At 56.4% G+C, this 60,948-nt stretch overlaps 1 protein-coding gene across 3 annotated transcripts; it reads left to right on the top strand.

Annotated features, from left to right (window-relative positions):
* The first annotated feature begins 10,364 nt into the window (after nucleotides 1-10,364).
* On the top strand, nucleotides 10,365-59,313 carry LOC102451490 (ras GTPase-activating protein 4-like). Of its 3 annotated transcripts, none has more exons than XM_075904968.1 (21): nucleotides 10,368-10,575; nucleotides 25,493-25,549; nucleotides 28,210-28,323; nucleotides 29,695-29,756; nucleotides 31,926-32,055; nucleotides 38,149-38,230; nucleotides 39,466-39,597; nucleotides 41,067-41,158; nucleotides 41,484-41,601; nucleotides 42,867-43,023; nucleotides 44,788-44,852; nucleotides 45,620-45,732; nucleotides 47,311-47,503; nucleotides 49,867-50,004; nucleotides 50,325-50,469; nucleotides 51,654-51,814; nucleotides 54,322-54,459; nucleotides 54,986-55,121; nucleotides 55,965-56,085; nucleotides 57,511-57,572; nucleotides 57,865-59,313. In XM_075904968.1, exons 1-21 carry the CDS (start codon nucleotides 10,511-10,513, stop codon nucleotides 57,999-58,001), a joined length of 2,418 nt encoding a protein of 805 aa, XP_075761083.1. In that variant the 5' UTR covers nucleotides 10,368-10,510; the 3' UTR covers nucleotides 58,002-59,313. The 3 variants fall into 3 exon arrangements, with proteins under 3 accessions (XP_075761085.1, XP_075761083.1, XP_075761084.1); XM_075904969.1 differs by having other exon boundaries at nucleotides 42,870-43,023; XM_075904970.1 differs by lacking the exons at nucleotides 57,511-57,572; nucleotides 57,865-59,313 and adding an exon at nucleotides 55,526-55,605 and having other exon boundaries at nucleotides 10,365-10,575.
* The last annotated feature ends 1,635 nt before the right edge of the window (nucleotides 59,314-60,948 follow it).

Here is a 60,948-nt window from a genome sequence, read left to right on the forward strand (position 1 = left end):
TCTAGATGAATTGCTGGGTTGGTCCTGTCTTAACATGGTCCTGGGGGCCACGTAGGCACCTATCTAAGCCCCTTATAATCTCTACTGTATTTATCCTCACATTGTTGTGTATGGGGGAAGGGCTGCTACAGACACATCTCAGATGGGAAGCTGAGGCACAGAGAGGTTTAATCCCAGATTGCCACAGATATTTTGATGTCTAAGGGATGTGACCAAGGTCATGGAAGAAGTCTTTGGTTGAGGGGAACTGGCCCCTGGTCTCCAACTAGTGCTTCTTTCCTCTCCAGCTTTGCACTAGTTCAGCCAGCCCCATGCATCACTGAGGGGCAGACCTCATGCCATAGAGGAGCGACCTTTCCTATGGCAGGGGCAAGTCCCACAGCAAGTCCTGGGAGGGATGGGGGGAGGGATTCCTTGCCGGCGGCTGGTTTGTTTAGCCTGGGCTGCCAGAGAGTCCCTTTTGCCGTGTCAGCTGCCAAATGGAGAGGGGAGAAATAAAAACAGCCTAATTATAGAGCAGAGGCTGGTGACGGTCTTGGCAGTGCGGCCCTCTCTGAGCCATAGGAAAAATACATGGTGATGAGCTGTTCTCCCCAGTGGAAACATCCTCTCCAGGGCGGCTTTTCCCCTGACCTTTCTCACTCATTTACTTCACAAAAGCTCTCTTGTTATGCCACCGATTTACCCTGTGGCTTGGATTGTTGCCTGACCACGCATGGCCTGAATAACCAAGGTGGTCTCCATGTGCGATCCGGTCTGTCTGAGCCTCTAGAGCCGGCGTGCCGATTCTTTTGTTCGCTCCGCTAACCGGCAGCAGCCTCTGTTCCCAGAGCAGCCACGTGTCCTGATGCACACATGTGGGCTGGGCCTGCCATGCCTGCTTCACCCTTCTGTGTTTCACTAGCTCCTCCGTGGATGGAACTCAGCATTGCTCCGGGGCGGGGGTCTGTAGGGGAAAGGCAAGGTTGGCTCTGCTCCTAGGCGCTCTGTCCTGGTAATTTATTTGCCTCTTCTTAAATCCAGTTCTTGGCCCCGAGCCAAATCCAGGATCAAACCATCATTCTCCTGAGTTACTCACTTCGATCCTGTGGGCATTTGTTTCTAGCCCTTGCTGTAAGACAGACCCTGTCTGTCTCTGCTGGCCTTTGCCCAGGGGCCAGATCGCAATGGCTCAATTCTATTTTTTTTAATGTGAATTTAGTCTAGTTCAAGGTGGTGGGTTGCTTCCCCTAATGTGAGATGTTCCAATTTGAGGTACCCTGTTTTTTCAGCGGGGTGGAGCACTGACTTCTGGGGTGGGGGCTCCGCCCCTCTGAAAATCAGCTTCAGGTTGCCGTGGAGTCGGAATGAGGTGCCATTTAGGAAAATGTGAACCTTAGCTACTCCATGCCTCAGTTTCCCCATCTGTGAAATTAATCTGGGCAAAGCCTGGCCAAGGGGAGATGATTTATTAATATTTCTGTCGCTCCTTGAGGCGCTGGGGAGAAAATGCTACCGAAATGGAAAGCACTGTTGGTTAAAGTGGAGGTTTCAGATGAGGGCTGCTAATGGACGGAGTTGCTAGCGCGGGTTTCCTCGTGATTCAATATCGCTAGGCAGAGGAGGGAAGACAGGGGTGTTTCCTTTGGTAAATATTTACCACCCAACCTCTCACCCTTCCTGGGAATAGCGGCTGCAATCAGATGGCAAAACCGCTCTATAAAAAGCAAGTTAATCATTTTCCTGAATTGCCTAGGCGGATTAGCACAGAACACCTGGGAAAGGCTCACCAGAGGCTTCAGAGCCAGATCCCTGGCTGGTGTAAATAGTTCTGTTGGCCTCAATGGGGTTATGCTGATTTGCACTGACTGACCACTTAGCCCATTGTGTGTGTGTGTGTGTGCGCGCGCGTGCGTGTGTAATCGGCAGTGTGAAGGGTGCAAGGTGAAAGCATTTCCCCGTGAGACTAGGTTGAGGTCTCATCCCTATAGGGGTTGGACTCCCCCACTTGCCTGTGAAATACATAATCGTCCTCCCAAGAGGCTGGATGAGACTGACGTTGGTGTAAAGGGGGAGACACCCCGTGTGAAGTCAGTGGGCGAACGCGGTGGAAGCCAGCCGCAAGCGAAGGGGATGCGGGCCCACGCGCTCCAGGCCCTTTCATCTCGTTGCTGAGCGCTTGCCCTTTGCAGCCGTAATTAGGGGCTCTGGAAACAGACGGTGGAGGCTTACGTTCACATACACAACCCTGCTTTGTGATTGCTCACTGCCCATGGCAGCTGGGTGAGCTGACAAAGGCCTGCGACGTTCACATTGCTGACTCCACCACACCTGGCTCTCGCATAGCGTCCTTCACCCCTGGGCTCTCACAGTACTTGACAAAGTGGGGGGTGGGGTGGGTGTGAGAGCACCTGCCCTGTTTTACAGAGGGGGAAACTGAGGCACCAAGAGGGGGATGATCACCTGGGAACAGCATGGGGCTCCTGTTGTCCCCCACCAGGCTGTGCTGTTCCCCAGTCCCTGCAGGATTCACTCCATTACACACGGATGTGTGTAACCGGCTGTCTGGCTGCTGAGGGAATGCTGAAGCAGTGTGTATTTGGGCAGCTAGGTTTCTACGTGGGGCAGACTGGGAATACACTTGATGCTCAGTGCTGGAAAAGCAAAGAGATTGGGTTCAAATCACGTCAGACCGGAGCATTCGCCGGCTCAGAGCACAGTGGCAGGAGGGTCAGCTGGGGTATCTGGCCATTGCTCCATTGACTTCCATGCAGCTACAGTCGACGTCGGCAGAAGATCAGGTGTAATGTCGAAAGCTACTTTATAGGACACCGGCCCAACAGACCCGGCTGTCAGTGGTGCCCGGCTGATGGGAGCTTGGTGGAGCATGGTCCCATCCTTACCTGACAGGTTGCAAGTCGCAGAGCCATTGCTGCCCTTGGGAGAGTCAGCAGAGCAGCTGGAGATGCAGCAAAGCCCCGAGACTGAACAGAGTGCAGGCTGAGGCCGGCTGGTGGAGGCCCGTATTGCTCTTGCCCTGCTGTGTATGGACGGGCTCAGTGACTAGGGCCTGGCTGCTCTGGACATCCCTACTACAATGGGCAGAGCTTGCTGGCTTCTCTGCCCTGGAACTGGGCTGCCTGGGCGATGCTGGCAGCTCCCCGCTTCTCTCGCCCGGGGACTGGCGTAGGGATCGGTTGCTCCCAGGCCCAGTTCTTTGCAAAGCACAAAGTAGTGCTCCTGCCTCTCCACATGTTCCCCCGCTGCGTGCTCGCTAAGCCAGGAGCAGCCGCGCTCCCGTGCCCCCCACCATGCTCATCAGGAGCTCAGAGCGAGGTCCCTGCGAAATCTGTGTGATTAAGCGGCGGCGTTGGAGGAGCAGAGCACGCTGCCTTGTTGCGGTGCGTGTATTTTAGGCTACAACGTCACTTCTCGGGCACAGCAGTGCATTTGTCATTTTTACACACACACACCCTGATCATAAAAGTCACAGGAATCTGGGCTTGCTACGCTGAGCGTCACCGTATTTGCCTTGCCAGGTTGTGAGGGCAATAAACCCACAATATTGCTCCAGATGTGAGCATTCCTAAGGTGGCAAATGCAAAGAAAGGAGCTGAATGTTCACGGTCTGTCATGGGGCTAATGACTTTCCTGGCCCTGGATGTTACATAGCCATTGCCTGCGGTGAAACAAGTGCTCCATCTTGGTTATTTATGTCAGTATTACCACCAAGCAAGGAGCCCAGGTGTGTTAGGTGCTGTACATACAACAAGACAGAGCCAGTCCCTGCCCTGAAGGGTTTACACTCACTCCAAGAAAGGAACCATTACCCTGTGTTACACAGAGGAAACGAGGCAGGGACAGTGTTAGAGAGCCCAAGGTTAGAGGGATCACAAGATTACCTCGTCTGACTAGTCTGTCACAGGCTAGTCCCACTGCCCAGCAGCAGGTCGTACCGCGAGTCCGTGGCAGAAGTGGGAACTAAACCCAGGCCTCCTGGGTTCCCAGCCCAGCATTTTATCAGCTAGACCATTCTTCCTCTTGTGGCTCACGTCCCCAGGGCAGAAAGGAGAAGTGTGCTCGGCTCCCGTGGGCGTGCAGCGCCTGCTGCTTTGCGGGGCCCGGGCAGTGACCTCACTGTGTGATTTGGTGGCCCTAGCATTGGCCTGGGAAAATCAGTCAGCGTCTTAGGTCATGTGATGCCGTCTGGCTCCACTGGAATCCCCCCTCCCCTCGCTGGTGACTGGTGCAGCAGCTAGCAACACCCAGGAAGGATACAGGTGCTGAAAGGCCTAATCTAGCTTCCTGCTCCCCCCCCCCCCCCCGCCACCGGTGCTCTGAGAGGGGCACTGCCAAGCTCAGCTCATTTTATACTCCCCCTGCAGTGACGTTGGCCAATCGCCTGCCACAACTGCCTCTGGGACTAAAAAGCTGGGGGCGCTGCCTCTAAGATACATGCTCCCTGTCCCCGAGTCTTGGGGACAGCACAGATCTGGCTGGGGAGGCCTCTTGCAAACAGAGCAGTGGCGTTGGAACTATTTTTAGGGTGGGGGTGCTGAGCTGAGGCTCCCCCCACACACACACCTGTTTTCACCCCTGTGGCTGGGATCACATCTCGGGCTGCCATCTCTCCCAGAAGGACTGGCCACTAGGGCAGCAACTTTGCCAGAGCTGCAGGCGGCTGCAGAGGCCTGGGCGAGTGGCAGAACACGGAGTGGCAGCCTCCAGAGCCAGTGGCCTCGACCACAGGGATGGCGGGCAGGGGATCCCAGGGGGTGCCCAAGCCAGTGGGGCTCTGGGGCTGTGTCTACACTGGCGGCTTCTTGCACAAGAAAATGTCCACACTGCCATGTGCAAGCTGTGCTTTTGCGCAAGAGCGCCCATGGCAGTATGGACGCTCTCTTGTACAAGAAAGCTCTGATGGCCATTTTAGCCATAGGGCTTTCTTGCGCAAGAAATCCCTGCGGAGCATCCACACTGTCCTCTTGTGCAAGAGCTCCTGCGCAAGAGGGCTTATACCAGTTAAAAAAGAGCGTAGCTTTTGCGCAAGGAGCCCTCTCTTACCACGCCGTACTGTGAATTTCCTTGCACAAGAGCAGGCGGGCAGCATGGATGCTCTGCGGATTCTTGTGCAAGAATGGCCGTACTTGCGCAAGAAGCTGCGAGTGTAGACATAGCCTGGAGGTCGGGACTCGGCGCTGGCAGTGGGGCTGAACCATGGGCATGGGGAAGCCTGGTGGAAAATCTGTTCCCCTGCTTCCTGGACCTCTATTCCTCAGCGTGGGACTAGATGCCTTTGCTGCGCCAGGGAGAAGGAGCCTTTGGGCCTCAGTACAGTGGGGCTGGAGAGCTGGAGAGGTTGGCTCTGTGCAGTGTGAACGGCCCTGCCTTTCACTGCTGATCAGTTCAGCCAAGAGCTGCCAGCTTGGGGGAGCCATGTCTCGGAGCAGCACTGGAGCAACACAAGGCCACCTTCCCTGCTCCACCTTGCCCCAAGCACTGCCCGTTGAGCATGCTCCAAGCAGGCTGCTTTATTGCTTACCAGGGGCCTGAGTAGGGCTGTGAATGGGTCACAAGTGGGCTGGAGTAGCTTTCTGCCCGCCGCGGCCAGAACCGCCCCATTCCACAGTGTGGGACGTCTCTTCCCCCCACCTGCTCCTGTTTAATCAGTTAACTGGCCGAATAGAACGTATAACCAGTTAACTGACTAGCCGGGATTTTACAGCCCTAGGCCAGATCCTGCATTGCGTTCCCAGGAATCGCAGCGGGAGCATCAGTGATGCCAGGAGGACTGGGCCGGGCCCGGTGCCTGTCCCAAGACTCAGACTACACAGAACGCTCCCCGTTGGTGCATACCAAAGGCCGTTTGTTTGATTTTCCCCTCTGTTTTGGCTCTAGGCCACTGGCTCTCTGCAGGGCCTGGCTGGCATCTCCTGCTGGGCGAGTTCTGTGCGATGAAAAACAACATTTACCCAAAGCAGCCGCTTGGAACCTCCTCTCCCTTTCCATACCAGCTTTGCACAGGCCGCTCCTCTGGAGTCCGCGGGTGTGAACTGCCCGGCTGGGGCAACCCTCTGAGCTGCTGGGTCCGATTCTCCTCTGACACCCGTGTGGCCCAACTGACTGCACTGAGGCTAATGCTGATTTACACCAGGAGAGGGGTGATCAGAATCGGGGCCCATGGCTACATTGCTCAGCCTTCTGACTGCAGAACACTTGTGTCAGGTTCACTGAACAGGGAGCAGCTGTTTGTCTCCTGTCCTGTTCCTTGGAGCATGTGGGGAAGGGGTTCCCAAGCTGTGCCCACTACCTATAACATCCCTTTGAACAGGAAGGATTATGCCTATGGGGGGCGGGTTAGAATTAGACAGAGATATTTCTAGTTTGCTTTATACAAGCTCTGACGTGTCGGATGCTCTGTCTTGCAGCAAGAAATACATGCATTCCCCATGACCCTGCAATAGCCACACTCAGCTCTGCAGCTGCCTGTGAACACCAGGGCCTTCTTCCCAAGCTTTTTCCCTCTTCCCACTGCTCTCACTAACCTGCCCTCTCAGAACCGGTGCTTCCTGACTGAATGTCGGTTGCTGGTTCCGTTCACATTGTGAGTAAATCCCACGCCTCAGCAAATGCTAAGCTAACCCTGTATTGCAAGATCCAGTATCCAGCTGCCTTTTTTGTTCATGTCGTGTGTTAGTAGGTTTCAGAGTTAACAGCCCTTCCCCCGCTACGAATGCGTGCAGTTTATACATCTCAGTGCTATTGACCTGGGAGTAATCCTAAGGTCAATATGGCTTGCGCCTTCTGTGCCTGCTCCATAGAGAGACCGTGGCTGATTTGCACCAGCAGTTGTTCGGTCACTGGTGTGGTCAAGCCAGTGACCGTCCCATAAGCACGCTGCAGACTTGGGCAGACGTCTCTGTGCTGGTTCCATCAGGGCTGTCACTTCCCCCACCCCCAGTTCTGAGCAGGGCCACGACCCCACCCAGCTCCGCTCCATTGGCAACTGAGCAAAGGAGGGGGCAGGGCTGGTCAGTAACCTCCATAAGAGCCCAGCAATTGGCCTTTTCACAGGGCCCTCCTTTATTATAGGTGCTGGGACTATGGAAGCCAGGGGTTGCTGCTGCCTTCAGCCAGGTTCTGTGGTCAGTAGAGGGGCGTGGTCCCTGTTCCACGGAACACGTCCCTCTCAGCCCTTCTGTGGAGCACAGGAAGGGAAGTGGCGCAGGAGCTGGCCGCAGGGTGCGTCACAGTGGGTTGTCTGGCTCCCTCCTTGAGGACACCATGGCCTGCAGGGGTCCTGCTTTAGCCCCTCCCCAAAGGAGAGGCTATCCATCTCCATCCGTCCCTCGAAGCACCTCCTGCCCCACCATGCTGCCGCAGGATCAAACCCTTTGGGAGTCCCCAGGCAACAGGCCTAACTGTTTCAGCAGCGCGGCCTGCTGCATCATGGACCCAGCAGGAGATCTCAGTTCCATTCCCAGGGCTGCTCGTGCCCTTGGTTAAGTCACACCCCTCTGTGCCTCAGTTTCCTGCCTGTGAAATAGTGGATGGTGCTTCCTTGCCAGGTTTTAAAGCCCTTCGACATCTTCACCTCCAGAACTCCTCTGTGAGGCAGGGTAGCTCTGTTATCCCCATTGGGCAGGCCCAACACAGAGATACTAAGTAACCTGACTAGGGTCAAGGGGAGAGAAGGGAGAACACATGTAAGGCATTTTTAAGAACTTTTATTAAGTCACCCCCCCACGGTCCCTTTATGAAGTAGGGACCCAAGACATAGAAGAATGGAGTCTCCCAAGCTCCAGCAGCAGGGTTGCCAGGAATAGAATGCTGGAGTCCCTGATGCCTGGTACTCTGTTCTGATCACTAGGCCACATTGTCTTTCCATTAGCTGATGGGCCACCAGCTGGCACAATGTAGGAGAAAAGCCTGAAATGAGACAGAACAGAGCATGGGGAGCATTAGATGTAATCCGCTGCTCTTCTACAAAGTCCAAGAGTTTCACAGCTCTGTATAAACCTTGATGGGCCCCACTTTTTTTTTTAATATAAAGGCTTAAGAAATAATCAGACGGTTTAATAAATGATCAATTGGTTGTTATGAAGGCCAATGGATTGCTATCACCATCTAGATTCTAGAATGCCTTCTGCTGATGGGCCAATAACCCTCCATAGCCCATGCAGCTTGGTCCTGCCTTGAGGGCGGGGGGCTGGACTTGATGACCTCTCGAGGTCCCTTCCAGTCCTATTATTCTATGATTCTATCTGTGACATGCTTAGCACACAGGGCATATGTTGCATGCCCGATTCTTTTCTCCCTCACACCAGCTGCAGCAACCCCTGCGACACACTCACAGAGACTGAGTGCCCCAAGAGGCACACAGAGCTTTTCTCACTTTGTTCCTGGAGCTCAGTAGCGTTTGTTTCAAGCACTCAAGCCAAATTCGGGCTGGTTGTGAGATGTACCAAAAGTGCTCAGGGAATCCTCCCCACCCCTACCCCTCCACAAGGCACAGCAGCAGAACTGCATGTTGGGCAAGATGTGTGCTTATATTGACTTTAGTCGGTTGCTTCCAGCCAGTTGTATCCAGAACGATTTTGGGTCCCTTGCATGTGAGACTGAAGGGATGAGCAAGGGACTCAAGGTGGAAGGTTATTTTTTAGGATGTGGATGACAAGTTACAGTTGTTTCTACCTCTTGTGGTTAATTAGTGGCTAGATCTTCAGCCGATATAGAAGAGGCTTTAAACAAGCTAAGGAGCTGGCTCTGTATGACAATCTGGGTAGGTTATTGAAATATAGAGCTTGAGTCCTCTCTTGCTTGCTGAGGGAGATCCAGATCTCACTTGTCATGCTGTAACTCCTTGGGTTTCCCTGAAGCAGCGTCCGCAGCCCATCATTGTAAATGAAAGCAGCACTAGGCTCTTTGCCTTCATGTAATCTTGTTTTAACTAGTGGTATTTTTTTATTATGAGTCGAGGGTCATTGATAACTTTTGTGGATCGGTATTATACATTTCTTTGGTGTATTTTTTTCTTTTCTCGTGTGGTCAGTGGGTTTTATTGGGATTCATCAAGCAGCGCAGGAAACGTTTGTAAGTTACAGGCTTAGACTTAACCCAGGCTTAGACTTAACTCTTTTCTCTGTGTTTGTGCAACACCTACCACCACAAGGCCTGGATATACGACAGGGCTCCTAGGGGCTACTGCTGCAATACAATTTGCAATGCAGTGGGATGGCTGACAAGGTTTCCTAATGTTAGCATCTGGTTCTGCACATTCCATATAACTTTTCAGCCCCAGAGATTGTATTTAACCCATCTCCTCTACGTATGTTTGCTTGAGCTTTCATATTCCTTTGCATTCCACTTTGCAACAACACACTGGCTACGTCTAGACTGGCATGATTTTCCGGAAATGCTTTTAATGGAAAAGTTTTCCGTTAAAAGCATTTGTGGAAAAGAGCGTCTAGATTGGCATGGACGCTTTTCCACAAAAGCACATTTTGCAGAAAAGCGTCCGTGCCAATCTAGACACACTTTTGTGCAAAAAAGCCCTGATCGCCATTTTCGCGTTCGGGGCTTTTTTGCGCAAAACAAATCTGAGCTGTCTACACTGGCCCTTTTGCACAAAAGGACTTTTGCCTTAACGGGAGCAGCATAGTGTTTCCACAAGAAGCACTGATTTCAGAAAGTAGGAAGTCAGTGTTCTTGAGGAAATTCAATTGGCCAGTCTAGACACAGCCTATGTAACAGTGCAGGGCTTGGAACCTCTGGAGGCTCATCTGTTGAAGAACGCTGCCAATACATCACTGCCTGAGCTCCCTTGCCCCTATTGTTTGGTGCTGGGTGTCTGCTGGTGTCTGCAGCTGTAGGTCTCTGCCATGCCTTTACAGGGCACTATTTGAAGGTGCCAGAGCATGGACTCTGGCCCTCCTGCTGTCACTGTACAGAGAGGATGTAAATGGGGAGTCAGTGAAGTTACACCAGTGTGAAACTGAAGGATTGGGATTGCAGCTGTCCCCGGGGGGGGGGGGGGGGGTGGAAGACCCTGATCCTGCTCTTGCAAAAGCATGAAGTGGAGAAGCAGCAGCTGAGCCACCGAAATGATCATCACTGGAGTTGTTCTGGGTTCAGGGGAACGTGACCTAGATGAGATATTCGGGGCCTCGCCAATCACCAGGGGCGCTCCTCAGGCTTTGTTACACTCCGGCGCCTCGCTTTAGAGCAACCCCCCAGAGTGGGGGGTCCCTGGATCGCAAGGCAAGGCTGCCGGTCAGTCTCCCGCCAACACCCAATCACAGCTGGCGCTGGCAGCCCGACCACGCCCCTCCGCCCGTCTCCCTCTTCTGATAGGCCTGTGAGCGGCCAGTGACGCAGCGCCCCACACATGGGTGAATGGGAACGTGTGAGTGATGCTGCCCAGCTGTGCCGGCTCGCTCCCAGCGGGGAGACTTGGTGTCCCACCCTCCGCTCCGCAGCCTCTCGCACCCTGTCGGGAGCAGCCGGGAGCGCCAGCCGGCGGGGCTTTGCCATGGCCAAGCGGAGTTCGCTGTCCATACGGATAGTGGAAGGGAAGAACTTGCCGGCTAAGGACATGTAAGTCAGGGAGCTCCCCGGCCCGAACCGCCGCCGCGCGGGTGGGTTTGCTTTGCGCGGGGCTGTCGCGCGTGGGGATTCCGCGGGGGAGGGACACCGTGGGGTTTCCGTGCGTGGGGGAGGGCCGTGTTTTGGTTCTAGTGTGCAGAGCGGCCGTGGTGCACGAAACACCGGGAGGTGGCTGCGTGCAAGGAACAAGGCTGTCCCTGCCCCCCAAGGCGCAAGCATGGCCAAAGAATCCAGCTACCCCGCAGCTACCTGGATGGATTGTAACCCCCCTCCCCCCCACATACACACCTCCCTGCCCCGAAGTCCTGTCCATAGAGTGACTGGTCCGGCTGCCCCATGTTCACAAGATTCTTGCTGCCCAGCTGGCAGGTTTTGAGGGGCATCCTCCCAGCTCCCTGCCCTAGTGCAGTCCTTGCACGGTGACCTCGATGACCATCGCACACCTCACCAAGCCAGGCCTGGTCCCTCCGCACAGCTTCTGCAGGGTAGTTCCCCGCACCCACCTTTCCAAGCTGCTCCCAGCACATGCCAATTCTCCGGCTGCAGACACGCTTCAGGGGTTCTTTCCCTGCCATCCCCTGTGTGCTGGGAGGATGCAGGTGTGTGATCACCCAGCACCCTCGTACCCCAGAGCATGTCTGGGCTGTGGCTCGGGAAGCTTGGGCCAGCACCTGCCTCTCCCTCCCGTTGCTTCTCTTTTACAGACACTAGACTAAACCCAAAATATCAGAACCTAATCAAAAGAGGCTGTCTTTCTTTCTTTCTTTCTTTCTTTCTTTCTTTCTTTCTTTCTTTCTTTCTTTCTTTCTTTCTTTCTTTCTTTCTTTCTTTCTTTCTTTCTTTCTTTCTGATTCAGACTTTATTTCTGTCATTGCATGGTCCTTTTTCTTTTGGGGAAGAGGCGAAGTTGCTGGGGGGGAGGAGGCAATGGCATGAGTGATGACATAGGTTAGTAAATGACATAGATGAGCTGAGCTTTTGATTCGTACCAATGGAGGCATTTGTAACCAGGTTCCTAGTGCAAATCCTGGATTGCTTGGCTCAGCCAGAACAACCGTCTCCAGAGGCTGCTAGTGTTAAGGAATCAGCCTTCGGGTTGGTGGGGCTGAGAGTCTGCCAAAAAAAAAAAAATCCTAATACTCGTCATGGAAAAAGAATAGAAATAAATAAGAGAAGAAATTTGATTTTTTTTGAGTGTTTACAGGCCTGGTTCTGAAACCAGTTTTCCTTCATTTTAATAACACTGCCCTCCTGATGTGCATGAGACAATTGGACATTACAGCAAACAGGGAGAAATAGAAAAGAAATGGTGTTGCTCAGAGACTTATTCTCAGGGAGCAGGGACTGGCCTCGCTGGGATTTCACCAGGGTAGATGTGTGCTCCAGGGCCCTTGCTCAGGAAATCCGAGACCAGGGTTCTATTCTCAGCTCTTCCTGGGGCCTGTTGGGGGACCCTGCCCAAGTCCCTTCCCCCTCTGTAAAATGCGGTTAACTATCTTTGTCTTCTCATGTAAAGTGCCTCAAGATGGGTGGATGGAAAACCCTGGCTGGGGTGTGGAGGTGGTTCTCTAACTTGGGGTGGCTGCACGGAGGTGGTCCTAGAGAAGGAACCAGGCAGGAAACCTCCATATAGCAGGGGTGGGAACCTTTTCTGGGTCGGGGGCCGCTCACCCCCAGAAAAATCAGTCAGGGGCTGCACACAAGTGAGAAGCAAAAAACCACAACCCCTCACTGAGAAGGAGAAAGATGCTCCCCATGTTTCCCTCACGCACCAGAGCCTGGGAGGGCCAGGTTAGTAGATTTTGTGTGCCCCAGCCTCATGGGGGAAGAGTGAGGGGGCTGGAGCCCACTGCGAGCTCTCCAATCCTCAGGAGCTGGATCTAGGCAAGCCGGGGGCCTTGGGTTCCCCACCTCTGCCATGGGGGTTGTTGGAGCAGGAGGATTTGAAGTCCTGGTGCAGTGCTGAGGCTCCAGTGGGCAAGTTCCTGCCCGGAGGGGTGGTGGCACAGTGAAATGGCAAGTGAGGAAATGCTGTCCCCACATAAAGGCTGCCTATGAGCAGAGAACTCTGCTGAGGGCTGCTCACGGGAGTGTTTCAAGGGCGGAACAATCTCTTTTGGGGAACAAGTTTTCTCACCACATGCTGGTTTTGAGGGTTGCTGCTGCACACCCAGCAGCTCTAGAGGCGACAGGCTGGGGGGGCTAAGGGTGGTTTTATGTCCTCGTGCTTCACCTCTCATGTAGAAGGCCCCCCCAGCAAGGGAATCTTCTTCGTTGCTCTGGAACCCTTCCTGCTCCCGCTGAGGCGGCTGCTCCCAAGCACTGCATGGAAATCCCCCAGCCCTTAGGGATGGCGCTTCGCATTGGGCAGAAGGGATTAACGGGGGTGACTTCAGAGGATCCCCTGCAAAAAATTAGGCCTAATTTGGAAGAAGTTTCGTCCACACGTGGGTGCGGTGCCCTGCTTTGCTCCTGTGTGACCCCCGCCTCTTAGTGGCACAGTTGTGGCATGTGGGTGACAGCCGTGCCCAGCTTCACAGAGGTGTGAGGATAAATGCAAGTGTAACATTTGAGTTGCCTGGGTAGCCTAGTGATGGGGCTATGTCAGCACCATAGGTAGACACGAGGGTATCAGGAAGACCTAACCCAAGAGGAATCCGGCTGAAGTCAATGGACTTTTCCCCTGGGTGAGGTCAGAATTTGGCCCAACCTGCTTTCACCTCAAGGGAGGCACAAGAGGGGTCGTGGGAAGGGTGAGCAGACTTATTTGAGTCTGTCTGCCTCTGCGGCGCTGCTTTCTCCTTGCAACACCAGCACTCTGGGCTCCAAAGCTAAAACAGGGTCCCAGCCCTTCACCTTGGGTCAGAGCCTGGCTCTCCGCACTTCTGGTGACATTACTGAGGTCTGGGTTTTTTTGTTTTGTTAAATGGCTCTTCTGATTAAATCCACTGAATTGATACACCAGATCCTAAGCAGGTATAAACCAGCATAAGGCCCCGGAGCGATGCTGCTTTACACCCGCTGATGATCTGGCCCACGAGTTGTCCCCCACTCTGCTGATGTAACTCTGGAGTGACTCTGTTTGTTCCAGCTGAGTTACTCTGGATGTACAGCAGGATTTGGCTCTGATCGTTGCTCCCAGCTTTTGCTCCATGGGCTGAATCTTCAGCTGGCCTAAATCTGCACAGTCGCCAGTGACCAGCCCTGAGGACTGGGCTGACTAGTGGGGCCAGTCTTCCCCGGGCACATCTGTTACATGACCTAAAGCCCAGCTGCATGTACAAAGTGGGGAGTGATGGGTGAGCTGTGGCTGCGGTGTCCAATTCAGTCCACAGGGCACGCTGACATTTTAGGCCGCCTGTTCGTTAATATATTATGGGTTTGCCTTCTCAGATGCCTGGAGTGAAATGCACTCCTCAGGCAGCATGGAGAGAGACCGGCCTTGGCTTGTCTCCAGCTCCTGGTTGGCTTCGCTGGCCCTCTTTGTTTGTCTTCTGCCTTGTTAGTCAGATCTTTGAGAAGCCACTGATGGGGCCATGAGTCCCATGAATTCAAGGCCCTGGACAACTCAGTGGAGAGTCTGAGCAGACAATGTCCTGTATCCTTGCAAACGGACAGGAAAGAAGTTCTAACCTTGTGTTTGGCCTTTCCTAGGATTTGCCCTTCAGTGACCCTGGGGCTGTTCTGTCCCAGCCTCAAATCACTTTTGGGGTTGTAAAAGTCTCAAGGCCTGATTATCCCCCACCCCCCTTCCCCCAGCTTTCCCCCAGTGTAATTCCATCAACCTTTGCGGATTTTCTGCAGATTGTCACCAGCGGAAATGCCAGGAGATTCAGGCCCGGAAGGGATAAATCCTGCTGTGGTGACACCATTGTAAATCCAGGATAATGCCGTCTAAATCAGTGGATCATTCTGGATTTACACCAGCGGAGCCAAGTGCGGAATTTGGCTCCTGACCTGTAGCTCGGGGTGGATACAGTGCGGGGCCGATTCTCCTCTCCCACTGCAACATGCCACAGACGGGAGCTGAGTTTGCCTTTGTGAAGCAGGTGTGAGAACTGAATCAGACCTAGCCAGTGCGTGGATCTGGCTTCCACAGGAATCGGAGCAAACCCACCTGTTTGAGACGTGCTTAAACTTGGCCCCACGTTTGCGCCTCTTTTTTAACAGTCATTTTCAAGCAAAACACTCCCCTTGCCGTGTTGGCAGCCTCGCCACTGCTGCACTGAGGTTTTGTTTACACTTCTAAAATCAAAGCGCAGCTGTAGCAGTGCTGTAAAGTGAAAGTATGGCCCAGGTACACACAGCTACTCCCTTCGTGGAAGCGAACTGCCACGCCCCCAGTGCTGCAATCTGGTTTACACTGGCACTTTACAGTGCAGTAACTTGCTACGCTCAGGGCCAAGGGGTGTTTTTTCACACCCCTGAGTCAGAAAGTTGCCACTGTGTAGACTTAAGTTGCCACTTTCCTGTGCTGTAACTTTCTGTCTCAGGTGTTTTTTCACACCCCATCCCGCCCTGATGAGTGCAACAAATTACAGAGGTGTAAAGCACCAGTGTAAATGGGCTCCCAGCACTGTTGGCTACTCTCCTCATGGAGGGGGTTTAGATAGAGCACTGACAGGGCTCCTGCCATGGCCACACTTTGCAGCTTCACGTTAATTTTAGATGCGTAGACAAAGCCTTAGTCAGTGTCCAGTTCCCTGGCTAAGCCAGAGGGAACAAGCTCCATTGATTCTCTCAGGAGGAGACTAAGGTGGGATAGGCTAGAGGTCTAGAAATTCATGACTGATGTGGAAAAAGTGAATAAGGAAAAGTGATTTACTTGTTCCCATAATATAAGAACTAGGGTTCACCAAATGAAATTAGTAGGTAGCAGGTTTAAAACAAACAAAAGGCAGTTTTTCTTCACCCAGCACACCGTCAACCTGTGGAACTCCTTGCCAGAGGATGTTGTAAAGACTAGGACTTTCACAAGGCTTAAAAAAAGATGATACATAGAGCTTAGGTCCATCAATGGCTATTAGCCAGGATGGGTAGGAATGGTGTCCTTAGCCTCTGTTTGTCTGGAAATGGATGACAGGAAAGGGATCACAGGATGATTCCCTGTTGTGTTCCCTCCCTCTGGGGCATCTGGCATTGGCCAATGTTGGCAGACGGGATACTGGGCTAGATGGACCTTTGGTCTGACCCAGTCTGGCCTCTCTTATGTTCACACACCCCCTGGTCCGAACCAAGGGAGATATTTTATTTTATTGTCGAGTGCCATGAACAGCAGCAAGTGAACTGGACTTTTTGCTATTCTCTCCATAATCTCAAGTTACATTAGGAACACGGAAATAAATGGGTTTTGCATGTGTGTGAAATACGTTGACAGGGAAACCCTGCTGCATGCCACCCAGTGGACCAGGTATGCTGTCAGTGCCACGTCCACTCACTTTTACACCCTGTTTCTGAACACAGCCCTGATCTTTGGGTGCCTGTCTTGCATCTCCTGCTGGGGGGCCCCCATTGATGGCGCTGGAGTAGCTGGTGCTCAGTGCTGTTCCAAATCAGGCCTGAAAAAGGGAGCTGAACAAAACGCAGCTTGTGGAGTGAGTCTGTGACTTACCCAGGATCAGGCTGCGCCCGAGTCCTGCTTTTCCGGTCTGGCCCTGGTTCATTGTGGGTTTGGCGTGTCGCTGGCATGTGGAAAACGTTTCCAAGGGGGGTTGGGTCCAAGGTCTTGTGGCCAGTGGACCGTTCCGGGAAGGGTCACTCTGCTTGCTGGCTGGGAGCCCAGCCCTTCCAGCTGGCTGCCCCACGGGCTTGGGTTTCTTACCTTCCACTGTTTCTGGGTGCCTCCCAGCGAGGCACCTTTCAAGATGCTATGTCTGGGCTGCCTTGTAATAACATGCTGCATCCACGCAAATGCTGCCTCCCACCCCTGGGGAAATGTTCTGCGTCCTTCTCCCAAGCTGGCAAGCTGCCGATTGTTTGGCTGTGGGTGTTTCCAGGGCGTTTGCTAGTGGGGGACTCCTAGCAATCAGAAATAGCCTGCACAGGGCTTGTGGGAGCTCCCCCCCACCTCTGTTCTGCTGATTCAGTTCTATCCTGAGCTGCTGCAACGCGCCCTTTTCTAATCTAATGCTGGGCCCCTCCCCTCCAGTCTTAACCTGCAAGTGTAGATTCCCTATTGTCACGGACTGGGATGTGGGCCCTCAGGCCTAGTGGTTGGAGCAGGGGCAGAGTCAGGAATCCAGTAACCAGGGTCAGAGCTGGACTCAGGAATAAAGCCAGAGGTGAGAGGGGCGTTGGGGAGACAGTAGACAGGTAACGCTGGAGCTGGCTGGGCAGGAAAGGAGCAAGGTGGGACGAAGCAAGGAGCAGGCACAGGCGAGAGCACAGCCGCGGGCAGGGGCGTTGAATGGGCAGAGCTGTTGCGCTAACCATTAGGCCTGCTGGTTCCTTGACCAGTCAGGCAGCACAGTCAGCGGGTTCACTGTGCTCACAGGCAGCCCAATGACAGGGTCAGCGCAGCTGAGAGGCAACGTCTCCTGCTTCCCTGGGCCCTGTCTCAGAGCCACTGGAGGAACTGGGCATCCTTTGGGCTTCTGTGGACTTTGACTCTGACCCTCGTCCTTGGTCCTGCCCTGCTGTGGCCCCCTGCCTCAGTTTGACCCTTACGGAGCTGGCCTGGCCTGATCTGCCATGAGCAGAGACTACCGGTAACTAAGCGACTTGCAGCCTGTGTCCATGTTCGGTGGGTTGGCCTTGGGGGAGAGCGGGGACCTTGCTGGGCATATTTCACTTCTGACCAGTTCCTGGGTTTAGCAAGGATCTGCCATTCCAGCACGTTGGGTGAATGCAAGTCCCACAGGCTGGTGGGTTTGCCTTTGACACCTCCCGCTCCCCCCGCTGTGCCGCCTTCACTCATTGGCATTCCGCGGAAGTCCCTGGGAGCTTGTGCACGGAGCGTGCAGCCGCATGGCCCAGGTGTCCGACAGCCGGGCACTTTCAGTAACTCCTGGCCAGCCCTGGCACGGCCACAGAGGTCAGTGCAGCAGGACATGGGGGGGAGAGATGAGGCCTGGTCTCAGGTGACTCTGAGCTGCTCATTTCTAGAGGATCAGGGTCTCCTGGAAGCTTCAGCTGGAGTATTAGGCCGCAGGAATTCTTCAACGTTTTGATGACCCTGAGATTCCACCGCAGTGCTTTCTGCTGTACCTGCTCCCTGGCTTAAGCCAGGGCATGAACACAGGCTGCAAGTCACTTCACCGTTAATGCCCCAGCTTCGCCATCTCCCGAGGATGCAGATATCCCCACCCACGTAGAGATGGGGAAACTGAGGCACGCAGCTGGGAACGAATTGCACGTGGCAATGTAGCAAGCAGCAGAGCTGGGGGGGGGGGGCGGAACTCAGGTCTTCCTGCCTGAGAAGCCAGGACTCTTAAATGATTTTGCCCGCCATGTACCCCAAAATCCATCTATGCGTATCCTTCTGCGTGTGACGCTAGACACCTTGGCTGGGCTGGGAGGAGATAGGTGCCCAGCTCCCTTAGGCCCCTTTGAAAACTCCAGCGATGGGTTTCGTTTTTAGACTGCTGTTGCCAACCTGCAGCGGTGCTGGGGGAAGGAGACTGCGGGGTATGTGCCTGGGGGTGACCATGTGGCTAGTTCTGTCTCCCACCTCTATCCCAGCTTAAGCATCTGTCCGTTAGACAATGTTTGCCAAATTGTGTTGGCACCCGGGTTTTCCACTCTTTTCATGGACCAGGTGGGCAAGCAGACCCTGTGTCGTGGCTAATTGGTTTTTAGTAATAAGGCTCTTGCGGCTTTGCAGAACGGTTCGTTCAAAAGTGGGGTGGGCATTTGTGTGCGTACAAGGAACTGAGTGTGAGCTCCGAGCTGCTGCTTTGGGATTATTTTAAATTTCTTTCATTTTTTATATGTGGCAGGGTTTGTTTTTTTTCAATTAAAAGTCTAAAGCTGTTTTCCCCCCATCCCTTACCCTGCCCCACCTTTCTGGAAGATGCCGGGTATATGTAGGTGCACTGTGGGGTACGGTGCCTTTTTAATACGTGTTCATTAGCACACATTATAAAATCTCAGTGTAGACAGCAGGGTGTAGGTGTAACACAGGAGCATTAACGCTACAACTTGCACTGTCTGCACTAGGATTTGGTAACATACTGGGTCTGCTCAGGCATTATAAAGACGCCTTTTTCCTTGTGTGGCGGTGGTTCTAGTGAAGACATGAGTGTCCTCATAGTCAGGCCTGTTCAGTTAGTTGTGTCCCACTGCCCCAGTGCGAGGACTTAACAGGAAGAAGTAGGGAAGGAGTTTTTTGGGGGGAGGCTGCTGGAATTCCCTGGGGGGGCAGTGGGCAGGCAGGCAAGAGCAGCTGAGGGGGGAAGTCTCCTGTGCCTAGCCCTGAAGGGAGAGAGCCCAGCAGTGGAGGCCTGGCTGGGGCTGACCGAAGCGAGGCCTCTCCTCTAGGCTGAGGGGAGCTAGGAACTGGCTGAGGAGACTCTGCTGGAGGCCTTGGAGCGGAGGGTGGGCCTGACCCAGATGGCCGGGTGGACAAGCCAAAGGGCTGGCAGTCAGTCAGTTGACTGCAGCCCTGCTGCCGGCTTCTCTGGCTGCGTCTCCTCAGATTTGGCCCCGCAAAAATCACACGACCTCCCCGGCAACTTCCTCCTGGTGCTGGCTGGCCAAGAGGGCCGTCCACAAGCGTAACAGCAGAGGAAGAAGTCAGATGGGTAGGCTGCTCTGTGGCTGTACAGCCGGCTTCCAGTTCCTCCTATCACATCTCCAGGCTAGGGCTGCCAGAGCGTCACAAAAAATACCAAACGTGGCAGGTGTAAAAAATCAGTTGAGCCAAAAAACCCCAAAAGTTGTTGAGCAAAAAAGAGTCACTGCGCATTTACATCCCCATGCTTCCCCCCCTCCCCCCCTCACCAGCCTTCTGTCCGAGCCAATACTGGACACCTGGCAACCCTACTCCAGGCCATCTGTTTGTGCAGGTGGTGTCCCCTGGCTCCTTGAGCCGTGTGGGGCTGTGCTCAGTGAGCCTCTCTAGACCCCTCATGCCTGCACTCCTGTCCTGGTTTCACTGGGCCTGAAGCAGTTACCATTTCCTGGCTTTCTGGTTCCTCCCCATGGGTTGAAAGGGCTGGGCCTAGGCCCACCCATGCCACAACCCACAATAGAACAACTGGGGCAGGCTGCTGGGAGCTATCTGTGAGGAAGGGGGCTGAAGGCTGAGCCTTGTGGGGCTGGAAACTCTTGCTTGGAAGTTGCTTGGAGCCTTGGACGAAGGGACTGTAACCCCGAAAGGGGCTGAGTGCTTTACACAGTAGCTTGGCCTGACGGTCAGGTTGCCTTTAGGGCCAAACTATACCCAAGATGGACCCCTGAGGTGGGGAAGTGCCATGAAGCCAGGTCTCACCAGTTGGGGGCTCTCTGGGGTGGTGAGTCTCGTAACACGTCTCCACGGGCAGCGAGACCGATCCATGCTCGCTAAAGCAGGGAAGACCAGCTTTGACCTGCCAAGGTCAAATGCACAGAAGCGCCCCTTGTAGGCCTCCATCCTTCACAGAGAGGGCAGAACTTGGATGGGCCTGGCTCCTGCTTCTGCTCCCTTCTAACCTTGCGTTTAGTTCTCTTTTCTTGACCAGTCAGGAGGCTTTGGAAATAAGATGTCTCCGACAGAAGCCCTAGCTTTCTTTTGTTCTGGGACAGCTCCTGTGTTCTGTTGAGCAGCCGGGTCTCCTGGCAGCCAGGAAAACACCAGCATCCTTAGAGTTAATAGTGAAAACCCATCTGTGCAAAGGAAGCCCCTGCCTCTTCTAGTGGTGCTTTGTTTTCCTGGTGCCCTGGGTCAGTCAGCTCCAGCAATGATTAACAAACCCGGGCAGTGGGAAGTTTCCAGCACGGGAGCTATGCACACAAATCAGCCCTGGCATTTCATTAGAAACCTGTCAGCCACCCCTGGGGATCCGGGGCTGCCCATAAACAATGGGACATTAAAAGCTGCAGGGAGGAGGCGTAGAAATGGCCCCTGTCCAGCTAGGGTAGGTCAGGCACTGCGTGGGCTGCCTTGTCCTGCTGCAGCCGTGTGGTGTTGCCTTGCTGCATTCAGATGAAATGCCTGTTCAGCCAGGGTCTTTCGGAGGTGCTTCTAGGGTCCCGTCAAACTTGATATCAGGGCGCCTGGCATCTGTACCGTGTCTGTCCTCCCGCAGCCCGGTAAGTGGCTGTGAGGCTGCCATCCCTCCCCATCCACAAGAGGCACAAGACCAAGCCATTATAGATGCTTCCTATCCTAGTGGGCAGGTTGTTTCCACTGCTGCAGGGGAGCCGCCTCTCCAAGCAACAGTGGCTAAGAGTTCAGCTACTCTGTGCTGTGCCTAGCTCGGGTTCATGGGCAGCAGATGGGGGAAGCTTTGCCCCCAGACCCCGCTTAGCTGTGCTACTGGGCTCCAGGGGCTTGTGCCACACCGCTCGTCTTCCTGGGGCTGGAGAGGCTGCGGCAGCATCACCTAGCCTCCCTGCCAGTGCTGGGGAGGCCGCAATGTCGCCGCATACTCTCCCTGCTGGTGCTCCAGGATTCGGGGGGCTGTGGGCACTAGGCAGCCTGGAGTGGGGGGATGGCAGCTGTGGGGGGGCTCTGAGTTTTGGGGGGCATAAAAGGGGCTGGGCCATGGGTGGATGGAAGGGGTGAGACTGGACACTAGCATCCCCCAGTCACCAGTTCACACAACGCTCATGACTGTGAAGTAGGTACCTTGCAGTTCGTGGCAGCAGTGTCCATGCAGGGCAGATAGAGGGCACCTCTGGGGTGCTCTGTGCGGTTCATGCTGTGTAGACAGAGCCTAGGTCAAGAGGGGAATTTTCCACCGACCTAATCACATCAGCACGGGGGGGCTAGGTTGGAATTTTTCACACCATCAGCACTGTAGCTACATCGACCTAACTTTTAAGCACAGGCCGTGACTTGCCTAGAGTTACACGGGGAGTTGAACCCAGATCCCTGGATAGTGCTGACCTGTCCTTTTTCTCACTTGCTGTCTGGAGCAGTGAGGCGAATGGTTCCCCGCCCTGGCTGAGTGATTGGTTGTTGACGTTGGTTTAGCAACACTAGAGCAGCTGGAAAATGCCATTGGGTTGAAATCAGAATGATTCGTGAGCGCGTGTCGGTCTCCACAAAACTTCCGGGGGGGGGGGGGGGGGACCTCAGTGACGTGCACTGGAAATGGAGGGTTGGATTTCAATGGTCTGGTGTCAATTGGCCTCTTGTTTGGACTTTTTGGTACTATAAATAGCATATGGACTTGTGTGTGGGTGTTTCACGGTTGTTGAAACAAAATGCTTGATAAGTAGAAAATGTTCTGCTTTGCAAATTGTTGACCTTTTTAAATTCCAGTTCAAGACTGGCACAGTAGAAGCACCCTAGAAGAGGCGGGGCAAGAGGCCCAGGAAACTTGGCTCCACCCCTCACCCTCGCCCCACCCTCTTCCCTCAAGACCCTGCCTCCGAACTGTGTCTTCCCCCAAAGTCCTGCTGCCTGCTTGCTCCTCTCCACCTATTGCTCTGGCCAGTAAATAGGGGGAGGGCCCTAGCTCCCTGCCTTCCTTATTCTGACACCTCTGATATAAAATGAAAACAAAACGTGAAAGTTTGGGCTTTCCTGTGGGGTGGAAATTCCGTTTTCTGACCAGCTTTGCTAGTTGTGTGGGATTGTCTGACTTGGCTTGGGAAGAAGCATCCATTTGGCCTGTGGCTCAGAGAGATGCCCAAGTGCCTGTGGCATAGGCAGAACAGAGTTATGGGAGCAGAGTGCAGTGGTTAGAGCTAGGGATGTAAGCGACTACTCTAGTAGTCAACTACCCGATAAGCTAAGGCTTATCACTACTCGACTGCTCCCTCCCTTTCTCCCCCCCCCCGCTGCATCTGTATCAGAGGCAGCAAGGAAGGGGGGAGGGGCAGCTGGCTTAAAAAACGGTCCTGCCGCCCTCCCCCCAGCACTCTCGCCAGTGCAGGGATGGGGAGGAGGAGAAAGGGACAGAGGAGGTGGAGCCAACTGTTCAGTCCCAGCTCAGGCCACCCCCAGGAGCTACCTCTGCTGCAGATCTGCAGTTTAAATGTTGTAGGAGCTGGGTTGCCTGCATGCCCAATTCCTACTATTTAAACTGCAGTCACAGAGGGATAGCGAGCGCCCCCTCCCCTCCCATCAGCGAACAAAGTAGTCGATGGAAATTCCATCAGATCGGTGGGAGTCTTCGCATTGTCTCCAGCGACCTTGGGATCAGGTCCCTAGTCGCCAGAAGGAAAGGTGCCGGACCCTAAACGGATGCTCCACCGCGATCTTCCCCTGTGAAGTGGCTCCTTTAACTTCTGATGGGGCCCAACCCCGGTTTAGTGGTGTCCCAAACACTCTACTGGAAGGACCGGGTGGGACCATCCCTCGGAGGAGTTGAACCGGCCAAGGGAGCGGTCAGCTGGCGGGAAGGAAAGGGGGTGAGGTCCCAAGTGGGTTGGAAGGCTTAGTTCTATAAATAAGTCCGTGCGGTTGACAGGCTGATGGGACAGTGGAGTGGTCCGTGTTTTGGCAGGTTATTGTTTTCCCATGCGGTTGTGTTGTGTTCAGTGGGAATTCTGGCCGTGATGCAGAGCTTGACCAATTGATCCCAACCTTGCTGGTTTTCTGGTCCCTACTCTCCTTTTTCCCTTTGAGTCGGTGCCCTGGAGACTTTGCATCCGCGTGCCCTACACTCCAGGATCAACCTTTTCCTAGCAGTTGCTCATGGGCCAGCACTGCCTTAGGAGCGGTGTCCCTAGACTGTCAGAGGCTGGGAATGGGCAACGGGAGGGATCCCTTGATGTTCCCTGTTCTGTTCTGTCCCTCTGGGGCATCTGGCATTGGCCGCTGTGGGCAGACAGGACACTGGGCTAGATGGGCCTTTGGACCGTGTTACCTAACTCCAGAAATTTGGGTTGTTGGGCGATGGCTCCTGAGAGCCCATCCCAGGGGAGTGACGGGCGTTTACGTTGCTGTTAGGAACATGTGGGGCATGCGTGGAGAACAGCGGGACAAGCGACATCTCCATGCGACCGGGTCTCGATGGCAGTGTGTGGGTGTAACGCCGGTAGGCGGGACCGAACCTCGGATCTCTGGAGCTTAGTGCTGGAATCTCAGCCACATGAGTTAAAATCCAGCTGGGGGTTAGCTGAGGCTTCAGCGCAGACTCCTGATTCTCTCTGGAACTGGGACAGTGTAGTGCACCCCAATGGTGTGTGGGTTACATGGGGCCGCCTTCTTCTCAGGACACCTGGGTTCAATGTTGGTGCGAGAGAGAATCAGAGAGCTATCCGAGATGTTAACTTCCCCAGGCATTTGGTTCAGGGAGGGAGAGGAAGGACCCGGTGGCTGCTATTCTTTGAGCCCCCCAGAACTTTGGGATCCAGCGCTGTGTCCAACTGAGCTTGATTTGGCTCCGTATCTCCTTTTTAGTTGCCTTGGCAGCACAGGAAACAGCTGCATCCCCTCCGGTCTCCAGCAACACGAGTCCCTCCGGCTCAGAATGACCGGTCGCAAACAGTCAGCGCTTGATGGGGAAGCTGGCCGTGCGCTGATCCGGTGATGGGTTTTTTTCCCCTCTTCTGTTTTGGAAAATCGAGAACTTCTTGGCAGCCCAAAGGGCTGAGATTCCCAGCCAGGCACCTCCGTGTTTACAAGGAAACCAGGGTTTGAGATTTATTTCCTTAGCGCTTGGTGCCTCAGACAGAACATAACACACACACACACCCGGCCTGGATCCAGCCTCCTTTATTTATACTCAGTCCTGATGCTCTCGGGCCAACGTGCTTGCCTGAATTTGTAAGGCCAGAATGGTCCATTGGACCACGTAGTCCGACCTCCGCAGACCGGAGTTCTCACCTAGTACCTCGAGTCGGACTGAAGCCTCCTGAAATGCTCCTTGAGTTAGAGACCTCAAAAGACAGAGGGAGACTGCACTGTTTACTCCCCTCGGTTTATAGGACTCTTCCGTTGGTTTTATTTCTTGGTGGGTTTAGGGTGCTGGCTGACATTTCTGCTCCGTTTGGGTCTCGGAGAAATATTCTGTCTGACCTGCTCTGACTGGCTTATTTATTTGTGTCGTAGTAGAACATAGATCTGCCCCTATTCCCCTACCCCCGGCTACCTCGGGTCTAGAAAATCTGTTCTGGAGCTGGGGAAGGTGGGTGCGGCAGGGAAGGAAGTAAATGCATGTCTACCACCCTCAAAAGAGCTGGTGCTTGCTGTTCAGTGGGATCAGCCCTTCCTTAGAGGCCTGGTGTTGCCAACTATTAAGCTTCAAAAACCCACGAGTCAGGCCTCGAGAAAGTGATGAGATGGCTTGAAATGAGGTTAAAAAACCCACAGGGATTGATAAACAGGGTCTCATTGTCCAACACCACATGCCCCCAGAAGCCTGCTGTTAGCACCTTAGAGTGACGTCTACGTTGCAGAATAAGCCGCCCCCGGGGGTGAATCTGAGCCGGGGGCTCCAGGCTTGCCCTGGGGTGCTAAAGACAGCCAAGTCGACACCCTTGCTTGGGCTCTGTGGCACCCCTTCCTCCCCTCCCCCCACACTGGGTTTGAGTCCGAACTCCAGCCCAAGCTGCCATGTCTATATGGCTCTCCTTGCTGCCATAGTGAGCCCAGCTCTGGAGACCTGGGCTTTGCGTCGTGTTGCCACGGTGGGTTTTTGGCAGGGTCACTGGACCCTTAGACCAGTGGGCTGTGACTTGCACAGGAGGGAAAGGCCCTTGTGACTGAAGGATGGACGTCAGGTGCAAGCTTTGCCTTGTAACAACTGTGCTTAGACGGTCCCTGGGCAGCGAAGTCTGGGCTTACGTGGGGTGTTTTGTGTTTGTTTTCCAGCACGGGCAGCAGCGACCCATACTGCATTGTGAAAATTGACAACGAAGCCATCATCCGGTAACTGAGTCCTCCTCTTTCCTTCTCATTCGCACGGCCTGGCTTTCTCGCGGGGCGGGCCCGACCCTCAGTTGGCGTAAAGCGGCTCAGCTCCGCGGAATACAACGGAACCGCCTGCGGAGGGTCAGGTCTTGGTTCAGTTTTTCTCCCTCTGGAAGTTCTCCCTGGAACACACAGAATTTCTCCCGCGCCCTGTGATCGCCTCGTATATTCTGAAATGCAAAAAGGCCCCGAGGGCCTAATCCCGAGCTCTGTGTAGCTTGGCACCCGCTCAGATCATTGGCCATCTCTAAAATAGCAAGCTATGATGTTAGATTGGCAGGAGCCAGTGATCAGAGAAACTTTTCCTTTCCATACAAAATGAGGAATTTCCCCCCTTCTGATTAGCAATTAATGTCATGTTGATTTTGGAACAGATGGTAGAACTCAGTCAACCCCTCCCGCACCCCTTTAAACTGTAGATATGCTTTTTTTCTTTTTTTTTCTTTTTTTTAATTTCAACCTCCCCTCCCAACTTCCAAGATGACTCTGGAAACAAGGAGTGATCAGAAAACTGATTTCCCTTCTCCTGTTTGCCTCGTATCCTCTGCAGCAAATGCTGACTTTTACTCTCCTCTGTGTTTCTAACCGAACTGAAGTGAATTTGATGTTTTGGGTCCAAGCACCTCTGGATCCATGACAAGCCGGAGCCTAAAGCTGAAAAGTGCTGTGTTGGCTGGTTAAACTTAATTCTAACTTGGCTCCCCACTAGGATTGGGACCAGCTAATGCATGTTGGAGATACACCTCACCCTGTCTGCGCTAGGAGTTTAATATGGGGTAGCTATCACCTCTTAGAGCAGGTCTACGCAACGGGGCAAGGTCGACCTAAGGCACGCATGTCAAGCTATACGAATAGCGTAGCTAGAGTTGACGTACCTTCGATCGAGTTGCCGCAGGGTCTCTACTGCGGGGAGAAGGATCAATGGGAGAAACTCTCCTGTAAACTCCCCTGACACTTCTCGTTCTGGCGGAGTACCGGAGTCGACAAGAGCGATCAGGAGTCGATCGCTGCCGTATGTGTAGACCTTCCCTTAAAAACCCACCCCTTTTTTTTTACTAGTGCGGGCAGGAGAGCCTGGGAGGCTGCTGTTCATAGGCACTCACGAATCTTTTGCTACAGGGCAGTGATGTAAATGGCCAGCCCTGAGTTAGGAGCATCCAAAAGCTGTTAGCGCCGGAATGTAGTTTAGGACAGGAAGTGAGGCAGAAGGGCCTCTCCTGGGGGTTCCATGCCGGGACCCCATGTTGCAAGAGAAGTTTTCAGGATCCTCCCATTTCCCCTGCGCTGCCCCCGAGCTCATCCAAGTGTAAAGCGAGAGAGGCTGGGCACACACCACTGAAATGGGGTGTGGACCCCCAGGGGAAGGGCCGGTGGCATATCCAAATGCTCGTGAGGGGGGAGAGGAGGGAGCGTGGAATGCGGCTAGGACACACTGCAATGGAGAAGTGCCCTGGGTCCCTGTGGAGATGTCCTCACTGCAGTGTGAGTGCAGGGTTCGAACCCGGGCGCAGGCGTAACTGCTCCCCGCCTTTCTACGCACTAACCCACAGCTTGGACCCAGCATCCCAGCCAGTGTTCCCTCAAATGATTTTGTGTGTGTGTGTGTGTAATGAATTTTGTTACACACACCACTGAGGGGGTGAGGTGACCCATTGCTGCCATGCTGGTGCACAGAACAAAATTAATTCCGCACAGGGATGATTTGTGATGGGGGTAGGCCCGAGGGATTGGGCATGTAGGAGGGGGCTCAGGGTTGGGGGTGGTGATGGCTTTGGCTGGGGGTGTAGGCTCTGGGGCGGGGCTGGAGATGAAGAGGCTTGGGGTACAGGCTCTCTGGGGAGAGAGGGCTTCCCGCAGCCTTTCTCACCGCAGCAGCCCCAGGCTAGGTGAGGCTGGGGGAGGGGTGCCTCTCTCCCAGCTAGGGCATACCCACGCTGCTGGGGATAGCATGAGGAGAACTTCCCAGAAGTGCCGGCTCCACAGCCCCTGCCCAGCCGTGTCAGCAGCTTAGAGGGCACGATGCCCAGGACCCCACAGGGGACAGGGCTGGAGGGTCTGAGGCCAAGTCCAGCTGCATCCCACGGTCCAAGCACTGTTGCTCCGCAGTGTAGGTGCAGCCCTGTCGGACTCATGCTCTGGAGCTCACCACCGGTATCCCACAATCCCATGGGCTTTGTTGTCCTCTGGCCTGTCCAGCTTTTCCAAGCTGCCCCAGGGCAAAGAGCTAGAGGGGCAGCGTTTGGCAAGTCTGGGCTGGGGGACTGGACTAGGGCCCAAGCCTGAGCCCCAGGCTGGGATCCAGGGTTCAACAGTTCCTGGGGCTACAAGTGAGTGCGGATGCTGAAACCCAGGGTCCGCTAACCCTGGGCTCCAGCTGCCTGTAGATGGCCCCATGGTGACTGTGAGTTGTCGGGAGAGGCTGGTGGACACGTGGCACGGGAGCTGGTGTCGCGGTGTCCCTACCGGAGCTCTGGGCCATGGCTCTGGGGACCTCGGAAATTAAACAAGGAGGGGCGTGTCCATGGGAACACGAGGGCTGGGTGAGACTCTGGTGCCCCATGCCCCCCCGGTAATGGCCAGCAGGACACGTGTGGCTTAAGGGACCCTCTTCCCTCCAGGACAGCCACAGTCTGGAAGACGCTTTCCCCCTTCTGGGGGGAGGAATACGAGGTCCATCTGCCACCCACCTTCCACAGCGTCTCCTTCTACGTGTTGGATGAAGATGCACTCAGGTATGGTGCCGGTCTCTCTCCAGCCCATCTCCTTCCTCCCCCCAGGGCAGCTCCTCTGATGCCAGAGGGGCTGGACAATGGCCTGGGGTTTAGTTCTGTCATGGGGTGACCTTAAGTGAGTTGGAGCCCAGCCCGTTGCCTCAGTTTCCCCCTCCCAACAGCCTTGCTGGTGCCACCTTGCCCGCCTCTCTTCGTTGCGACTGCCCAAGAGCGTGCACATGTGTGTGCCAGGGTCGGGGGGAGCTTCGGCGTATTGAGCAGCACAGGCAGATGTCTCATGACTCAGGGAGCACAGCCAAGTCGAATGGAAGAGGGGTGCCCCTCCGCCCTGGCTTCCCCCACACAAGGAGCAGCAAAACGCTCAGGAAGGGGAGGTGACGTGCCCAGATGACAGATGGTGCCCCAGCATCTCTTTGAAACTGACCCCAACAGGCTAAGGGAGCTGCAGAATTTCAACACCTCTTGGAATCCGACTCTTTAGAGGGGAAAACTGCGTGTTAAAGGGCCAGGGAGGCTGCAGACTCGTAGGGGTGGAAGCCTTGCCTAGTGGGTAGAGCATCGTGCCAGGAAGTGGGAGACCTGGTTTCTGTTCCCAGCTCTGGTACTGTGTGACCTTGAGCAAGTCCTGTTCCCCTCTCTGGCTGTGTCTACACTACGGGGCTTTACACTGTGCAATTTGCATACCTTTTTCTGATAGCTTTTTCGGAAGAGGCTTTTCTAAAATTTGGCCCATCTACACTGGGCCAAATTTTGGGGAAAAAACCCTCTTTTGGAAGAGCCCTTCTTCCTCGTGGGAGGAGGAAGACAGGGCTTCCGAAAGAGTGCATCTGCCCTTCTGCAAAAAAAAAAAAAAGCGGAAGAGCAGATGCGTTCCCTGGATGTGGCGGAATTTTTCCAGGATACCTCTCCTGGAAAAACATCATAGTCTAGACATAGGGAAACTGTGACACTGAGGCTATCTGCATTGCTCCTGGGTTTCTCCTGTAAAGCATTGTGAGGCGTGCTATTTGAGAAGTGGGTTGAATGGGGCTTGGTTAGGGGGTGATGCTTACGGGTTAACTGGTGACCTCGCTGGGCTGGAGCAGCCTGCCCTGGTTAAACAGGATTTTACATCTCTAGTTTTAGGTCCAAGCAGAGAGGTAGCCCATAAACTCGGCTTTGTGCTCTGTGGAAGTAATTAGGATTTAATCTCATGCTGAAAGTGGGCTGTGGCTTATGCCAAGTCTTGTCTGTGTCTGAGCCAGACAGCAAACCGGCTCCCCCCTGAGCTAGCCCTGCGGGGGGCCAGGCTCCGAGTGGGAATTTGAACCAGATGTTGGCGCGTCGAGGTTTATGGTCTGTGCTGTGAGCTGCTCTGTTGTGTTTCCCCAGCCGCGACGATGTGATTGGGAAGGTCTGCGTCACGCGGGACGTGCTGACTGAGCATCCGAAGGGTAAGGCAGTCTCTCTGTGGCGCAGTCACGCCGGTGGGGCTGGTTTCTCCTTACAGCTGCCAGCCCTCAAACAGAAAGCCTGGCAAGGAGAGGGTAAGGGGGAGTCCCTTTCCCTGGCGGGGCTGCGGAAGATGGAAAATGCTTGGTCAAGCCATTCTCCTGCCATCCATCTCCACCCTCTGACAGACAGAGGCTAGGGACACCATTCCTTACCCATACTGGTTAATAGCCATTAATGGACTTAACCTCCATGAATTTATCTAGTTCTCGTCTAAACCCTGTTATAGTCCTAGCTTTCACCACCTCCTTAGGCAAGGAGTTCCACAGATTGACTATGTGCTGTGTGAAGAAGAACTTCCTTTTATTTGTTTTAAACCTGCTGCCCATTAATTTCATTTTGTGGCCCCGTAGTTCTTATATTATGGGAACAAGTAAATCACTTTTCCTTATTCACTTTCTCCACACCAGTCATGATTTTATAGACCTTTCTCATATCCCCCCTTAGTCTCCTCTTTTCCAAGCTGAAAACTCCTAGTCTCTTTAATCTCTCCTCATATGGGACCCATTCCAAACCCCTCATCATTTTAGTTGCCCTTCTTTAAACCTTTTCTAATGCCAGTATATCTTTTTTTGAGATGAGCCTGGCCATTTACGCAGCCCAGCAAAGGCTACAGGCTAGCCTGGTTGTATCGCAGGGTAGAATTGAGCCAAACACTACTCCCCAACACCACCACCACCACCATTGCCTCAACAATCAGCTGGGAGTGAAACTGACATCCTATCAACACTGCGTCACAACTACCGGGGTGGGGCTGGGGAAGTCGGGGTGTGGCAAGCACCAAGGGAGTGGATTTGGGGGGGAAGGCTTTCCCTCCAAAGCCTGGCACCCCTAGAATCCCTCCAGTCCCCCAGTACATGGCCAGGTGGGAGCCAGACTGTGGTGCCTGCCCCAGAATCAGGGCCGCGGCCTGACAGGCGCCAATTCCGCCCACCCCCATGGCAGGAGCAGGCTGGGGCCAGGCACCATGGACAGATGGGAGCTGCTGCCAATCCCTCCTAGTGGCCCAGCTGGGAGCGTGGGTGCATCCCCTACAGCACGCCCCAGCCAGTCCTTTAAATTGCCTGCCTGCCTGCCGCAGAGCGGTGTGCCCCGGGAGAGGCGCGAGTTCGTCCTGATAAACCTGCCCACGCTGGGCGCCCAGAGCACTTGCAAATCCTGGAGGAAACCGTCTCCCACCTCCATCAGGGATGAGTCATGCAGGTCTCTGGCAGGCAGCTCACGTCCTCTACTTACTCGGCCCAGCTGAGCCAGCCGCTAGCTGAGGGCAGAGACTGCTGCGTGGGTGGAGGGGGTGGGCGGGGGGAGCTCTGCACTGGCCTCCCCCCTGAATGTGTCTGGGCAGCTGCAGAAGGGAAAGGAGCCGCACTAGGGGAGGGTCTGTCTGGATTTGTGAGGACTCAGGGAGTATCCAGAATTTTAGGCCCCAGAGGGGGGAAAGGATCCAGGAAAAGGGCCCTGTGCCACTCAGCTGTGGGTGGTTGAGGGCAGGGTTGCCTGTAAGCTGAGCGTTTGGGCAGCCGCACAGGAGACAGTCAAATGCCACCCAGCTGATTAGCAGAGTGCCCACAGCTAGGTTTGTGTTTCTGTTGGTGGTGCACATCCACACATGCCTTGGAGCACATAGAAAAATTTATCCCGCACGTGGATGGAAAAAATGCACACATGGATGGAAAAGATCAGAGGGCACTTTGGCTCAGGGGATTGGTAATGGGCTACAGCACCTTTCCCTGCTAGGACACTGGTTTGAACCTGGAAGGAGGCCACCAGTGACTGAAGGCCGTTGCCTTCTGATGGCTGCTTGGCACCCTGGTGTGCAAACAGAGCTGCTGGCCTGGTTCCTATGGGACCGGGTTTGTGTGACCCTGGGCAGGTCACTTAGACTCTCTGGACCTCTGTTCTCCAGCTGTCCCTTGGGGATGACAGCCTGTCCCTGCCTCCCAGGGCATGGGGAGGAGAAATGCACTAAAACTTGGGAAGCGCTTTGAGACTGCCCCCCTGATGGAAAGCGCTATGGAAGAGCGAGGTGGTTGTGTTATCCAGGCTGTGCTATTGGGTAGTACTCCCTAGTAGTTAGTGACAAACTGCATGACAGGATTCTGTCTGCCTAGGTTACAGCGGCTGGCGGAACCTGACGGAAATCGATCCTGATGAGGAGGTGCAGGGGGAAATCCACCTCCAGATTGCGCTCCTGGGCAGCGAGGGGGCGAGGAAGCTGCGCTGCAGGGTGTTTGAAGCCAGGTAAGGGGGTGGAGCAAGCCAGGGGTGGGTCTGCAGGGAGGAAGCTGCTAAGGCACCATTGCTGTCCAAGGAGACTGCTCAGAGGCTGGGAAAGAGGAGCGTTTAAAACCCCAGGGCTGTGCAATGTCCCACAAAGGCCCTGGTCCAGTGCCTGTGGAAGTGAATTGAGGGGAAAGGGTGTCTTTCCACTGACTTGGCCGGAGCCGTAAGGGGGGGGGGGACGGGGTAATAAGCAATATAGCCCAAGTCAGTAGTGTTCTGAGGAAGGCAGTGTGAGCTAGTGGCTGGAATGCTGGCTTGGGATTCAGGAGATTCGGGTTCTAGTCCCACCTTTGCCACGGGCCTGCTGGATGAACTCGAGCAAGTCATTTTCCCTCCCCGTTCCTCAATTTCCCCATCTGTAAAATGGAGCTAATTCTATTGACTGTCTTTGGAAAACATTTTGAGCAGTGCTGGGTATTCTTATTACATAGGGCTTACTTAACCTGTGGCACTCACTGCCACAGTACATCAACTAGGTCAAGAGCTAAACAGGATTTGGAAAAGGACCAGACATTTATTTGGTTATTGATGAAGTTACATTAAAAAGATAAAACCTCTCCTTTGAGGCCTTAGATCAACCGCTAAATACCTGGAGCTGAGATACAACTTCTCCAGATTATTCCACCCTGGGATCTCTTGTCCCTTCCTCGGCTGCCGTCTCCAGGTGGGGATGAGTCCCTGGGCCGGATGGGTCTTGTGTCTGCTCCATCCTGGCCGTCCCCGTGTGTGGCACGTGTGAGGCCTGATCTAGATCCCTGCTGTGGCTGGCAGGCGCCAGACTGAAAAGGCCTTTTTGCTGCCTGTTGCCAACGAGGTTTTTATCGTCCCTGCCAAGCTGAGCTCCCTCCATCGCCCTATTCAATGAGTCCCAAGGCCCCTGCTGCTACGTGGGTGCCACCCCCCGAGATCTGTGAGAAGCGGGGGCCACCGGTGGGCACTTGGTATCTTGTTTTTGCCCTACTGGCTGCCTTGGCTGAAGAATGAGTAAGCGGGGCCCACGGCTGATTGGGGGTGCGCCATAGGGCAGGAAGGAATTATACGGGGCACTCCAAGGGGGGTCACTAGCAGGGAACGTGAGCCCATGGAGGAGGTGGTGGGGCCCTGTGGGTTCAGACACCCTAGAATCAGGCTGGCCAAAGTCCTACCCCCTTTGGTGCTGGGCCGTGCCTGCTCTGCAGGGCTGTTGCGGATTCCCGGTCCCCGGACAGGCCGAGGCGTGGGCAGAGCAGCCCCGCCCGCCTTGGCAAGAGGACCGTCCTGGCTGCAGAGTGAGCCCAGGTGATGGGCTCCAGGCCAGCCTCACCCGGGTGTGAGCAGCCCCATGGAACCGTGGGAGAACATGGCTGCCGCTCTGGGCACGGCAGGAATTGTGGGTGGGCCACCGGCCCTTGAGTGGCTAAGCCAGCGGCCTCGCCGCAAAGTGGGGGGGTTACCGGCCTGAGTGAAGATTGACCCCGTCTTGAAGCCACATCCCCTGCTCACCTGGCTAGCCTGGGCTGGCACCACTGGCCTCGGGCAAGGGGGTTTGGGTGGGCGGCTGAGGGGTAAGAGCCTAGGTGGTCTGGGCGCGGGGGAGGGAGCAGATAGTGAGAGCGTTTGGGGACTGGAAAATGCAGGGCCAAATCCTTCCCGCCGAGTGACCCAAAGCCGGACTTCTCCTTCCTATTTCAGCCTGTGTGTAACCATGTCCTCCTCTGGGGCCTGCGCCCAGGCCTGGGAGTTGAGGGCCCTGGGTGGCCCGAGCTGGCTTCCTCTCTGGCCCTGAATGTGCCCCTGCAGAGCCAGGAGGATGGGGCCTGTGGCTGGCGCCGTGCCGGCAGCATGGGCGGCGGCTGGGTACGTGTCCCAGCATCCCTAGGTGCTCCCTGTCGGGCAGGCTGCCTCCTGGGTCGGGGGGCAGATGGGAAGCGGGTGCTTTGTTTGGGTAGGGTGCCCTTGAGCTGCCTGCCGCTGCCAGCTCCATCAGCCAGGAAGAGTGGGGGGGAGGGGAGGGGAGGAGAGGAGAACCCAGGGAATCTGCTTCCCAAGCCAGACAGCTGCCTGGAGTTCCCTTCCCTGTGAGTCACAGCTCGCCTCAGTTCCCCCTCCCTTCCACTAGGTGCAGGTTGGGGGGGATTCCCTGCACTAGAGCAATGCCCCACAATCTCTAGTGCGGGGGCGGGTAATAAGTGTTGATTGGGTGGGGGAACTCCACCAATTTGGTGGGAGAAGATGTGGGTAGGGGATTGGGGTGTGGGGTCTGGGTGCAGAAGGGAATTTGGGGAAGGGGATTGGGGTGCGGGGAGGGGGTCTGGGTGCAGGAGAGGATTCAGATTTGGAGGAGGGGGTGTAGGTGGGAGTGGGTGCAGGGGTTTGGGTTGTGACCGGGGGAGGGGTTAGGGGGCAGCGTCTGGGAGGGGGGTATGCGTGCAGAAATGAGTGCAGAGGGTTAGGATTGTGAGCGGGTGCAGGGGTGGGGGCAGGGAGGGACTGGAGAGCCAGGTGCAGGCTCTGGCTGGGAGGTACTTACCTAGGAGGCTCCTGGCCAGCAGCCCAGTGGGACCCTCACGCAGGCTCCCTGCCTGCCCCCTCCCCCCATTGAAAGCAGCCGGCTGTGGGAGCTGTGTGCATCTCTGAGCGCCACTGAGACTTGGGGGGCGGGGCTCCGCATGGGCCCAAGCATCTCCGATTGGCCACTGGCCAGCCAATGGGAGCTGTGAGATTGTGCTGGGGGGGGGCGGGGGGACGGACAGTGTGCGAAACCTCTTCTCCCCAGCACGTGGCGCACAGAGAGCACGTGGCCCCTGCAGCTGGCAGCTTTGACTAGTGTGTGGGAGCTGGTCTGAGGCTCCCACTGGGCTGCCATCCGGATTCTGCACGTGGGCCATATTTTGCCCATCCCTGCTCTAATTGCAGGTAGTCCGGTGGCCAGGAGCCTTCTCCAAGGGCGACGCAGGGAGGGCTCCAGCAGGATGCCTTCCGGAGAGAGTGGGACGCAACTCTGGGTCTTTTGGTGACCCTGGTTTTATTGTATTAGGCTTAATTATTTTCCCTGTCTGCTTACCACCTCTCCCCTCCATCACTTCCTCCCTCGCCTCTCCCTGCTCCCCCGGGACACGCCAGGTGCCGGCCACAGCCTGTGAGTCCCATGAGACCGACGAACCCCTTTGTGACTCGCTCTGGCTGCCTCGGTGTGTGGTTTTGCTCACAGAAGCCTGGCAGCAGAGGGTGGCGTTTCCCAGCTAGCAGTCAGTGACTCACCCTGCACGCTGATGGAGCCCGGCGCACGGCTCCGGCCTGCCCTGTGCATTTGGGAAAGGGAGCCGTTGAAACGCATCCGCCTCTTTAGTTCCCGAATTCAAGAGGGTGGTGCTGGGGTGTCTGGATATTTTTAGCCTCTGTCCCCCACGATGTAAACTGGTGTCCCTCCGCTCTTTCTGGGGAGCTTGGCTGAGTGGATTGAGCTCTGAGACTCCAGCCCAGATGAGTCAGAGAGCAGGCAGCACGGAAATGCGTCTTCCCCACTAGCCTCTTTGTACCTGCCAATTCTCTAAGGCAAATAACAACCCAGCATCCTGCAGACACCGGCCTGGACCCCTGCGTGCATCAACCCCCATTCAAAGCGCTGCCGCCCAGAGATCTCTGCCATTTGAATTCTGAGCAGTGGGGTCGGCCGAGCTCTGCCTTGTTAATAAAGGATAGTGTAGGGGGTTGTCAGTGCTTTGACGCAGCCAGGGACGTGTGCAGGACTCAGGGAACAACGTGGCGCGTGGGAGGCCGGGAGAACGGGGCTGTAATGAGATGAACATGAAGGAGATGTCACAGCGGGGGGTCGCGCACACACGCCGTGCTCTGCCATTAAGACTTTGCTTTTGTTCTTTCTTGGCCTGCCGCCGCTTTATTTTGAAGCCATCCCGGCTAAAAATACACGGGTGCACTCTGCCTGTGGGAGGCTGCAAAGCCTTTTGTGCCCGGTTTGTCAGCACCCCGCAACGCGAACTGTGCCATGGAAAACCTACGGCCGTGGAGCCAATCTGCTGGACTAGTTTAAAGCAGATGGGAATTGCCTTGTTAAAGAGGGCAATAAACCGGGGAGGTTGTCTTCTCCAAACCGAAAAGATACAAATGTGAAAATAACATGTCTGGCTACAGAGAGCTTTAGTGGGAACAGGGCTTGAACTTTAACAGGGTAAGAAATGACTTGAGGGGGGGAATAAAAGCAGTTGAGGGGGTGTCTTCATAGATGAGAAGGCCAGAATGCCTGTACGTAGAAATGTTTCCTCCTCCAGTTCCACTGCAAATTCTTCTGATCTGTTTCATGCCTTCAGCTAACACATCAGGGTAAGCAGCTGGGCTGAGTCAGTAGAGACAAAGCACAGATGCAGCTAGTGAAGGGTTTGCCTTTAGGGAGGATGTCTCCAGCCGGAGATCAAACCAAGCTACGGGAAGCCAGGAGAGCGAGAAAACTGCCGGATGCCTGGAGTTGAACAAGTTCCTGAAAATGTTAGAATCCTAGAACTGGAAGGGACCTCGAGAGATCATCAAATCCAGTCCCCTGCCCTCACAGCAGGACTATTGTTGTGATGTTATCTAATGTGGCCTTGTCTGGTTCCACTTGGTCACGGTGTGCTGGAAAGGAGAGAGCGGAAGTAGAGGGGGCCAGAGACTGGCAACAAGAATGCTTAGCGAGCTGGAAAAAGGAGAGAGAGGGGAGGATCGCTGACGTGCGAGAGGCAACGCACTGAAATACATATAGTTGACCTGCGGAACTCATTGCCACAGGATGTCAGGGAGGCCAAGAGCTTAGGAGGACAGTGAAAAGGATCAGGTGTACAAATGAATAATGAGGCAGCTTGGGGTTACAACACTGAGGCTGAAAAAAGAAAAGGTGGGGTGGGGGGGAAGCAGGAAGGAATATAAACTCTCGTTCTTCCAGGCATCAGCTAGTGTTAGAAAGTGATTCCTCGGTAGCAGATGGTGCTGGCTGCTGCAAGAGATGGGCTATTGGACGAGGTGGACTGCTTGGTCTGATCAGTTCCCATGAGCCTGCAGTGCCCTTCCCAAAGGAACTTCTCTCCCGTCTGCCCCCCAGCACCACTGAGCACTCATACAAAGGAGAGAGACACTGAGCTGGTGTTAACCCTTGTTGAGATGGCGCCCCGGGAAACCGCACCTGTACCCCACCCAGACCTCTGATGTGTATGGGAGCTTGGTGGAGGTAGTGGGCAGCCCTTCTCTCCTCGGCCTGCCTGGGGCACATGGCAGATCCCTCCTTCCATAACTCCCCAGCCGTCCCATCACCATTCCTGCCGGTGACAAATGTGCGGCTTGTTCCTTCCTTCCCCTGCAGATGGGCCTCTGTCCTCCGGGCCTGGAGGCATGCAGCAGCCAGCAGGGGGAGGGAACGTGCATTGAAAAACTGCTTGGGCTAAGGGGCAGGTTCCTTTATGGGGCGCACAGTGGACTGGCCCCCGCTCGGTTCAACTTGCAGTAGGAAAAAGCCAGGGTCTTGCAGGTTCTCCCAAAGCTGCCGGCAGCCACGCCGCGGCAGAGCTGTGCAAATAGCGGATGGGATTAGTTTGGAGGCAGTTCCAAACAGCCCCGTTTCTGGGTTGATCTAAACCATTTTTTCAAATTTCCAACACAAAACACTTCTCAATTTTGTTGTTGAGTTTAAAAATTTTTTTTTGTTTACATTGAGAACATGAGGCCGTCTCTGCAAACGTAGGGCCTGGTACTCTGCCCTGCAGCTTGCATGGCTGCTACCCATTGGCATGGGTTTGCTGCTGCTTTGCCCTGGGGCAGATGCCCAGGTAAGAGGCGGAGCCGCAGCGAATCAAAGCTGGGAGGAATCGGGTGCTAGGCTTTTACGTTCCCCCCACCATGTGAGTAATCTGAGGGAGTCTGGATGAACCCACTCTGCACCACGTTTGGTTCGGGGCTCATGCTGACTGGCAAAATGCTCTCAGCTGACCCAAGTCTGCTTTGTGCACCGACACGTTTCCGCTGGAAAATGCGGCCAGCTCTAGTTGGCAGTGCTCTTGTGCCAAGAGATTCCTCCTCCCTCCACAGGGATTTGGCTCGGAAAGACCGGAACGGCGCCTCGGATCCCTTCGTCAGAGTTCGCTACAAAGGCAAGACCCAGGAGAGCTCGGTGAGTTGGGAGAGCAGGTCGGGGGGTGGATCCCGTTGTGGGCAGAGGCGGCAGGTGTGTGGAGTGTCTGGTGATGCTCAGAGTGGAGCCAAGTCCCTCCCCACACACACCTGCCTTGTGTGTACGTGGAAGGGTGTGGGGGGGGTGAGGACTCTGGCTCTGGGAGTGGCTGGGGTGTGCAGGCTCTAGGGTATGGATGAAGGGTTTGGGGGTGGGAGGGGATTGGGGCTGGGACAGATGGGGTGCAAGATGAGGGGTTTGGGGTGTGGGAGGGTCTGGGGCTAGGGCCCATATCCCCCCTTCTCCCTTCCTCTCCTGCTAATGGTTGTGTGTGTGATCTAACCATGCAGTAGCGCCTGAGAATCAAAGCCCTGAATTCTCAGTAATGCTAAGGCCCCGTTCTACCAGTCTCTCTTCCCGGTTAGGCCTGGCCATGGGCTCAGATGTAAATACGTGTGCACGTTAGTGCTCTTTGCACTGCCAGAGCCATTAGCAAGGCCTTCATGTAAGGAGGAATCCGGGTCTCGGAAGTGAAACTGATCAGCCAGAAAAGATAGACGTGACATTGACAAGTGTGTTTCCATTGTCCAAAGGGCGAAAGGAAAACTTACAACAGGCAGAGTGACCAATCAAACAAGATTAGGGATGTAAAGGGTTAACCAGTAACCACTGCCTTACCGGCATGCTTACCAGGGAACCGGTTAACCAGTGGCCAACCGGAGCAGCCCAGCACCTGCCGTGTGGCGGTTTTACGTCCCTCGCCCACATTTCATGGGGACTTTTGTCTGTGCCGCTGCTTTTTATGCCTGGCTGCACCAAACCCCTCTGCGCTCACCACTGCTCAGCACCGGCACACGAGGTCGTCTCTGAAAATGCAGAGCCAGGTGCTCTCTGCCCTGCGCTGTGCACGGTCGCTCGTGCTACGCCAAGGGCGCGTGAGGTGCTTCCCATCAGCACAGGTTTGCATCCGCTCTGCACTGGTGCCGATGGCCAGGCAAGGTGCCGAGCTGCAGCGGATTGGGTCAAGAATCAAGGCTGGGAGGAATCGGACGTTCAGCTTTCAAATTCCCCGCATGTGGGGAACTTAAGGGCTGTTAGGGACACAGGGAAGAACTTTGAAAACCTGTGATTGTTCCCTTCCATCTGTGGGGCGACGTGGCGAGACGCTGTTCCCCAGTGGCTCGGAGCCCACCGGGGAGTGTGACGAAAGCTGTGCTGCTTTGCCTTTCCCGAAGGTGGTCAAGAAATCCTGCTACCCCCGCTGGAATGAGACCTTCGAGTTTGAGCTGGACGAATCGGCCACCGAGAAGCTCTGCATCGAGGTGTGGGACTGGGACCTCGTGAGCAGGAATGACTTCCTGGGGAAGGTGAGGGGCGAGGGCGCTTAATTGGGGTTCGTAGTAAATAAGCTTCATGGGTCAGAAACTTCGGGATCCGGTTCCATCAGCTGCCTCTATTGCCTTGGCGAGCCGTGTCCCTGCCCCCTGCCTCAGTTTCCCCTATCTCTGACATGAAGGAAGGATGGGCCAGTGGGCAGGGCACTAGTGTAGGACTCAGGAGGCCTGGATTCAGTTCCCCAGCTCTGCCACGACCTTCCTGAATGTCCTGGAGCAAGTCCTGTAGCTTCTTTGTGCCTCATCTAGGCGGGGGGGTGGCAGCAGTGCCCTGCCTCGCAAGGGAGTTGGGAGGCTAAATGCATTGAAGGCAGCGAGGGGCTCAGACGTGACGGTGGTAGGATGGAACATAGCGAGAATCAGGTGCTCAGGTAGAAGTGCCCCCGTCAGGCTGCAATAATTCTCCCTCCCTCTGTAATGTGATGACATCCCCTTGGGGCGGGTGGGGGGGTTCGGATGGACGTGCCTGGTTCTGGGTTTCGAGTCAGGCTCCAATCCCGGCCCAGCCTTGGGTTCAAGATTAAGGCTTGGCACAGGGGGGCACTTCCCACCTTTGCCACAACCGTCCGGTGGGACTTTGGGGGCAGGTCCCCCGAGCTCTCTGAGTCTGCACTCCCCACCTGTGAGCTCCTTTCTCCCAGCCCGTGACCCGTAAACTGCTTGGGGGAGGGCAGCACCTCGCACCACGGGGGCCCTGCTCTCAGTATTGTAACCGTGCAGCTGGCAATGAGTGTGAACCATGGTGAGAGAACACCCCCCAGGAGTGATTTGATTGTGAAAGTGCCCTGTGGTCACCAGGTCAGGAGTAGGAATGTGAAATATCGGTGAATGGAACTGTTGAGTAACCTCGTGAATTCTTGTCGGTTACTCGGCTGTTCTATAGTCCCCACGGGCAGAGCCGGCAGCCAGTGCGTTCCGACCCCACTCCCGAGGAGCCCCCTGCCACTCCACGCAGCTGCCACTGTATCAGAGGCAGCAGCGCAGGGTACCACGGGGGAGCTGGTCCACAAGAGGAGCCAGCTTAAAAGCCAGCTCCCCTTACAGACCGGCTGCCTGTCGCCCTGTGCTGCTGCCTCAGATACAGAGACAGGAGCGCGGGGTGGCAGCAGCCCCCAGCTGGGGAGGGAGCTGAGCTCCTGGATCTGGTGTGAGCTAAAACTGAGCCGGGCTGCCTGCCCACCGAGCTCTAATACACTTTAAATGCAGAGCCGCAGTAGGGGTAGGTCCCAGACCCTTCACAAGCCGGGACTGAGCCAGGCTGCTGGCCAACCTGTTAAAAATGTACTGGCGGGGGGAGGAGGGGAATGCGTGTAGGTCTGTAGCCTTAACCTATAAGCTTTTGTGTATCGTTTAATCGATGATACTATTACCTCCCTAGTCAGGAGAGGGTTGGTTTGCTTGGGGTCAGTGTTCTCATCTTCTCCTCCTGCCTTCCTCCCCAGGTGGTGTTTAATATCCAGGGGTCACAGAATGTTCAGCAGGAGGAAGGGTGGTTCAGGCTGCGGCCAGATAAATCCAAGCCTGGCGTGGATGAGTGAGTCTGTCATTCTCCAGTTACGTTCTCGTGCCGGGAAATGCGGCGAGCACGCTGCGCTCTGCCGGTGACTCAGCAGGGGGTGCTCTCCTTCCTCCGCTTTCCTCTTTTTCCCCACTCTCTCCAGGGCTCACAGGGGTGCAGGGCGGGCGCCACGGTAGGGGCTACTCTCCCCTCCGCGGGCGTCGTTCCGTGCCAGCCCTTCCGAAAGTTGGCCCTACTGCGAGGGCGCCTGACCGCTCACCACAATCGTGCGGGGGCCCTCGTGGGTCCTGGCACCCCCAGCATCTCACCACTCTCTGGTTCTGTGCTCCGTCCCTTCCAGAGGCAACCTGGGTGCCCTGCAGCTTCAGGTGCGGCTTCGGGATGAGTCGGTGCTGCCAGGCAGCTACTACCAGCCTCTCGTCCAGCTGCTGTGCCAGGAAGTGAAAGCGGGGCCCAAGGTGAGTTGGCGGCGCTGCACCAGCCCAGGCAGGGCACACCTGGGGGGCTGCTCAGCTGGGCACGTGGCTAATATTTCCCCTCCCCCGTTCCGAACAGGCATTCGCAGAGCACAGGCAACGGGGTGCAGGGAGGGCCCCCCCCCCGAGGGACATTAGCAATTAAAATGTTGGTGGGGGCGCAGGGTGCCGCCCAAATGCTACCACAAGTCGGTGACGCCGCAGAGCCTTGACTTTGAAGGCCACCGTGGTCGTTTTCATACAGGCCGTAAAGGGACACAACCATTCCGGCGTGGAGCCCCGTAGCCAGTGGTTGAAGCCGAGAACTGTCCGCACTGGGCGCAACGCCCCCAAGGGAGGGAGAATCTACCACCTCCCTCGGGAAACTGGCTCCCGCCCAAGCACACGCACAGGCACCTTTTCAAAAGCAAATCCGAGGTAGATTAAACTCTGAGGGTATGTGCACACTCCCCCTGCCAACGGGCCAATCCGAGCTTGGGGGCGGGGGACGGGGGGCACATGAAGCTTCTTCCGCCCTGTGAGGAGCGCGTGCCGCTTTTAGCAGGGCGGAGGAAACTTTGTGAGCCCCCCAGCCCCCAAGCGCTCTGATGGGCCTGGGGGCCGGGGAGCGGCAGGGCCTCCGCAGGCTGGATCAACCCTCTAGGCAGGCCGGATCTGGCTTGGGGAGGCTCTTCTGCCCAAATTAGGCGTCCCTGTTGATGGCCTGAAATAAGCGGCTCATCTCAGCCCATTATCATCAGAGATCTGTTCCTGACCCCCATCGGTTCCTCTCCTGCCCCAGTGAACATGCCAGGCATAGCCCTGCTAGAGTAATTAACAATCCTCTGTATTACAGTAGCACCGGGGGCCCCTGTTCGTGCTAGCAGCAATGGCCCCAGCCACAAGCAGCCTACGGGCTTGGTGAGGCAGCCTGGGGGCAGCTAGTATAAGCCCCACTGCGTGTGGTCTCGGTCTCTGTCCAGTGGCTGGCCCACATACAGGAGTAGCAGGCCACTGCCGCCGGTAGCTGAGGACGTTACTCCTGTCACCCCGAGGCAGGCGCTTGGAGTTTTACCGCTGGTGATACAGGGCGTCTGACCCGGCAGGCGGGGTTGGTTACCTCGGCTCTGCCAATGCCCATGCTGTGCCCGCTTGGCAGACAACGGCTTTCTCCAGAGCTGCCAGCCCCCAAGAAAGCCCACCAGAGTCCAGAGCGCCCCAACCTCGTCCTGGCTGCTCCCACTCACCGCGGCTCCCCCTTCTCCCAGCAGGACGGGAAGTTTCCTTTAATCACCCTGATCGACGAAACCACGACAGCAGAGTGCAGGCAGGAAGTGGCCATCAACCTCGTCAAGCTCTTCGTGGGCCAAGGCCTGGCCAAAGAGTTCCTGGATCTTCTCTTCCGGCTGGAGTTGGATAAAACAGGTGAGGAGTGAGGCCGTGGGGAGGGTCCTGTGTTGCTAGCGGTGAGCCACTCTAGTAGGCAGGGCACTGGCCTGGGGTCCAGCAGCCTTGAGTTCTGGTCCTGTCTCTGCTGGCTGGCCTTGGGCAAGTCACTTCCCCGCCTCTTTGTGCCTCAGTTTCCCCTCCTCTTTGTGCCTCAGTTTCCCCACCTGTAAAGTGGGACGATGCGACTGAGCTTTGGAACGTGGTGACGAAAGGGGCTAGATTAGAGGCAGGGGGTGTAATGGGGATGTGAAACTAACCGGACTTGGCAAGCCATGTCCCTGAGTCATTTCAGTGTTTTCACGCACGGTGACTCAGTTAAACAGCACGAGTGTTTCTAGGTCAGGGGCAGACTGTTGCATGCGTCCGGCATAGACCAGCTGCCCCAAAGCCAGATGATCCATGCCATGAGCCCTGTTCTCTTGCTCACACTGCAGTAAACCAGGGTCCTGCCTCCGCTCTCACAGTGCCCTCCCTGCAGGATGGCTTGTTTACCTGCGGAGGTGTATGTAAGTCGGGAATATAAAGAGCGCCCCCTACTGGCAAATAAAGCAAATGGGCCATTGCTCACAGCGCTTTGGGGCTGCCCAGCGCTGGAGAAGCGTAACTACGCTGCGAGGAAGGCGAATCCGTCCAAAGGCGTCTTTGGCTCCCAATGCTGGAGAATCGCAGCACCCCCCCATCCTGAATGGCTTCATCCTCCCACCAGCCCTGGGGGACAGGAAAGGGACGTTCTCCTCCCCTTGTGCCAATGGGGAATCTGGGCCTAGAGAGGTTGTGACTTGCCCCGGGTAGTGGAGGAAGCTGTGGCAGAGCAAAGGACCTGAACCCAGGTCTCTCTCACGTGGGGCTGCCTCCCTAACCGCTGCACCGTCCTTCCTCTCAGAGTTCTCAGACTGTTTTTGCCCTTCCCCCGATCAGCCCCTTCATCTTTCACAAACAGTGACATCTGAGTCAGGCTGTCACACCCACAGTGTCCCTGCAGGGCGGGCGACTCGGGGCCTGATCTGTAGGAGTTGGGTCTGTCTGCCTCCAAACAGCTGATCACGCACAGAGCCCACGGACGAGGGGCTGGCTGGCTCCCGAGTCTGGTAATGACACTGAACCCTAAATGAGGCCAATCCCCCTGAACCTGGTTGCCCCCCTCCCGTGGGGGTGTTCCGATCTGGCGCCAGGCCTCGAGGGCGGTCTCTTCCCATAGGGGCAGGGGCTACAGTCTGCTGGCCAGGTTGGAACTACTCAAAGGGCGGAGTCTCAGGTCCGCAGGACCGTGTGTGGGTCCAAGTATCCGAGTGGGGCTGATCACCGGAAGGCCCCCGGAGGGTGGGCTCATCTCCGTGTCTGAGCCTTAACATTAGTGGGAATGAGGTATCGGGACTCCCCAAGTGGCTTGGGCGTCTCCATGGACAAGTCCTCGATGCGTATGCGAGCCCTCTCTGTTCCCGCTGGGCCTGCCCGGCAGGGCTGGGAATGCCCGGAGACCTCCCTGCTGTCCTGGGAATGCGCCCAAACTGCAACAGGAATGAGGAGATAATTAGCGGAGGGACTGGAATTTTTCCCAGCCCCCCCCCACCCCCAAGAGTCTGATATGCGCTCCAGAGCGAGGCTTTGGGACGTTTGTAGCTAAGCGAGGTCTGATTGGCCGGGGAGCGTGCTATACGTGCCAGGCTAATTCTGCCCCCGGTGACCAAACCGGGACAGCAGCTCGTCCGGTCTCTCACGGGTGATGCTCTCGTTTTCCAGATGAGCCAAACACGTTGTTCCGGAGCAACTCCCTGGCCTCGAAGTCGATGGAGTCCTTCCTGAAGGTGCTGCCCCGGGCCCAGCCGCTGCGTGGTGCACCCCTGGGGGTGTTTTCAGGCTGGTAGGACCCACAGACGCCAGGGAGGGAGCTGCCCTCCTGGATGGTTGAGTCTGGCCGCCTCCAGTCGCAGGCCTGGGAACCCCCTCCTCGGCGCAGAGCCGGGTCGGAACCGAAGCCCTGTGGCTGTGGGGAGAGTGTAACTTGGCAGCCCCTTATCTCTGTTAGGGGCCAGAGATCTCGGCTGGGATCCCTCTCTAAACGCTAGGCCCCCGTCTCCGGAACAGAGCAGGTTGCCCCGTGCCATGAGACTTTCACTGGGAGAGATCTGGGTACCTGCACACTGAGACCAGCCCACGCCCTGCGGCCTGTGAACCAGGGCTGGGGAACCCTCAGGCCCAGGGGCCACATGGCTGCCTGGATCCGGCCCCCAAGGCATCCCCCAGCATTAGGGAGCCTATGCTGGCGCTCCAGCCCCTCCGCCAACTCCCTGTGGAGCTGGAGCACGCACAACCTACTAGCCTGGTCCCCCTCAGCTCTGGTGCGTAAGGGGGTTGTGGGGAGTGTCTTTCTGCTTCTTAGTCAGGGCCCACGTCAGTGAGGGTGGGGGGGGGTTGCTTCTCACTCGTGCGCGGCCCCTGGCTGATGTTTCTGTGGGTCCGCGGCCCCCGGCCCAAGAAAGGTTCCACGTCCCTGCTGTGACCGCGAAGTGGGCAGGGAGGGAGAGCCAGCGTGTGAGCCTGGCAGTCCGAGCTGTGCGCTGCCCCTCGCCAGGTGGCCGGGATGCAGTACCTGCACGGCGTGCTGGGGCCGACGGTGAACCGCGTCTTCGATGAGAAGAAGTATGTCGAGCTGGATCCCAGCAAAGTGGAGATCAAAGATGTCGGGTAAGAGGCAGCCCCTGGGCGGGGGACGAGATCATCTGAAATGAGAGCATCTGAAACCAAGCGCCACCTGCTGGCTCCGACGCCGAGGAAGGTGGAGCTGATATAGGCTGCTGGCCTGGCTCCAGCGAGGTGCCAGCCACCCTGTGCCGAGTCCCTGCCGCTGGAGCTGACCGTGCTCTCGGCGTGTAGGGGCTGCGTGAGGCTGCGCGCTCCTGTCCCCGGGCGGTAACTCCCTTGCAGACCTGACACCAGTGAGATCAGGCCCATGGTCTTGAAGAGCCGGACGTGGGGCACGTCGACGCAGCAAAGCCCCGTGGCAGCAAGGCTGAGCCCGGGTCTGCTGCCTGGGGCTCGCGGGGCTAAAAGGAGCAGTGTAGACATTAGACCAGGGGCCGAGACCCTCCCCCTTGCCGGGTTTCAGAGCCCAGGCGCCCGCCGGAACATGGACCCGGCTCGTGTTAGCCCCACAGCTGCCCCGGGATCTGCAATTCGCTGCCACCACGGGTGGCCCTAAGGGGCTGTGAGACATCGCTCGGTGGAGGCCAGTGGATCTACACCAGGGTGGGCAATAATTTTTGCCTTGGGGCCACCCCAGAAGGGGTGGGACCTAAACAGGAAGGGGTGGGGCTACCCCATCCCCAGACCATGATTGGTTTGGGTGTGGGGGATCCCCTTTGCCCCCCCTCCCACTAGGCACCCATGCCCTGGAAGAGGCTTGACTCATTCCTCCACCCCCAGGCCAAGCAGGGCCTGGGGGTGGGGAAAGCCTCCTCCTGCCTTGTGAGGTGCCCGGGCTCCTCGCAGGGCCGGGGCAGGGTGAAGGAAGCATCATGCAGCTTCCCCTCCCCCAGGTCGTGATTGGACTGGGGCAGGGGAGCACGAGAAGCCTCCTCCACTCCCCCTCCCCCCGGCCCTGCAAGCAGCGCGGGGCGCTTCAAAGCTGCTCGCAGGGCGGGGACAGAGCAGAGAAGGCTTCGGGTGCTCCCCCGCCCCCAGGCTGTAATTGGCCTGAGGGCAGGGAGCAGCAGGGCCTCCGCAGGCCAGATCCACCTACTTGGTGGCCCTTTTGCCCACCCCGATCTACATGGACTGACTCCAGCTGCGGCTTAGGCCCTAGCCCCGCAGTGTGGATTATGAACCTGCCTCAGTTTCCCCCTTGCACCGAGCGCTCTCCTAAAGCCACCGATTCCCTCTTCTTGGGGCCCCTGGGTCGGGCCAGTAAAGGAACCATAGGGTGAATGAGCAGCCCAACCTGGACATCCGGCTTCTACTCCTCAGTCTCAGGCCAGTCTCTGAACAGCCATACGTCGGGGAGGGGGTGTCAGCTGAAAGGCGCTGACTCACCAGGCCGTGCTCCAGCTAGTTCAGCATTCTGCATCCTGTGCTGGCGGGGCAGAGCAGCGTCCTTCCTGACCCAAGCCAGTGGCCCATGTGTCTCCTGAAGCCTGTGGGTTGGCAGCGCTGTCCCCCCCCCCCCCCCCCGGCTGCAGGGCTGCCGAGATGCCCCCTGCCCATGCACACACGGCCTCCCCCCCCCCCATGGGTGCCCCGACTGTGCCTGCATGGCTCACCCGGCAGGTGCTCGGGGCTACATCGCATCCAGACAGAGAGTGAGGTGATCCAGCAAAGCAGCCAGCACCTCCAGTCCTACCTGACCGACCTGCTCATCGCCATTGCCAAGTCGGTGAGGACGTGTCCTGCCACCATCCGTGCCACCTTCCGCCAGCTCTTCAAGCGGGTCGAGGAGCACTTCCCAGAGGACAAACACAAGGTGGGCTGCCGGGCCCGCCCCGTTCCTTTGTCACTGGTGCCTGTGATAACTGGGGCTCCCGCTGAGGTCACTCGGGGCACCCCCAAGAGAGGGGACGGCCAGTTCCTGAATTGCCCTAAATCTTGGCCAACTGATGCTCCCACTTCATGTGTCTGCTGCAGCCCACCCCCGCTGATGGACTGGTTAGTCTGTAAGGTGCCACAGAGTTCCTCATTTTTTTACATTCGAGATGGAGATCTTGTTGTTGGGGGCGGATCTTTTCAGATCGGTCCGGAAATAAGTCGCTGTCTGTTGTAAGGGAACCGGGATCTCCTGGGATCTCCCCCTCTATGGTTGGCAGCGTTCCCCTGAGCATCCCAGCAGATCTGAGGTGAAAAGGGATCCCGTCCAAAGGGACTTTATTCCTCTGCAGCAGCCCCTTGGCCTGGGAGCACACAGCAGGCTTCTGCGGTAGCCTGTGTCTCCCAGACAGCCTGGCAATTGACACAAGGTAATTTCTCCATCCAAATAGTTTGCCACGACCTTCCAAGAGCCAGCTACACAATAGGGATGTAATCGTGTAGAGTCGGTTAATCAATAAGCAAAATCTTGTAGGTTAATGCTATAGACTATGTGCATTCCCCCTTGCCAGTACGTTTTTTAGCAGGCTGGCCAGCAGTCCAGCTCAGTCCTGGCTCACGCCAGGTCTGAGACCTACACCTCCTGCGGCTCTGCATTTAAAGTGTATTAGGAGCCAGGCGGGCAGGCAGACCAGCTGCAGACCAGCTCCCACCTGGCACCCCATGCTGCTGCCTCTTGATACAGCATCTACCGGCCCCGCCCTCGGGGCCTATAGACTAACCAGTAAGAATAGTCGACTAACCAATAAGAATTGATGAGGTTACTCGACTATTCAATTAACTGATATTTAACATCCCTGCTACACAGTAATCCTCATAAATATTCATGTTCCCTTCTGGTCTGGAATCCAGGCTCTAGTGGCAGACAAGGGTCACATCTGAAGACCTGAGCAAACTCAACTTCCAACCCTGCCCCTTCTGCTGAAGGCCCCACCCCTCACAGGGGGGCCCTCCAAACAATGAGGAGGGGAGCGGGTAGGTGTGAGCTCACCCCAGCCTTCCCAACCCCAGGGCATGGTGGGGAGGGGGAAAGGGCACGGCCCCAGCCTTCCCAGCCCCCTTTTTTGGCCACGTGCCCCATTAATCCACTGTCTGACATTTCAATCTGGTAACACCCAGCGGGAAGCCAGCAGAGCAGATGTGGGGATGACCCCTGCCAGAGGAATGCCTCTCTGGGGTGGACCCAGCTGTCCATGCTGGGGCTGGTTTCCAGCAGGCATTGGCTATGAGGCAGCAGAACGGCTTAACCCACCAGGCAGCAGCTGCCCAGAGCCTGCTGCTCCTGCCCAGCAGTGACGGGACAGGGAAGCCCTCTTCGATTCCTGAATGAAAGAGGCCCCCATGCAGAACCTGCTGGGGGCGGGGCGTTTCAGGGAGCAGCACTGTGGCTCAGCAGGGGGTGCTCTTCCCTCTGGGCCATTAACCAAGCAACAGCAGCCTGCAGGGCTGGCCGGAAATTGTTTGTGACGGAAGCGCAACACATTTTTTTTCGCAGGAAACACCATGGAGAATCTCGAAAAATGGAACCACTTACACCAAAATACCTGTTTGGAATAGCCTGTCCTGGTGCCTTATGGGAATTGTAGCGTGGTTCTCATATCCCATTCTTCTTGGCTGGTCTCACTGGCTGGACTACATCTCCCATGATGCACCAAGGCCAGGGAATCCATGCTGATCAGTGGGCATACTGTGGTGCATCATGGGAGATGTAGTCCAAACAGGGAGCTGGGCCAATAAAGGAGGAGAGTACAAGGCACTGAACTACAGCTCCCATGAGATACCATGGCAGCAAACTGCAACAGGCCCATTTTCAAATTTTCACTGAAATGTCAAAAGAAAATTGAGATAAAAATTATTTTTTCCACCCACTTTCATCTGAATTTTCTGTGGGAAGAAACTGCATTTTCCAACTTACCTGATTTCCAGCCTGGAGTATGTCTCCCTGAATCCCCCTTTGCAGTTTCAGTTGAATGCAGCCTTCTTCCCTGACCATTGGGTGCCCTGCCAGACATATTTGTCCCACCCCAGAGGTGGCCGCATTGCAGTGGCGGAAGTATACGCTGTGTAATCACTAAAGCGCTTTGTGACGTTTCTGGACCGAGGAGGTCAAGGGGCCTGGTTCTGACTGGGTTTACACAGGTGTGAGCTGACAGACCCATACCTCCCCCCCAGGAAGCTTCGGTTGCTGCTCTTGGTATTTAATGAGCATTTCCTTCTCCGTCTCCCTGCCTTCTCCTCCTGCAGAACGTGAAGTTCATTGCCGTCACCAGCTTCCTTTGCCTCCGTTTCTTCTCCCCTGCCATCATGTCCCCCAAGCTCTTCCACCTGCGGGAGAAGCATGCGGACGCCCGCACCAGTCGGACCCTGCTGCTCCTTGCCAAGGTAAGCCCCATGCTGCCCCACACGGTGCCCCATTGGTGGTGGTGCGTGTGTGGGGGGGGGTGATCTGTGTCCATAAGGGACCCTGCCAGCACTTCCCAATGCAGCGTTTCCCATCAGCCAAGCTGAGGGGCTGGTAGGGGCACAGGCAACATCCCTCAAATCCTGTTGCTGCTGGAGGCCAGGCCGCCCTCCTGTATTGGAGCTCCTGTTGGGTGGGAGGCAGCAGCGGGGTCGGCCAGCCTTTGCTCAAGACCAGGAGGTGGCCCCCCCGGCTGCTGTTGGGCCCTATGCGTTGACCCTTCCCTCTCGCTGGGTGCCAGGCTATCCAGACCGTGGGGAACATGGACGCCGCGGCGAGCCGGGCCAAGGAAGGCTGGATGGCCCCTCTGCAGCCTACCCTCCAGCAAGGCATCTCCCAGCTGAAGGAGTTCATCACGAAGCTCATTGACATAGAGGAGAAAGAAGGTGAATGGAGCCTTCCTGCGGCTGGCTTGAGGCGGGGCTTGGGGCTGAATCCTCATCTGAAAGCATCGGGGCTTCTGGCCCCCAGGGAGGACGCTGGGCCTCTTAGTAGCCTTGAGGGAGAGGGCCGAGTAGATCAGGCCGGGATCAGTGAAATAGCCTGTGTCACAGGGACCCGAATTCCTGCTCCGTGGTTCAGCGAGGACGCTCGCTTTTAGGCTTTGGACCCCAGCCATCCCCTTTCTTGAGTGGAGACCCCCACGTCATGCCCATGTCCCTGGGGTTTCCCAGGTTGCACAGTCCCTGCCTAGGCTATGATAACCCCAGCAAGCCAGGATGTCTCCAAGGCCAGTGTCTGCTCTTGGCTTCCCTGCTGGGGGCTAGGACAGGAGAATTTCCCACCCTGATCAGGGACCGCACAGCCCTTTCTAAGCAAGCAGTGTCCTGTGGCAGAAGGCGTTCAAACCCGACCCAACTTGCATGCTAACACGCTTACCAGAGATGTCCCCCCAGCTCCAGCTAGGGCTCTGGCAGGTGACCAGTCCTCAGTTCGGCACATCCCACTTCTCTCTGCTCACAAGCTCATGTCAGGCGCTGCTCAAACACATGCCTCGGTGAACCTTTCTGGTGTGCAGCTTGGGCCTTGATCCTGGCCTCATGGAAGAATGAGCCACAATAAGTGTGGCTCCCGAAGGTTGGGGCTTTGCATCGCCGGAGGGTGGGGGTATGCTGACCTCCTGCCCCCCTCCCGTCCCCTCCGAGATTCCCTGCACAACCCTCCACTATTTGTCCCTCAAGTTCGTTCTTCCCTGGCCTGTTTCAAACTCTCCCGCAGTGCCCAGACCACTGGCCAGAGTTCACGCTGGTGCAGTCTCCCCAGGGAGGTATGTACAGTCCAGCAGGGATACACACGTTTTGCATTTATAGTACCAGGGACTCCTAAGCTATGTAACCATCCTTGAAGAAGGTTTTCCGGAGACAGCTGGGATGTTGCCTCCCAGCCTGCCAGCAGTGCGCTCCAGCGGGCAAGGCCCGGCCTAGGGCAGGAGACCCGAGTGCTCATCCCAGCTGTGCCGTGGGCCCACAGGACTAGCCTTGGCTCAGTGCTTGGAGGGGCTGGGAGGCTGTAGCTGCCTGGGTGCTAAGCAGCAGCTGTCTGGTTCTGAGGGTGGCCCTGTTGCTTGCAGAGGTGGACCTGCTAAAGGCACAGACGCTGATTGTAAAGGAGGGGCCTTTGTTCATCCACAAGACCAAAGGCAAAGGGCCGCTCCTGTCATCCTCGTTTAAGAAACTCTACTTCTCCTTAACGAGCGAGGCCCTCAGCTTTGCCAAGACGCCCAACTCCAAGGTACGGGGATGCATCCTGCTACTAATGGGGCGGTTTGCAGGCAGTCCCCTGAGGGGCCCGGCTCAGGAAGTTGCCTGTTGGGCCTGCAGCCAGCCAGTTTTCCCCCTAAGATTTTCCATCTGTGAGCAGAGGGAGTTTAGTCTTGGGCACCCATATGGAGGGCCTGGGTGCTTGTGAGGATGGTTGGCACCAGTGATGCTGTTCCCCGAGAGATACTCCCAGCACAGAGACTACCCCCCCCACCCAGCCCGGCCCCTCTTGCTGGGACCCTGAGCCCTGCTCCCAAGGAACCCCCCCGCCCCATGGGCAAAAGATGAGACCTGTCCCTCCCGCTCCCCCTCAAGCACTACTCCTGGGGCAGCCTGTGTGCAGGCTGGGGGCTGTTGCAGGCTGCTCCCCATGGGGCTGGCTGCGAGTCCCCACATGGAGCAGAAGGAAGCTGCTACCAGCCCCCAGGGTTTACAGGGAGTGGGAGGCTGGGGGTGGGGTAGTGGGGATATGCGGTGGTGGGCGGCAGAGGAATGAAGAGGGCAGGGGGCTCTGAGAGCCAGAGGGCAGTGGGGGGGGGGGGAGATGGGTGTGGGAGTGCGGAACAAGGATGCAGGGGGCCCCGGCCCCAGCCAGGGTCAGGCCCTGGCGCAGATCGTGTGGTGCTCTCGGGGCCAGGGACGCAGCCGAGCTCCAGCTCTGGTAGCTGCCCACCACTTGGCCTGCCCCAGGAACAGCCGGGAAGCCACCATGTGGCCCTGGCCCCAGCTCCAGCCCTGGAGCGTCGGGGACAGCAGAGAGCTGCCCGGCTGAGCCCACACTCCCCCACCCCCAGCTACCCTTGCCCTGGCACTCTGCTGAGGAGGCGGGCGGGACTAAAACTCTCTCTGTGCGCCCCCGAGGGGGAACTTCGCCCACAGCTCGGGTTGGGCTGCGCTGGCCACGGATGAGAAGTGGCTGTGGGGTCCCGGGGGGGGAGGCTCGTCTCTGCCTGGGCCAGGTGGACAGTCGGAAGCTGCTTCCCTGCTCAGCCCCTCCCAGCCTCTGCCACCACTGCTCCAGCAGCACAGTGAGCCCGGGAGCTGCGCTCTAGGGGATCCCCAGGGCAGGCTGGGGGTGTTTCCCTTGCACCTGGCGGCTGCGGGGGGTTCACATCACGCGGCACAGTCTCCGCTGCGTGCCCACCAGGGGGATTGTCTCGCTCTGGTGGAAATAGGTCAGGGGTGGGCAATAATTTTTGAAGTGGCCCTGGGCCATCCCTGAAGGGGTGGGGCCTTAGGTGAAGGGCAGGGCCAGGACACTTCCCTGCTCTCCCGGTCAGGGGGGTGGAGGAGCACGTGAAGTCTTTGCCGCTGCATCCCCACTAGCTGTTCTGAACAGCTGGCACTTCCCTCTTGGTGCCCGGCCGGAGGAGACAGGCCCCAATCAGGGCCTGGGGGTGGGAGCGTGCGAAGTCTCTTGCTCCCTGCCCCCATCCCGCCAGGGGCGTAGCACTTAGTCAGGTTCATTCTGCTTCGGTTCACTCCAAGTGCCGTGCGCCCCTGGCTGGTGAAGAGACTTTGCACGCTTCCCCCATTCTTGAGCCCTGACTTGATTTGGGGGCAGGGAGTGGCAGGGAGTCCATGGACCAGAGCAACCCGCTTGGCAGGCCGGATCTGGCCCAGAATTTCCCTTGCCCACCCGTGGACTAGGAGGACTGGCCAGAGCCGCCTTGGGGTCTTTAAGGCTGTTCCTGTCCATCGGTTGGAGATCTGCAGGGCAGAGGGGGCATCTCCGGTCACTGGGGCTGACCTGCAGAATAGGGACCCGCCAGGGTCAGGATCTGCTCGTATCGCTCCTGTGGAACGTCTCTAGTGCCGGGGGGAGGGCAGTGAGCACGGAGCCAGCCTCCGTGGAATGTCTCTAGTGCCGGGGGGAGGGCAGTGAGCACGGAGCCAGCCTCCGTGGAATGTCTCTAGTGCCGGGGGGAGGGCAGTGAGCACGGAGCCAGCCTCCGTGGAATGTCTCTAGTGCCGGGGGGGCGGGCAGTGAGCACGGAGCCAGCCTCCGTGGAACGTCTCTAGTGCCGGGGGGAGGGCAGTGAGCACGGAGCCAGCCTCCGTGGAACGTCTCTAGCGCCGGGGGGAGGGCAGTGAGCACGGAGCCAGCCTCTGTAGAACATCTCTAGCGCCAGGGGGAGGGCAGTGAGCACGGAGCCAGCCTCCGTGGAACGTCTCTAGTGCCGGGGGGCGGGCAGTGAGCACGGAGCCAGCCTCCGTGGAACGTCTCTAGCGCCGGGGGGGGTGGGCAGTGAGCACGGAGCCAGCCTCCGTGGAACGTCTCTAGCGCCGGGGGGAGGGCAGTGAGCACGGAGCCAGCCTCAGACTGAGCTTTCTCCTGGGAGGCCCCTTTCTGGGCGTCCCATGGGGGGGCGGGGAGATCAGATGTCGGGCTCTGCCAGGGCCAACGCTGCTGGGCTGCTCCCTGCCCCCATCTCCGCTCCTGAGGTTTCCATGGCTCCTTCCCACCCCACCTTTCAGAAAAGCTCCTTCATCACCCTGTCCAACATCCGGGCGGCAGAGAAGGTGGAGGAGAAAAGCTTTGGCAGCTCCCACGTGATGCAGATCATCTACGCCGACGGGGCGGGGCAGCTGGAGACGGCCTATCTGCAGTGCAAGGTGGGCTTGTCACCCGGGCGGGGGGTCAGCTCCTAACTAACGGAGGAAGAGGCTGTGTGGGAGACTAGAACTCGGGTCTGGCAGTGGCTGTCAGGTGTCTTACCCCCCCCCCCCCCCCCTCGGTCCCTGAAAGTGCAGTGGGAATGGGGCTCAGCCCTATGCCTGCAGGCTGGCCCCACAACTATGTGGCTCAAGCAAGAGGCTGTGAATGAGCAAGCAGCAGAGCTCAGTGCAGAACCCTCAGATCCACATGGCTGCCAGCCCCGGGGGCCAGCCTAGCACTGTCGATGGCCAGGGTGGGAGCTTCATTTGCTGGCTACTTCGAGGAGGCTCTAGCACCCAGGTGGTTAAAGCTCTAGTGCAATGCACGACTGGCCCCCCACAGCTGGGGCCCTTTGCTTTACACTCAGCCTGATGCTAACACTGTGCTGGGGAAAGCCGAGGGGGCTGCAACCCAGCTGATGCGGGGGGGCCACGAGCCGAGACTCCCCAGTCAGTCACTCTGCCCGCTGTGTCTCTGCTGAAGTGCGTCAATGAGCTGAACCAGTGGCTGTCGGCCCTGAGGAAGGTCTGCGTTAACAACGCAGAGATGCTGTGCTCCTATCACCCGGGAGTGTTCAAAGGTGACAAGTGGAACTGCTGCCATCAAAAGGATAAAACAGGTACTGCGCTTGCCCAGCCTCCTGCGGGCACGGGGGGGGGGGGAGGGGGTCCAGTCAGGAAAGCAAAGGGCCTAGGATGCATAACTCACTCCTGGGTGGCTTGTGTTGCCATAGTTCTGCCACTGCCTCGTTGTAGGACCTTGGTCAAGTCACCTGGCCTCTCTATGCCTTTAAGGCCTGAGCTGGGAGACTCACGCCACGCTGTGAATGCCTAGTCTACAGATGTGTGGGGTTGTGGGCTCCCTTTGTGCCTTGGCCCAGAGAGGCTGTGGCTGGCACAGCCCTAATGAGGGGCATGTGGGTCACTGACTCATGCTTTTAGCTGTAGAGCTCCCCAGTTCACTGCCCACTGGGCTTGAAGTACGTTGGCTCGGGGCTTATCTATGCGTTTGTCGCTGCACCAGTGCACGTCAGTGAAGATGCTCCTACACCGCCAGCACCAGTGCACCCTGTCCCCAAGAGGCCATAACTATGTCAACAAGAGGTACCATCCTGTCGCCATAGCACAGACCACACCAGGAGTGCCGCGGGTAGAAGCGCAGGGCTCAGGCATGAGCCACATAGCCAGACTTGACATCCGCTTGTAGCGCAGAGCAGGACTCCAATGGTAGAGAAAATCCGGAGGCGGGGGTTGGGGGGTGGAGCTGTGTGCATTTGCTTTCTTGGTGCGTGGGGACTCCAGGATTCTCCCACCTCCTGGGGAGCCAGAGCAATGGGAGGGGAGACCAGTTCCAGCGTGGCCATGAGGGGAGTTACACCCATGGGCACCACTGAAATGCTAACTGTCCGCCTTTGCCGGCACACCTGCAATTAACCTGCTGCGCCCTGGCCGCTGTCGCCTAGGTCTGGGCTGTGATAAAACCCGGCACAGAGTCACTCTGCAGGAATGGAATGACCCCTTGGATCCAGATCTAGAAGCTCAGTTAATTTTTAGGCACCTGTTCGGCGTGATGGAGTTAATGAGGTGAGTCCCTTGGTTCATGCGGCGGGATTAGGGCTGCTGCCTTTCAGACACTGGCCCCCAGGGATCATCTCTGTGCCCTGTGAGGGGCCTGTTAACATGGAGCAAGTCTGGCATGCTGTGCTGTCACTCACAGGGGACCATCTCTGTGGCCCCCTCCCTCCTTGGGGCCAATCAGCACCATGAGTTAAGTGTCCCAAGGGCCTACAGGCTGCTCACTGTGCCCCTGACGAGTGTTCCTCTAATCTTTTCCATCCATGTGTGGAATAAATTGTATGTGCACCCAAGTATGTTTGAATGTGCCCCAGCGGGGGCTTTTGTGCATTTCAAAGCAGGCATGCGCTCATGGAGCCTGAGGTCAGCAGGGGCCTCAGAGTCCCCCGCTGACCCCAAGCTCCATGTTGCACTGCTGATTTGAAATGCCATGCGGAGCCCTCTGTGCAGTATTTCAGTGGAACCCAGGATCAGCTGGGGACCCCCCAGCTGACCGCGCATTCTACGTGGCATTTCCCCAGAACCCGGGGTCAGCTGGGGACTCCCCAGCTGATCCTGGGTTCCACAGATCCTGGGTTCTGCAGCAATGCCGTGCAGAGCCCAGGATCAGCTGCAGAGTCCCTAGATGGCTCCAGGAAGTGCTGCCGCTTGAAACACCGCCTTGACATTTCAGAGGGGCAGCGCCACACTGCTGAGCTTGGGATCAGCAAACGCTGAGGCGTCGTTCAAAGGGGCAGTGCCATGCAGCTGAGCCGGGCTCAGCTGTGTTGTGCTGCCCTTTGAAATACCCCCCTTTTCCTCCTCCTGTGCTGCCTCTATCTGATAGAGGCAGCAAAGTGGGGGGGGGGGGCGGATTGACTAAGCAACTATTCTTTAACATCCCTAATCCCATCCAGTTCATCAGCCAGGCTTGTTCCCCTCTGTCTACTGACCAGTGTTGTCCATTCTAGTTCAGGGGCCCAAGTGAAGGGGCGTTCACCACGTCCCTTGGGAGGTTCTTCTGTTATCTTGCTGAATGTCACTGTGAGGAAACTTCTCCTGACACCACCATCAGCGTTTCCATTCTGAAGGTGCCTGCCCCCGTCCTCCACCAGCTCCACCCAGTAGAACCCTGAACAGTTCCTCCTTCCCAAGCAGCCCAAGGAAGTGTGGGTGGAAGGACGTATACAAGAGGCTGGGATTGCTGCTCAAAGGCCCTTGTTAGAGGCCACCATGTGTCCAGAGTTAGCGAAGGGGAGCAAATGCCAAATTAAGCTCCGTGTAACACCGGAACCATCCTACGAGATGCTGACTGTCTTCAGCTCCTATGGTCAGTGGCATCGTGTAGGACTGTGCCTGCCGACCTCTTGGCTTTGACTACGGGGAGTAGGGGGAACTAATCAGTTCCCTGTGGATTACATCTAAACCCCTGTTGCTTCATTTCCCTCCTTTTAGGGAAAAGTACTTGGAGCTGTTAATGGAGAAGAATGAAAAGGTGCTTCTGAGCCAAAGTGGAGGTATGGCTTTGATGTTGATGATTATTAATCATGTAGTAGGGTCCATCCCCACCACCTGGACACGTGCTGTGATTTGAGCAATGCGTCCAACATCCCCACACTCCCCCCACTTAGGCCACGTTCCGTTCCCCCCAGCCCTGGCTATTCCCCTTTACTTCTGGGGCAGGCTGGAATTTCTGGGTGGCGCTGTCTGCTCTGGTGAGCCTTGGGGCTGGTAGCGTTGTCAGCAGCCGCTGGGCGAGCACCAGGCCAATCAGGGCAATTTTCTCTGCCCCCTCCCCCATCTCCGCAGACCCCCAAAATATGGACGCGCCCACGAGGCTGTTCCAGGTGCTGCAGGACCTCGAGGATGCGCATCGCGCAGCGCTCTTCAACACAAGCGCCTTCGCTGATCGGGACAAAAACAGCCTCCTGGAACTGCAGACGTGACACCGTCGGGGTGAGGCCACTGCCTTTTGCTGCCCTCACTCGGTCCCACTGTACCCCTAAGAGCTGCCACCACCAGATGGTTTTGCAATGGGAACTCTCTGGACTCTCGCCATCGCCCTGCTGCTCAGAAAGCCATGCCATGGACTTCGCTTAGCACATCTCTTAACGAGCGACTCGTCAATAACCCTCTTGTTCTCTCGCTAGGCCCCACAGCAGGCTGGGCGGCCTGGGCTCCATCTGGAAGGTAGAACAGAAGCTTTCCCGTCTCACCTCTGCCGGGGTGCACGAGGGAGTGTCTCAACTGTCGTTTTTACCTTCTAGTCGAGACCCCACTCCCTTGTCAAGCCTGCTGTGCAAGGACCTTGCAGTTCCTCCGTGCAACCTGAGAGCTGAGCTTTGAGTCACAGGGTCAGCCACGACTCAGTGGAGCACCGAAGGCCGCAGCAATGCACAGGCTGATGTATCTGCAGAAGAGGGAGGGGGAATGTTAAAATTGGGGACTGGGAGTCAGGGGACCTGCCTAGATCCCGTTTGCTCTTCTGCCTCTGCCCCACAGTGTGAGTTGGGGCAAGTCATTTGACTGTGCTGCGTGCCTCAGTTTCCCAGTCTCTGAAATAGGGTTGCGGAGGGATCCCCCTCCTTTGTTGAAAGCACTTTTGTTCTCCTCTGCTGGAAGGTGCAATAGAGGGGCAGAGTATTCACTGACTGGAGATGCTGGAATTTGTAACCGGCGCTACTGGACTCAGCCTCCATCTCTCACTGGCAGAGATGAAAGTGAGCGGGTGCGCCCTGGTGCACCGCTCCGGCAAGACCTGGCTGAGCTGTGGCAGAAGTCAGCAGGGAGCTCTTTAAAGAGCTGGCAGGGACCTGGGTTGCAATAGGACTGTGCCTGTCAGAAATGTTAAGTTCCTTTCCCTGCTGCTCACTGGACTGTAGCGCAAGTGAAGGGAAGCAGGTTCAGCTTCTTGAATGAGCATGGACAAGGCTAGAGTCAGCACCTCTGTTTCCGTATGCACGCACGGCGTGTGGTTCCTACTGGCCGGGCAGTGACCGTTCCACACTCGAGGGAAGAAGACATGGGGAAGTGGCTCGTCAGTGGCACTTGCTTGTGAGCCAGGATTCCTGGGTTCTCTCCTCCACTCTGGGTAAATTATAGGGCCTGATTTTTAGAAGCACTTGGCCTCCACCCGCAGAAGTCCATGCGAGCGGGAGAGGCTCTGTATCTCTGAAAACCAGGGCTCTTGACCTCTGTGTCTTCTCCAATCTGTAAGTGTTTAATATTAAATTAGATTAAACCAAGTTCTCAGTTAAAGTTCCACTGGCAAAGTCACTGATGGCAGATTTTTGCTCTTCAGGGACTTTCAAAGCCTAATCACTAGGGTTGCCAGATACTTTCACAAAAAATCCTGAACATGGCGGGGAAAAAATGATTGGGGTGGGAGGGAACCAAAACGGGACCAAAGTTGTTGGGGGAGGGAAAGTCACTGTGCCTTTAAATCCACATGTGCCCTGCCCCACCCTACCATCTGAGGGGAAAAAAAACCAAAAAGACATTTCTAGTTAACCACACAGAGGCTACAAATACTGGACTGTCTGGGTGAAAACTGGACAGCTGGCAACCCTGTTAATCACCAGTCAAGTGTTTCGTATTCCCAGGAAATGCAAAATACCATCTGTATAAGGGCTTCCTGTCTGAAAAGGGCTTTCAGATTCTGGGCCAAAGGTGCTATAGAAATACAGCCTGGCCAGTACCACCTGATCCTAAACTGATGCTCTGAAACTACTGAGCAGGGGCCCTGGCTGTTCAGTGTCCTGCCCTAAGCTCTGGTTATAAATAGTCTGGTTCAAGGCCATTTGAGTGTCAAAGTCTGGATCACACGGGGTCTCCATATTGCACCTCCCAGGCAATATTATCCACAAGAGCAAAGGCTACGGGTTGCTCCTGTCATCCTTGTTTAAGAAACTCTACTTCTCCTTAACGAGTGAGGCCCTCAGCTTTGCCAAGATGCCCAGCTCCAAGGAGATCTGCAGGGCAGAGGGGAAGCTCCGGTCACCTGGGCTGACCTGCAGCATAGGGAGCCACTGGGGTCAAGATCTGCTCATATTGATCCGGTGGATCGGCTCTAGGGCCAGGGGCAGTGAGCACGGAGCCAGCCTCAGACTGAGCTTTCTCCTGGGATGCCCCTTTCTGAGCATCCCATGGGGGGGTGGGGAGCTCAGATCTTGGGCTCTGGCAGGGCCAACTCTGCTGGGCTGCTCCCTGCCCCCCTCTGCACTCCTGAGGTTTCCATGGCTCCCACCGCCATTTCAGAAAAGCTCCTTCATCACCCTGTCTAACATCTGGGCGGTGGAGAAGGTGGAGGAGAAAAGCTTTGGCAGCTCCCACATGATGCAGATCATCTACACCAGGGGTTCCCAAACTTTTTGACATGGGGACCAGTAAATCCATTCATGAACTTATGGAGGACTGGTAATGTTCATTTGCATATTCATTAATCAAATGATGAATATTCAAATAAGTTGTTTCTGGTCCTCCCCAAACCCCCCAATGCCAGCTTTAGCAAAGCTTTTGATATGGTCACCCACAATATTCTTGCCAGCAAGTTAAGGAATATGGATTGGATAAATGGACTGTAAGACGGACAGACAGAAAGGGTTTCCCAAACTTCTTACTTTAGTTGGAACCCTTTTTTTCCCCGTACTGCTTTTTGCAGCCCAAAAATATAAACACATAAAAAACAAACCGAGAAAATACCAGATATATAACATGTCTGGTATTTTCTCATTAGGTATGTTTTATTATTACTAGATGTATCAGTTTGTAGTTTTGAACTGCCTGGCTGGTAAACGTGCTCAGGCTGCATGAGTGTGTCTATCAGCCAGACAGTTCGCAACTTCTCGAGGGGTGTGTGTGTGGGGGGGGGGGGGGGGGGGGAGGACAATAGAA

This window comes from Pelodiscus sinensis, chromosome 21 (genome assembly GCF_049634645.1).
Source record: "Pelodiscus sinensis isolate JC-2024 chromosome 21, ASM4963464v1, whole genome shotgun sequence".
NCBI classification, from domain to species: domain Eukaryota; kingdom Metazoa; phylum Chordata; order Testudines; family Trionychidae; genus Pelodiscus; species Pelodiscus sinensis.

What these genes read in the sequence shown, in the direction of transcription:
- LOC102451490 (XM_075904968.1), top strand. Translation starts at nt 10,511, where the DNA reads ATGGCCAAGCGGAGTTCGCTGTCCATACGGATAGTGGAAGGGAAGAAC. An exon ending in GCAAGACCCAGGAGAGCTCG is followed by an intron (nt 38,231 to 39,465) that starts GTGAGTTGGGAG and finishes CCTTTCCCGAAG; the next exon opens with GTGGTCAAGAAATCCTGCTA. An exon ending in AAGTGAAAGCGGGGCCCAAG is followed by an intron (nt 41,602 to 42,866) that starts GTGAGTTGGCGG and finishes CCCTTCTCCCAG; the next exon opens with CAGGACGGGAAGTTTCCTTT.